This window comes from Phlebotomus papatasi, chromosome 3 (assembly GCF_024763615.1).
Source record: "Phlebotomus papatasi isolate M1 chromosome 3, Ppap_2.1, whole genome shotgun sequence".
Classification (NCBI taxonomy): domain Eukaryota; kingdom Metazoa; phylum Arthropoda; class Insecta; order Diptera; family Psychodidae; genus Phlebotomus; species Phlebotomus papatasi.
Window position 1 is genome coordinate 18,701,251 of NC_077224.1, and position 54,388 is coordinate 18,755,638.

General features: G+C 33.8%; 3 protein-coding genes across 3 annotated transcripts in view; all 3 read right to left on the reverse strand.

Annotated features, from left to right (window-relative positions):
• Window positions 1-13,590, reverse strand: part of LOC129806809 (tyrosine-protein phosphatase Lar) — a 284,034-nt gene extending 270,444 nt beyond the window's left edge. Inside the window, exons 1-3 of the mRNA XM_055855583.1 lie at window positions 13,427-13,590; window positions 13,021-13,056; window positions 12,883-12,947 (exon numbers count right to left, since the gene is read on the reverse strand). The gene's annotated coding sequence lies outside the window, so the exon portion shown is untranslated. The remainder of the gene's footprint in view (window positions 1-12,882; window positions 12,948-13,020; window positions 13,057-13,426) is intronic.
• Window positions 13,591-16,113: 2,523 nt separating this feature from the next.
• Window positions 16,114-44,569, reverse strand: LOC129806819 (carbonic anhydrase 13). Its single transcript, XM_055855595.1, has 4 exons — window positions 44,125-44,569; window positions 22,179-22,594; window positions 16,969-17,040; window positions 16,114-16,899 (listed from the first exon to the last, which is right to left on the reverse strand). Exons 1-4 carry the CDS (start codon window positions 44,156-44,158, stop codon window positions 16,591-16,593), a joined length of 831 nt encoding a protein of 276 aa, XP_055711570.1. The 5' UTR covers window positions 44,159-44,569; the 3' UTR covers window positions 16,114-16,590.
• Window positions 44,570-49,415: 4,846 nt separating this feature from the next.
• On the reverse strand, window positions 49,416-52,641 carry LOC129806817 (ras suppressor protein 1-like). Its single transcript, XM_055855594.1, has 4 exons — window positions 52,307-52,641; window positions 51,770-52,143; window positions 49,916-50,163; window positions 49,416-49,851 (listed from the first exon to the last, which is right to left on the reverse strand). Exons 1-4 carry the CDS (start codon window positions 52,452-52,454, stop codon window positions 49,758-49,760), a joined length of 864 nt encoding a protein of 287 aa, XP_055711569.1. The 5' UTR covers window positions 52,455-52,641; the 3' UTR covers window positions 49,416-49,757.
• Window positions 52,642-54,388: the final 1,747 nt, after the last annotated feature.

A 54,388-nucleotide genomic window follows, 5' to 3' on the forward strand; every position in this document is an offset into this window, starting at 1 on the left:
AAACAAAATCCCGCAATTTCACCGAAAAAAGGATCAACATACCAAGAGAGGAGGTATATTTTGGAGAAATTCACAAATTTGAAGTGGACCATTCACCAGGGGTGTGAGAAGACAATTTTCAATTCATTCTCCAGAAAAAGGTATTTGGGAGATTTTAAAACAGTAAAACAGGAGAATTTTCAGTTTAAGTACAAGCTTATATAGCATTGAAGCGCCATCTAGGTCAAAGAGTATTATTATATTTCTTGGGGGGAGGTGTTTATCTTGCTTTTCCGGGAAAGGTGAGGAGGTAAAACAACTCTCAATGTACTTTTTGTCGAAAAGTCAATTACAGAAAAATATGCTAAATTCTTAAAGTCAAGTATTTATAACTTCAATAACCTTAAGGATTCCCTACCCATCTACCCGAGTCAGTTAAGAAGAATTCGAAATCTTTCTCACGATAAAATCATAGCTGAATGGTAAAAATAAAAGGATCAAATTGATCCAAATTTGATCCTTTTGCAAAAGGATGGATCAAATTAACATGTTCTATTATCATAAATGTGCATTCAGAGTTTGAAATTCGATCCAACCTTTGCAAAAGGATCATGGATCAATTTGATTCTTTTATTTTTACCAGTGTGCAGCAAATTAAGTAGCATTTTGGCAAAAAAAAGGTCAGTGAATGGAAATACAGTTTTATCAACAAAAAAACTTATCGAGAGATAACAAAATCAATTTGGTCAGTAATGCTCCGGTACACCTTTTTAGATTAAGATTTTAGACCATTCTCAAATGTTTCGCATATGTTTGGTTTCACGATTTCGCTCCCAAAATTAGATTGTACTAAATTGCATTTGGTCTGATGCTTAAAAGAAGAAGAAGAAGAGTGCGAAAGAGAGAAATAGGCTTACAGAAAAAGTTTGGGAAGACAAGGGACCTGAATTTCGATTTGATAAACTTTTCCTGGTATAAAAGATGTGCCGGAGCTATAATGCCTTCGATACACATTTTAACTCTGTATAATTTAATGAAATCAAAATTCACGTCCGTTTCTTACTAAAAAGATTTGCATAAGTCTATCCCACCTTTTCGGTCTCTAAATTAGACTGCACTAAATTTTATTTGGTATGATGTTCAAAGGAAAAAGAAGAGTGCAAAAGAGTAGGATATATGCTAAACTCAATTTGGTCAGAAACACAAATCGATTTTAGTCCGTAAAATCAATTTTGGTCACTTAGATTTCGATCAGGACAACTAAAAGAATTTGGCAAATAAAACATCTATTTTTGCTAGCAAAAATACTAAATTAATTGCTGTAAAAAAATGAAATTTAGTCAATATAAACGTAATTAAAACAAAGCGATTTTGTTCAGAACAAACAAATCGAATTTTATAAATAAAACATCTATTTTGTCAGTAAAACAAACTAAATTAGGTCAGTAAAGGAATGAAATTTGGTTAGTATAAAGAAAATTAATTTAATGAACGAAGAAAATTGATTGGCCAGAAAAATCTATTTTAGGGGATAAAATCATCAAATTTGGTCAACAAAACCTGTAAATTTTGGTTAGCAAAACAAATCGATTTTGGTCAATAATAATTCAATTTTTATCACTAAAAACAGTCAATTTCAATCAGTAAAATAACTAAATTTGATCAGTAAAATGCATCGCTTTAAATCCATTAAATAAACTATTTTGGTCAATATAAATCAATGTCGGTTAGTAAAAATAATCAATTTTTATCAGCATGGAGAGTCAATTTTAGTGGGCAAGAACATACAATTTAGTCATTAAAAACAATAAGTTTTTGGTCAGTAAAAACCCATTTGATTAACAAACAGATCAATTTTGATCAATAAAAATTTTATTTTGGTCACTAAAAATAATCAGTTTCTATCAGTAAAACAACTAAATTTGATCTGCATAATACATCGATTTCAGTCCATAAAATATTCGATTTCGATCAATGTGAATCAATTTTGGTCACTAAAGGAATTAAATTTGGTCAATAAAAAAAATTAGCTAAGACCAATAAATTCTAGAGGGTAGGACTATCAAACTTTGTCATTAAAAACTGTCAAGTTTGGTCGGTAAAACAAATCGATTTTGGTCAACAAAAATTCTATTTTAATCAGTAAATACAATAAATTTAAATCAGTAAAAAGTTTACTTATATAAAAAATAGATGTTGATTAGTAAAAGCAACATGATTTTGATCAATAAAAAATCTATTTTGGTCATTTAATGAAAACTATTAAATTTAATTAATAAAACAAATCGTTTTTGTTTAATAAAATTTCAATTTTGGTCAGTATAAACAATCTATTTTGGGGAGTAAAAATCTATTTCAGTCAGTAAAAATTAAAAACATTTCGTCAGTGAAGGAATTAAATTTTGTCAGAAAAATAACCAATATTGAATAGCAAACACAATCAATTTTAGTCTGTTTAAAATTTAATCAGGCAAAACAATCAATTTTGATCAGTAAAAAAATCAATTTTGTTCTATACAAACTATAATTTATATCAGCAAAAACAATAAATTTTCATCAGTACAAAATCAATTTTGATCAGTAAATCAAATCGATTATGATCTGTAAAAAAAATGCTTTTGGTCAATAAAAAATCGATTTTAGTTAGGTTAAAAAAGCATTTTGTTCAGTTGAAAAAAATATTTTTTTTATTGGTAAATTTAGAACTTTAAAACAAATCAAATCATCATGTAAATTTGTTACAGTCCGTAGAGGAGATACCTTACAGAAAGGGTGTGCAGGAACCGTTTGAAACCGAATAAACGTCAAAATAAGTTTGTTCAGGTAGTGTTTTGACAATTGACGTACAAGGTTCATTTGACGTTTGTTCAAATTCCAACGGTTCTTGCACACTTCTGCCTTACAGGAACAATTGAATAAAATTAGTTTTATTTCAATGTATTTAATTTTTGTAAATAAAGTAGTTAGAAAGAGGAAATTAAAGATTGAAGTGTTTTCGTATTTGGACGAAATGTCCACCTAGGCAACTTCTAAAACTTACCCAAATTGACTTAAACGTTATCGATTTTACTGAGTAATGTGATACTTTACGTTTTCATGTAAATTTCTGTATTATTTACGATTCCAATAAGTTAAATAAAACACAAAAAAAACGCATAATTTTCTTACAAGAGATATCTTTAACCTTTCAGCACTTTTACTATTGCCCAAACGGTCCCGACACGACTCATGGCTCCATTAATCAATGGAGAAATGGCAAAATTGCACGGCTGCACTTTAAATTTAATCACAATATTGTGTCAGTCTGTAATCGAAATAGAAATGTGGGATTTTTGAGCATAAGAAAAATCCAGATGTGTGACAAAGTGCAAAAGAATCCAAAAAGATGTTGAGAAAGATAAGCAGGGATGAGAAAAAAAAAGAGGAGAAAAATCTGTCGTGGGAATTCAATGTGAGAGAGAGCTTTCAAGTTCTTGCTTCGCACTGCAACACATTCTCCATCTTCTTTGGCGATTTATCAAGCGAATGCCTGCACCCATTGGAGTTTTGTGTGCCTGGGAAACACATGAGAAAATGCGTCTGATTTGATAGATTTTCAAGTGCAATATCAAAAATCCAATGTGATTTTTCGAGAGATAGGACGAAACTTCCTCTTCGTGCCAAATTTGTCTCACTATCTTACCCAGGGATTCTCCAGGAATACTTTCATCTCGAAGGAGATATATCAGAGAAAAAAAATACTCTCATAAGAAATTTTCCAAGTAGATAGTTTGATTTTTCAGGTATCCCAGAGATGATTTGATTCACAATTTCTTTGGGGTTTTCTACATTGAATGCAAAAGAAATATAAGAGGATACATTATTGCTCGAATTCAGTAGGAAAGCAATATGTAAAATCACGTGAATTTTCGATACTTAAGGATTGTAGGTGCTATAATATGGCTGTGTTATCTAAGACCCTGATTGTAAATGCCACAATTCGGTTTTGTAATGTAAAACCCAGATTGTGGATGCTATAATCCGGCTTCGTAATTTAAGACCCAAATTGTAGATCCTATAATCCGACTTCATAATTCAAAAACCGGATTGATGCTACAGCCCAGTTTCGTAATCGACCCAGACTGCAAGTGATACAATCTGGCTTTGTAATCTAACTAAGACCCAGATTTTTGATTTTATAATCCGGCTTTATGATCTAAGACCCGAATAGTAAATGGTACTCTTCGGCCTTGTACTCTAAGACCCGAATTATAAATACTATAATCTGGCCTTGTTCTCTAAACCCCGGTTTGTAGATGCTACAATCCGGATTTTGCAATCTAAGACCCGGCTTGTCAATGGTACTATTCGGCTTTAAAGCCTAAGATCCGGATTTTAAATGCTGCAATCTGGTATTGTAATCTAAGATCTCGATTATAGATGCTAAAATCCGGCTTTGTGAACTAAAACTCGAATTGTAAATGTTACAATTCGGCTTTGTAATTTAAGACACGTATTGTAGATCCTATGATCCGGTTTCGTAATTCAAAATCCGGATTGTAAATGCTACAATTCGGCTGTGTAATTTAAGACCCGGATGGATTGTTAATGTTATAATCCGGCTTTGTAATCTAAGACCCTAATTGTAGATCCAAAAATCCGGTTTCGTAATTCAAAATCCGGATTGTAAATGTAACAACCCGGTTTTGCAATCTAATATCCGGACTGCAAATGATATAATCCAGCATTGTAATCTAAGACCCAGATTGTAAATGGTACTATTAGGCTTTAAAGTCTAAGACCTGGATTATAAAAGCTACGATTTGTTTTTGTAATTTAAGACTCGAATTCTGGATTCTATCATATGGCTTTGTAATCTTAGACTCAGATTATAAATGCTATAATCCGGCCTAGTAAACTAAAACCCCAATTGTAAATGCTATAATCCGGCTTTGTAATCGAAGACCCTAATTGTAGATCCTATAATACGGCTTTGTAATCTAAGACACGTATTGTAGATCCTATAATCCGGCTTTGTGAACTGAGACACGTATTATAGATCCTATAATACGGCTTTGTAATTTAAAATCCGGATTGTAAATGTTACAAACCGGCTTTGTAAGGTAATACCCGGATTCTAAATGTTACAATCCGGCTTTGTAATTCAAGACTCGGATTCTAAATGCCACAATCCGTTTTTGTAACCAAAAATCCGAATGTATAATTTAGCAATCCGTATTTGACAATCAAATATACTGATCAAAAATTTCAGTGTTCAAACACGAAAACACGGGCATTCTGCAAATTTTCCTTTGCCATTACGTTAAAGTATCACATGACTGAAATTTTCTTAGAATTTAGCCCTTGGTATCGCATTTCACTTTTGCTTGTATTACAAGTGAACTTTCTGAGAAAACTTTGACCTTTGTGTTTAATTTTAGATAAATTGAAAAGGAGAAGATGGTTCTTAACAGAAACCTAATTTACATTCCGGTTTCTTTTGCCTCAGAACTCAAAAGAGCGAAGGAAATTAGACTCTCGACAAAATTCTTTAATAGCAATACAAAATTCTTAACATTATGAGACATTCTGACTTGTTTCTATTTGAATAATAGACAAGTGAAAGACAAATATTCCAGACTCTATATTATTTTCATTGAGCTTAACACTTCAAATTTGGATAAATTTACTCAAATTCAATTTGCAAATTTAACTACATTAAACTAAGTTTTTCAATGATTTCAATTGTCAAATTTAAAATTATTTTATAGAAATACAAAATGAAATCTTTTAGTACATGAATTATTCTCTCATGCATTTTGACGCTAATTGAATATTTTCGAAAAATTGTCGATCAAGCTCAATATTCATTATTTTCCGAAATGGCACTTAAGCTTTCTTAGTCTGTGGTCGCTGCACTATTTGAAATATCTAAGTGATTTGTATTAATAGAAAAGAAGAAAATAATATTAAAATCTCTTATCAATGGTTTAAAATGAAATTAATTTTTGGCAATACTGATTCAAACTTTTCTCATTCACCCAAATTAAAATACTTCATTTTGCAAACTGTGACAATTTTTATTCTGTCATAAAAGTTTTAAAGTGATATTTTTTTCTATTTCTTCCATTCAAATGGTATTATTTGATTAAGTTTAGTTGGTCACTTAAGTGGCAAAGCAATGTGTACCAATCAAATTTAGCAAAATGTAATACTATCATTTTAACATTCTATGTTTTCTATTATGTTTTAAGCAATAATTGTTGCAGAAAAAAACTCAATGGAAACATTTTAATAATAAATATCGTTTTTATAACCAAAACCTAAATTCTTATTTTAACATTGATTTTTATTTAATTTTTCACTCAGATCGTTAAATCGTTCAAATTAAGTAAAAAGTCAGTGACAAGTCTGGATCAGCTTATTGTAGGTTATATTTGCGAGACGTAATGCCGTAATTCCTTTTCAAAATATCTAGGATTCAGATGAACTGACAGAAAGAATGTTCTCTGTCATTGATTCTTTTTCCTGAACATTTCTTTTAGTACATGACTGTTCCCAAGTCCTTCTGCATGATAGACTTTACTTTGTGTTGGTTCCTGTCACGATTGTTTGGTGATTTTAGAACACAACGAAGAACTGAGGAAAACAGTCGTGACAGGAATCAACACAAAGAAAAGTCTATAATACAGAAACACCTGAGAACAATCATATAGGGGAGACCGGAGCAGATTTATCCAGCAAATGAAATTTTGCATTGCGTATAATTTGTAAAAAAAAAATGTTTGTACCAGGCTGATAAACATTTCAATAGGAAAGGACATGTTTACTTCGAATAAGTAGTGGTTTCCTCAATATTTCTTCTAAGGCAGGCTATAACATCCCACTATCTAATACCATGCGCGGCTAATTCTACCCCGGTCTCCCTTACTAAAAAAAAAAAATCTGGAGAAAGATTTGTTCTTTTATGTTTCCTTAAAGTAGCACTTTGGAATAATTCATTTTATTTGCTTTAGAACTCATTTTGTTTTAAAAAGAGCGCCCCCTGTCTTATGTGAAGAGTTTCAATTATGTCAGATGTTTCTTTTAAACTTTACTACAGTAGAGTCTCGCTATAGGCCATCGCTCTATAGTCCACAATTTATCGACCGTTGATTTCAATACACTGATTTTAAGTTAGGTTATGTTTTTTAGTATGCGACATGCATAATTATTTTAATATTTTTGGCAAACTTTATTAAGTACTTGTGATAATTGTGATCTACAATGAAGAGAGCGAGGACAAGTACCACAATCGCAAAGAAAGTGGAAGCCGTCGAGCAATTTCAATACTAAAAATCGTTGATAATTTTAAAAAATTACATGGTCTATAGTGCGACCCAAGTGTCAAATTTGAAACCAAATATGGACTATAGCGAGACTCTACTGTATAAGTAAAATTAAAAAGAGAAAATATCAATCGAAAATCTTTTTGATTTGACCAATAAGTCGCAATAGGATAAACGTGATAATTTGATTTGCATTTGAAGATTATTGTGATTACCGTTGTAATACTTTGAGTATTCAATTAAATAGTTTTCAACTAGGTTTACTGTTTTACTGTGTTCGATAAATCGTTAGAAATATTACTATGATTATCGTATTACTCCCTTTACACATGATAATCATAGAAATCTGTTGTACTATAGAAGAATCCTGTAATCATAACTTTATTTTACGAAAATGTGTGGCATTAAAGCCTATAAATGATTAAAAATACAGAAATATAATGAATTTTGAATTAAAGTAAATTTCAGGTAATATTTTTATAGAAAATGAAAGTGTCCTATTTAAATTGTCCACACGAATTATACCTAAACTCATAAAATGAAGAAAAAAAACATTTTTTTTTTAAATTTATTATGCAGTTCATGCCCTTGTCGGAGTACAACAATTTGGGACTATATCAAAAAAAATGTATTATTATTGTTTTTTTTAACATGTATAAGATAAGTAGAGAATAAGATACAATCAGATGTTACAAAGGAGAAAACAGGCGGTGCAAATGAGTCGTGAATATAAAATATATGGTTTTAACAGATACAAATATCAAATAATTTTTATTTTTATTTATAATGGGCCAGGGTATTATATTTTCTAAAAAATAAAGCATGATCAGGTACAAAGATTGATATTGTATCATAAAACGTCAAAATAGTAAAATCCCCGAAGATGTGCTATTTATCTTGTCGCAACTGTATATAAAGGGACAGATAATCCTAACCGGCTTATGTAGGTGAGATTCTTAACGTGAGCTAGCTCGGAGTGCATGCAAATTCGATTTAGAGCTGAAGTTGGGAGACGCCATTCAGTTATCTTGAATCAAATTCGTGAAATTATGCAAATTTTGTATTTAAACCAAAATATCAAGGATTTGGATGAACTGGCAGAAAAGTGATATATGGGTGAAATGTAGACCAGAATGTTCTCTATAATTTTCCCATAGAACATGATCTCATCGATTACTCAGAAGCCAAGATAAGCGAGGTTTTTTGTTTCTTAACTCGTTTTTTCATCCAGAGTTCCCCAAGTAGTCATTTGTTGAACTTCAACTATATCAAAGAATTGTTGTATTTTGTGGGACTTTCCATTTAAAACCCTATTTTAATTGTCTTGGTGGAGTAGAGGCAGTCAAATTGGCATCTGAGTGATTTCAAAGCGTTATTATGGGAAAAATCATTTTTTTCACACTTAAACGGCAAAATCGGAGTGATAGCGTAGTCTGAGTGGAAAATGATGTAGGGGAAAGTGGTCTGCCTTTGAATGCGGCAGCCTTTGAATATTGTAATTTTTTCATTTTTCTTTAAAGCATAAATTCTTTTCTATTAACTATTAGATAGCTATTCATAATCCTCACAAGTCATAAAAAAATGCAGACCCTAGCTGTTATTTTCTAGGTGCTTGGGCAAAAAAACGAAACTGAGCTCTAAACTGTAATTTTGATGTTCCACAATTCATGTGTTTTTTCATAATTAAAATAATTTTTCGAACAAATCTTCTATTGTGAGTCATAGAAGGTTATTCTTGGATGGTATTTCTCCAAATACATTTTGATTCAGATGAGACAATTTTTGTGGGTGATAAAAGTTTGCAAATATTGCTCTGCGGCAGCCTTTGAATCTTAATGTTGTGTGCCTTTGAATCCTTTTTTTCCATACATTGAAACATCTGACAATTTCCAGCCCGGGAGCAGAATAGAACTCCTACTTTGGTCTGACGAATGTCATACAAATACTTATAACATGCTATCTTGCTCCGGCCAGGATGTTTCAAACTGACAATTGTCAACTTCAATAGCGTTTTATTACAAATTTTCAAGTGAAAAACAGTGCTTCAGAAAAATGTAAAAAATGTTGTTGTATAATGACTTTTGACTACAGTATTGGTTTTATTGAGTGCATTAGGGTTCATGCTAATCAATTATGGGCCGTTTAATGTTACAGACCTAATATTCTCAGTGAAAGATTAAGATTCAAAGGCTGCCTAACCACATTCAAAGGCAGACCATGCAGGCTGCCTTTGAATATATCGACATCACATTTTCATGTTTCTCACCATGAAAAACTGAGGACTTGCGAGTCCTAAATGGGGTTAGCATAGAAGCTCAATGAACAAGAGAATTTTTTGGTGTAGTGCAAAGTAAAACTCATGTTGTAGTTTACTCTGAAAAAAATCTCAAATTTTGAACATCATTTTACGTTCAAAGGCAGACCACTTTCCCCTATGGACGAAATGTAGAGACAAATGTGTTCTACAATTGTGTCGAAGTAATCATCAAAATCGGTTTAGCGACAGTCGAGATAATTGAGGTTATGTGATATTGAAAATGGTTTTTCGACTGTGGCGCCCCTGGTGTTGGTCCCACGAAGTTCAAATATTCTAGAAAGTTGTAGCATTTGGTGAGATCTTTCGTTTAAGCCCTCATTCATCAAAATCGGTCACATAGAACCGGAGATATGATTTTTTGAATTTTGTGAACTTTGACCCCTCATATCTCCGGTTCTGTTTTAACCACAGCGCGCATACGCACCATTTTGGAAACGTCCTAGACTGGACTACAACATACTAAAATTTCATTAACTTGCACAATGCCGTTTTTGAGAAAAGTGACTTTGAATTTCGATGAATTTTGACGTTATCACAGCGCCACCTGTGGTGACTTTTTGAACTTCCATCTGAAAGTTCTCATCGAGACGAAACCAAAAAGGTAAAATTTAGGCCGCTATGTTAATTAGAACCGGAGATAGAGGCCGGTCAATGTTCGAACTTTGACCCCTTATAGCTTGGGTCAGGGGTTATGGATCGACTTAAGGTTTTTTTTTGTTTGATTTGTGCCATGCATATTTGAAACTGTATTTGAATCTTTCTGCAGACAATTGATTAAAAATGAGTGAGTGTTTTTTAAATTCTCTATCTCTTGTGCATAGATTTATTGATGTATTTTGCAAGACACATTGCTTAGGCAAGTGATTTAAAAAAGCAAATAAAAATAACGCTATGTAATATCTAGGACCAATAAGACCGTATATGGATGAATTCTTAATTTCTATTCCTTAAAAAAAATTAAAATAAGCAGACGCGTTGAAGAACTTTTAAGACACTTACTTTAGTTAAAAATTCATATTAGGAGTATATTACAGTGCAAAGCAAATATAGATACACTAAGGAAAAATTACGGTCAATGAAAAAAAAAATCCGACAAAAAAAAACAGATAAAAAAATAATAGAAGAAAAAAAACAATAAGGCGGCACAAAGCAAGAATCGAACTCGAGACCTTTGCGTTGTAAACACCGTCCGCTAGCCCACTGCACCACGACTGCTCCTGCTGGCTCTCTAGAACTTTCTTTATCATTAACATTTTATGGAATCCTTTGATTGCTTTTTTTGCAAAGGAAAAAAAATTTAGCACTTTTTGAGTATGACACGATCCTTATGATCCCTATCCGCGTCTATGTTCTCAATATGAAGCCAATCTGAATTTGATGATTCGATGACCTCCCTTGTTAGTTTAGTCCGGCGTTATCACACTTGCACATTAAAATTTTAATGTGATTGACATTAATTGTCGCTTGCGAGCATCCAAATATGTTATTTGTGTCTTTGAGTTACTTAAAGAAGCGGAATTGGCCTGCAAAAATATGTTTAAATTTACCTAAAGCATAAATATTTTTCGCATTAAAAAATTAAAGAGAAAATCGCATTAATTTTTTGCATTAATGCTATAAATCAATTTATATCAAATTTTGCGGGCCAAGTCTACCGTTTTATCAACAAATAGATCAAATTTTGAATATAAAATGATTCAAACACACAAATTACACATTTGGACTCTCACCAGCGACAATTAATATGAATCATATTAAAATTTTAATGTGCAAGTGTGGTAACACAGTTATATGTGACACCACGGTCAGCTACCATAAGCTTATCTGGACTTCGAATTTGCCCCCAATCCGAATTTAAAATGAAAGAATCACTCCTACCATAAGCCCATTTAGGTTTATCACTGCCTTTTTCAATTCAAAGATTACTATGATTGTCCTTATTTGTCAGAAATTCAACTAGAAACATTTCAAAAACCTTAACGATCTTTTTGCAAAGACCAAAATCGATTTACTAGAACTGCAACTATAAATCTTTCAAGTGCCAAAAAAGCGAGAAAATTGTTTTGCCCAGATTTTACAGGCGAAAAAACAAATTTCTGGGAAATTGAAAGGAATTTTTGATAAATATTACCATAAAATTCCACGGTTCAATTGAGAGAGAAGAAAAAAAGATCCTGATATTTTAGGCAAGAAGAATTTTAATTGGAGTAATTGTATTTTTGGCCATAGAGGCTTCATTACCGTCCAATTTAGACAGACGATATTTTCTTTTAATATGAACTTCATGATGAAAAATAACACTGGTGGGAAAAATGATGAGATTGTGTGATTTTTATTTCCCTTTTTCTCTCTTGTGGCTTTTTCCTCTTTCTTTCTTCCAACACCCCATTCCTCATGCCTCTCTCTCTGTCTCTTCCTCTCTTATGCCATTCATGATCCCATGAGTATGAATGAGGAACTAGGGGACTACAACTGACGAGGATGTATATCGTCCAATTGAGCATCCCTTCCCCAAAAATAGGAGCTCATCATTGTTCAACTCTTGGAGTCTCTACCCTACACCACATTCTAACAAATTCCATTTAACTCTACATCTCTAACGACATCCTGCCAAATAGTCACCCAAACTAGATAAATCTCAAGAGAGCCCCTGAGCACAAATTTCCCTCTGTCACTTGTCCCCAGAAACGCAGCCTCCTTCGGCCTAGAGAAAGGGTTTTCAGGATAAAGGGGTAGGGGTATTCCCATCCCTGTGGAATTTTTGCATTTTAGCCCCATTCCCATTTTGTCAATAATTTTCAGCTGAATTATTGTCCTTTTTATGACTGTTTACTTTTCAAATTACACATTGCTTCATTTTTACCCCTCCACTGCGAGTCGTCTAAAGTGGAGGGGGTCCTGGGAAATATTCACCACGGGGAAAGGAAAAGGATTCTTGCAGATCCTTCGAAGTCTTTGGACTTTGCGGATAATTTCGAAAAAGGGACGGAATTAGTCAAGGCACATTATCCGAAGGGTTAGCAATGTCACATTAGCAAGAGCACAATTCCCGGATAAGGATACAACTCGTCGAATTGTTAGAAACTATCCTGGGAAAATTTTATCCATAAATTTCCTATTGGGAACAGATGGAAGGAAACACTCAAAAATTCCAATTGGAACTCCCAAGACTCAAAACCCAAGACACTTTCTGTCTTGGATAAAGTCTCCAAAGCTGTTCTTAAATCCCCAAAATGAATCATTTGGCAAGGAAAATGAGGAAAATTAAAAAGGACTTACATTGGAAATCAGCTGAACGGCCTTCCCGGAGGATTTTTCCATTCACTGACACGGTTTTCCAGGATCTAGAAGCAAGGGAAAAGCACTTGGTTAGCAAACTAGGATCACTCTTATTGGAATTTTTCTCAAATTTCTTACCAATTAATCTACATCATTTTCCTGCCCTCAGGGCTTCTGGAAACAGAAGAAAACCACAGCAATTAATTAATCATCCGGAAAATCACGGAGGCTTTGATTTTCCGGGGAGATAAAACACAAACCGAAAAAAAAACAAAATATCTCACAACTACATACATATATATAGCGATTTTTCTCCCTCAATTTTCACAGAGAATCCCCAAGAAAATCAAAGGAAAACCCCCCGGAATCCCTTCCCTACCCCCCAAACTCGCACAATTTCACAAAATTTCCCAGAAAATCCACCTATTTGGAGCAATTTCGGGGAAAACATGAGATTCACAACAAAACAATCGATAATCATCATGGAGGGGCAAAATATCTTGACAACTGAAAAACTAAATGCAATTTTCACAGAGATTTTTACCTTTTCCCAAAAAAATTTCACCACAAATGCCCTTGGGGGCACAAAAAGTTCACAATTTGACTAAATTTATGCACACTTAGCACTTTCTTTCAGGTGAAAAATGCACTTTTATACGGCACAAAAATCCAATCAACATCCACCACAAAAAAAGAACGAAACACAAATTTTCACAGACACGCATAACCTCAATGTTAAAGTGACATTTCTGCGGAGTGCTTCACTGCTGACTTCACGATGCAACTTTTTGAATTTACCGTCCATTTTTTGGCGCTTTTTCTTCTGGAAAAATCGAGAAAAATACATGCAGGAACAGAGAGCAGTGAAAATGCTGAAATCTTTATGGCAGGAAATGAATTTTGTCTGAGAAAAGCCTGCTTCGATAGGCCATAGACAATGTAGCAAAAAACAGGGAAGTTTAATTTCGTGCAAATCACAAGTCCCAGAAAGGATTTCTCATGCTTTCAAGAGGGAAAACCCTGGAAATCCCCTTCCGGAAGTGGATTTTATAAGTGAAAATCCTTCTTGGAAAACTAATAAAGCTACTGGAGAGGTATTTTGAGGATAGTTTCTCCAGAAGCTGCAATGAAATGGCAGTTTTATTTTGCCAATTCCAGGGAAGGTTTCTCATGCTTTTAGGAGGGAAAACGCCTAGAAATCTCCTTCCGGAAGTGGATTTTATGACTGAAAATCCTTGTTGGAAAATTAATAAAGCTACTGGAGAGGTATTTTCGTGGATATTTCCTCCAGAAACTGCAATGAAATAGCAGTTTTATTTCGCTTTATTTCGTAAAAAATCCCAGGAAGGTTTCTCATGCTTTCAGGAGGGAAAACGTTGGAAATTCACAATCCGGGAGTGGATTTTATGACTGAAAATCCTTCTTGGAAAATTAATAAAGCTACTGGAAGATATTTCCGTGGATATTAGCTCCAAAAACTGCATTTAAAAATTAGTTTTATTTTGCCAATCCCAGGGAAGGTTTCTCATGCTTTCAGAAGGGAAAACTCTGGAACTTTACAATCCGGGAGTGGATTTTTCCACTAAAAATGCTTCTTGGAAAACTAATAAAGCTACTGGACAGATATTTCCGTGGATATTTCCTCTAGAAGCTGCAATGAAATAGCAGTTTTATTTCGCTTTTTTTCGCGAAAATCCCAGGAAGGTTTCTCATGCTTTCAGGAGGGAAAACCCTGGAAATCCCCTTCCGGAAGTGGATTTTAAGACTGAAAATCCTTCTTGGAAAATTAATAAAGTTACTGGAGAGGTATTTTGAGGATAGTTTTTTCCAGAAATTGCATTTAAAAATCAATTTTATTTTACAAGTCCCAGGGAAGGTTTCTCATGCTTTTAGGAGGGAAATCTCTGGAAATTCACAATCCGGGATTGAGTATTTTCACTGAAAATGCTTCTTGGAAAATTAATAAAGCCACTGGAGGGAGAGGTATTTTGAGGATATTTTCTTCAGAAGCTGCAATGAAAAGGCAGTTTTATTTCGCTTTATTTCGTAAAAATCCCAGGAAGGCCAGGAAGGTTTCTCATGCTTTCAGGAGGGAAAAGGCCTGGAAATCTTCTTCCGGAAGTGGAATTTATGACTGAAAATCCTTCTTGGAAAACTAATAAAGCTACTGGAGAGGTATTCTGGGGATAGTTTCTCCAGAAACTGCAATAAAAAATCAGTTTTATTTTGCCAATTCCAGGGAAGGTTTCTCATGCTTTTAGGAGGGAAATCTCTGGAAATTCACAATCCGGAAATAAGATTTTCCCACTGAAAAAGCTTCTTTGATAGATATAAAAGCTCCTGGAGAAGTATTTTGAGGATATTTTCTCGAAAAAATGCACTAAAATGGGAATTGTATTTGTCAGGTCCAGGAATGGGCTTCTCATGCTTTCAGGAAGGAAAACTCTGAAAATTACCAATCCGGAAGTGGATTTTATTCCTAAAATTCCTACTGAGGTAGACAATAAAGCGACTTCAGTGTAAATCTTCCAATAAATCCCTCCAGAAATCAGTTCCGGGGAGGTTTCTCAATCCTTTTAAAGAAAACTATTGAAAAATCTTTATCCGGAAGTGCATTTTAGCCCTAAAAACCATCCTCATGTCCCTGTCAAAGCTATTCAGAAGATAATTTTCCAGAAAATCCCACCAGAAGGGCAAATAAATCGATATTTTTCCTGACCAATTTTATTTCTTATCAATTCTAGGAAGGTATTCCCAGACCTTTTTGATGAAAAATACTGGAAAACCCTTGGCCGGAAGTGCATTTTGTTCTTGAGAACCTTCCTCAGATCAATAAGGACCAATAAATCGATATTCTTCCTGATCAAATTTTATTTCCAAATAATTGCGGGAAGGTTTTCTCAAATCTTTTAAAGGAAAAATCCTGAAAAATCTCTGTCCGGAAGTGGATTTCTTCCCTCAAAACCTTCCTCAGATCTCTATCAAAACTAGTTAGGAGACAAATCCCTGAAAAGTCCGCCCAGAGGGATAAATAAATTGACATTTTGCTGGATCACTCTCATTTCCCATCAATTCCGGGAAGGTTTTCTCGATCCTTTTTAGGGAAAAATCCTCAAAAATCTCTGTCCGGAAGTGGATTTTTTCCCTCAAAACCTTCCTCAGATCTCTATCAAAGCTATTTAGAGGACAATTCCCTGGAAAATCCCCCTAGAAACCCCAATAAAAACACCCTTTTAGATCACAGTTTTATTTTCTACTCAAAAAACATTTTCAACTTTCACATGATAAAATTTTCTCAAGGTTAGTTAAAACCCTTAAAAAAATGGTAAATAAATTTTCCACCAACACCAATTATACAGTATATAACTTGCAGTAAATTAAAAGTGAAATACAAAAGGGTCAGGAGATGCAAGAGCATCTGGTGCCCCATTTAGAACATTTTCAGTGGTACAATTTAACTAAGTCTATTCACTAAATTTAGGCACTTCTAAAGGCTTTTTCGATTAAAACAGAATATCTCTTGTGCAGTTCCTCCTCCTCCTTCAGACATCCTCCAAATCCGGAGAATGTGCTTCATCTACTTCCTGGACAAAAAAAATACAGCTTCAACATTAGTAAAAGTTTCGAGAAAGCACTCTTTCTAGCTATGGCTTTTTTGTTTTGAGCATGATCTCATCCCCTTTTCAGGATGACTCTCTCCTTCCCTTTTCAGTGGCCACCGACTTCTCGCAGTTCTCTGTTGCCCATCGGCAGCGGTGGACGGTAGTTATTCATCACGAGACCGTCTGAGAAGGAAGAAGCCGGATCCCCTCGTGGAGTATCTTCGCAGACATCGTGGCACCGTAGCTTCCGGAAGGCATTCAATTGCTCCTCAGACACCTCAATGGGCTCCTTGAAAATGATCCAAATCACCGATTCTGAGCACGGAGGAGTCGTGAGGGAGCCCAAGTAAGTCCAGTAGGCTCGAGAAGTGGGCGGCAGAAGAGTTCCCGGATCCAATGGAGTGGGCAGGGTCACCTAAAAATCATTCTCTCTCAATAAAAACTTCTTTCCAAAAAAAGCTACTTTTTGTCATTGTCTTCTTACTCTGTCGCCTTTGTGTGTGATGAAGGGCATTAGCTGCACGATTTTGTCCAGATTCGCATGATGCTTCCCAGGCTGCAAGAGAAAGAAACCATTCATTAACCCTCTGTCCTCACTGCAATCTCCAAGAAATTAAACAAGGTCGAAAAATTCTCTGTGGACATTGGTAAACCGGAGGGATTCCCAGAAAAGAGATAAAGAAATATGAGGAGAGATGATGAATGCATTTTTTTGTCAAAGAACCCAAAGAATGAAGAGAGATAAGCTGGAATTCTTTACAAGGTGATCTTCCTGACCCTTGAAATATCGTCAAGTCTGCAAAAATTCAGAGAGTTGCTCTTCATGGTGAGTGCAGGAGCTGTAAATCTTTGATCCTCAACAGCTCCGGCCAGAAACCATATACACACTTATGATACCTTCCGATTGAAAGGCCTACAGGTCAGGTACAACATACTAAAATTTAATAAAAACCTATGAAGTAGTTTTCGAAATATTCGAAAACAAAGTTTGAAGTCAAAGTCATTATAAATTCCACAAAAAGCGCTCAATTATAGAGAATCATGATAAAATAAGAAGAAATAAAGCGAATTTTTGCAAATTTGCTTCATAATTAAACGTGAAAATTGTCAACAAAATTTTTCACCCGATTGAAAAAGAGCCGATTGAGCGAGAGTCTACTGTATTCTGAAGTTTTGTAGAATTTCACAAGACCTTTCATTTGAGCCCAAAATGATTGAATTCTGGCCATTAGAACGAGAGTAATGATCATTAGAATTTTTATTTTCGAATACCCTTTATTGGATCAGAAGGGGAATTCTGTAACAATATGACAATGTCATATGACAAATATTTGTATTGAAGAAAAGAGCAGGAAAGCATTAAAGACCAGTTAGCATAGAATGGCCATTGCAAGGAGCTCTATGAAGCTTTTAGTAAATGATAAGTATAAGTCAGAATTATGATTAGTTTTTCCTGATTTAGCATATAAAATTTTTTTTTAATCTGTCATATGACATTCTTATACTATTGCTGAATTACCCTACAGGTACGAAAAATCGATGAAAAGGATGAAAAGGTTTAAAACTCAGCTAAAATGTACTACAGTAGACTCTCACTCAATCGGCTCTTTCTCAATCGGGCGACAAATTTTGTTAACAATTTTCACGTTTAATTATAAAGCTAATTCGCTCAAATTCGCTGTAGTTCTTCCTATTTTATCGTGATTCTTTATAATTGAGCGCTTTTTGTGGAATTTACAAAGGCTTTGACGCTTAATTATATCGCTAAACCGGATGACATTTTGCCCCATATTCCCGATTGAGAGAGAGTCTACTGTAAAATTTCATTCAAATTGACAACAAAGCTTTCGAGATACTCGATATAGATTTGTAAAAACAGGGGCGGAATGATAACTTTTCGACACTATCGAATCGATAGTATCGATAAATCTATATCTGTTAGATTAAGTGAATGTCGAGTTTCTACGCATTATTGGGCCATTGATTGTGACATTATTAAAAGAATGAGACTGTTGATTAATATCTATATTAATTACAGGAAGTCCTGCTATCGTTTAAATTTTGCAGAATCGACAGTCGATAGTATCGAAAATAAGTTATCATGTCACCGCAGATTTCTCGTTTTTAGCACCCCTTTAGACACAAAGTTCAGATGTTTTCAGAAGTTCTATCGTTTTACGATACCTTTAATTTGGTCGGGAAGAATGATCATTTGAATTTTAATTTTTAATTGGCAGAGAAATGCGATCTATCGTTGATAAAGGTTTGGAGACATTCGATATCGAATTTTTGAAAATGGATTCTTCTATCACAGAGCCCCTGGCGGTGATTCCACGAAATTATGATCTTCTGAAGCAGAGGTTTGAAAGGATTTTGAAAGGAGATTTAAGATATATGAATTATAAAAAAAACATGGTAAATTTAAAATAGAGAATTCCGGGAGGTTAAGTTATTTTACATAACCTCAAATTCCAAGAATGATTTCTTTACCAAATAAGAAGGATCATTGGCCAATATCTCTCCATGGCTCATTGATTTTGTGGCACATTCCCCTATTTGTCATATCAAATCAAGAGATCAAGTTAAATAGTTTTAGGTTATGTTAAACATATCCTCAAAAATACAACATTTAATATGTATATTGTAGACCAACCACTAATTCAGTCTTGTACAGAACTTTTAGATTAATCATTTAATCAAGAATAAAACAACCCTGATCAAAAAAATACTTTGAGTACTAAATGTTTCACATCCAAACCTCTGAAATTATATCAGACCCCCTTCAAAAATTGTTCAAAAGTATCTGAAATTTTGAAATAAAAACATTGTAATTTTTTTTAAAGTAGAAAAGAACTAGAAAAGGATGGTATTGAAAATTTCCTATTGGACCTTATTCTCGGATTCCGCTAGCGAAGTTAGGTTATGTTTACATCCATTTCACGTAACCTAAAAAATCTTAGAGGCATTTTGAGGCTTAAGAATGCTAGCATTTGTTGTGTGGAAACAAATTTTATCACAAATTGTTTTATTTAAGAGACAAATAAAGCGATTTGAGACACTTTTGTTCTATTTTAAAGTTCTTACTGGGCTTTATTCTCTTATTGCTCTAATAGGTTACAGTAGACTCTCGCAAATTCGGCTCTTTTAAGATCGGGCTACTTTTTAATTCGGGCAGCGGTTACATTTGAAAAAAGTTTGTTGTCATTTTTCAAGTTTGATTATTATTATCAAATGAATCAAAATATGCTCAAATTTAGCATGGTTTGTCTTAGTTTAGATGTGATTTTGCATTATTGAGGGATTTTCATGCAATTTACGATATATATCAGTGTGTAAACTCAATATCTATATGCACATGTCGCCCGAATTTCTGTCTAATTCGGCTGACATTTCGGTCCTATATGCCCGAATTTGAGAGAGTCTACTGTATTTTGAGTATATTTAGGTTATATTGAGCGTAACCTTAAAAATTCAAAATATATTTAGTCTGCTGTGTAGAGGATTTTCATGAGCAATAATTTAAGACTCAATTTAAATTTTATTTGTATCAAATTTTAGCCTCAAAAACGTAAATTATACATAAAAAAGAACACTTAATTAAATGAAAAAAAAAATCAAAATAATTTTGTTTGTCTCTCATAAAGACAAATTTGTCAGAATAATTTTTAACGTTCGGAGAATTCTTAAGCTTCTCATTGTACAACATTTCAAGGTTATGCTCAAAATATCCTGGTACTGAATTTTAGTTTCTTAGCTGAATATAAAGAGGGAAATTAAGCCAGAGCTGACTTTAAATGACTTGTTGGTTTAATGAGATTATTGAAATTATCATATCTTTTTTTTAAGATTAGGTTATAATCATACATAACCCCAAATTATAAAGGAATTATTGGAAGAATTTATCCTAAAGAGAAGATCTTTTTTTGCATGATTAAAGCAGTCATAACCTCAAATACTATTATAACCTCTTTAAGATTACCAGGCCGAGTGATTTCCAGTAGGGAATTCCAAACTTTTCTCATGGCAACTGAAATACAGTAGAGTTCCTCAAATTTGAACAACATTTTCAAAAACGTAACGAATTCATGTGAAATGCACTTTACCTAAATTAAGAAAAATATCTTTAGAAAATATATCAATTTAATTTATTGTGAAATAAATGGAATTTGTTGCGGAAGTTAATATAATACGATAATATTGAGGAAATATCAGAGATAAATTGTTCTAATTCAGACTCCACCCAAAACTTTCTTCACATAACCTCAAATTTTACATTTTGAGTTTAACCATCGGTTGTTCAAATTTGAGGAACTCGACTGTAGCTCAAAATATTCCAAAAGCGTGACAGAAATAATCTTTTCAAATAATCTTATCGAGGTCAAGTAAACAAAACCTCACTTTTTTCCTTTTAAAGTTTGTATCATACCAATTTTGAAGGTTATGTTCAGCATATCCTTAGATTTCTAACTTATTCCCTGGGAATAAATCAAGAAATTAATCCTTACAAGAAGATCAGTTTTTGCAAGGTTAAGTCATTCATAACCTCAAATTCTTTCATAACCCCTTTAAGGGAATCAGTCCTATTAATAATTTGTTCAAGACAACCTCGCTTTTTTAACAGATTTCTTAGGAATTATTAAAAGAATTAAGCATTACGAGAGGATCTTTTAGCGAGGTTAGGTGACTCATAACCTAAAATTCCTTCATACCCAATTCTTCTCATTCTTCTCATAACACAAAAATTTCTCATTGCAACAGAAATCTCTTAAAGTTTCTCAAAAGCGTGACTACTGCTTAAGCAACAACTTTCCCCAATAATTTTATCGAGGTCAAGTAAACAAAACCTCACTTTTTTCCTTTTAAAGTTTGAATCATACTAATTTAAAAGGTTATGTTCAGCCTATCCTTAGATTTCTAACTTATTTCTTGGGAATAAAGAAATTAATCCTAAGATCATTTTTTGCAAAGTTAAGTCATTCATAACCTCAAATTCTTTCATAACCTCTTTCAGGGAATCAGTCCTATTAATGGTTTTGTTCAAGATAACCTTACTTTTTTAACAGATTTCTTAGGAATTATTAAAAGAATGAAGCTTAAAGACATGATCTTTTTTTCAAGGTTAGGTCATTCATAACCTCAAATTCTTTCATAACCTCTTTAAGGGAATCAGTCCTATTAATGATTTTGTTCAAGATAACTTCACTTTTTTAACAGATTTCTTAGGAATTATTAAAAGAATGAAGCTTAAAGACACGATCTTTTTTTCAAGGTTAGGTGACTCATAACCTCAAATTCCTTCATAACCTCTTTAAGAGAATCAATCCCATTAATCTCGGGCATTAATAGGGAAACATAAAAATTTCTCATGGCAACTGAAATCTCTCAGAGCATCCCAAAAGCGTGACTGTTGCATCAGGAAGAACCTTTCCAAATAATCTTATCAAGTTCAAGTAAAATGTTCCCACTGAATCATATCACTTTAGCCCCTCCCAATTTCTCAAGTCAGCCGAGAAACTGGCTGAAAAACGTGTTAGTTGTTTTTTTTTTTTGCTAAAAAATTACACAACGAAGGACGGGGTATTATCATTTTCTCTCAAGTTCATGCCATGGACTGTTTTATTAATAGGCCGTTGAGGGGAAATTGCGATAATGCACGGAAAAAATTTTGGATGAGGTCAGCGAAATTTGACTTACTTTGAGAAAGACGCCCAGAACAGCCAGACCATCGGGCTGTTTGGCTGCTTCGCCGAAGGAGGGATATTTTGTGGAATTCCAGTGGACCAGATGCAACTCCCCGGAGTAGGAGACTCCATCGACTGTGTGCTCTGATCCTTTGTTGTTGGAGCATCCCCAGTGACAGTGGAACTGCTCCAGAAGGTATTTGTCCGTGCCCAGAGGTCCTCCAGTCAATTCTGATCCCTTCCCATTGACATCTACGCGCCAGCAGTAGCCAGGATTGACCAGGCTTCGGGTATTGTCCGGAACGTACTTCCATCGAAGTGGCTGAGATTTCAGGTCACTGTCCTGCTTACTGGCTGTTGTTGTGATATTGATGGGCGACTGACGATGGCCAGATGCCGAAGGGAACCACTCTGGCCACTTCTGTGGACCTACAAGAGACACATTGATCCCAGAAATTGAGCTTCAGATAAATTTCCGGAACACCCATAAATTAACTTCAATTTGTCGTAACAGTTTCATCAGGGTTAATTTGGACAATTGTTCTCGCAAGCTAAATAGCCTACATATTTAACCATTTCCTCACTCCTCCTCCTCCTCCTCCCCATCACAAGATCACAAGTGCATCAATTGTGAATGGCATGTGGAATAAAATTTGCAGTATGCAAATTTATGCCAATTCTCTCTCTTCTCATGGAAGGAACTCACAAATAAGACCAAAGCACAATATTTGCTTGATTTGGAATTGGAGAGAAAATGCGCGTAATTGTTTATGAGACTTCAGGCACTTAATTCGGCATAAATCACACTCAATAAAAATCCAGTTGAGAAAAATTGCTCCTAATCACAAATGGGCAAAAGATTTCAATTCATCAGCAATTAGCATAACTTAGATGGGGAGCATCTATGTAGGAGGCCTCTCCCAATGACTCACAAATAATAAATATTTTGTCAGTTTTTCAGTGAACATTTTGTTTTAATAAAACGAATAAAGTTAATTTGCATTTTTATTTATTTTCCCCATTCTCCCCAATGAGCAAATTATTGAAGTAAACAGACATTCAATTGAGAAGCCATTCCGAATAATAGATATTTTTTAATTAAAGAGTTTAACAGAAATGGGAGAGTAAGACACTTTTGGCTATTTTAAAAACTAAAATTAAATTTTTATTTTCTTTTGAAACAGTGTTCTTGAAAGAATATTTCAGAGACACAGAGATTTGACAATTTTGTATTTGGTTTATAGCGGCCACCGCTGTCTTAGCATTGGAGATCAATCTCTTTCTGAGATTGTATGAGCTTTCTGCACCATTCAAAAAGATATTACAAAAAATAAGCAAAAAACGCGAACAAAAAAGAAAAGAAATATCTAGATTACCTAGATCAAAAATTATCTAGAAATTTATGAAAATTATTTTTGAAAAATCATTATCCTTGAAAATTTAAAATTATCCAAAAGCCCTGACATTACTGAAAAACTTAGAACTGTAAGCTTTTATTGTACATTTAGAAAAGCAACGTATCTTAAATCCTTTCCTCGTAATATCAACTATACTAAGGGCTAATATAATATTATTTTTTAATTCTTTATTTTTGGCAAAAAAAAAAGAAAAAAAGGGACAGATAATCCTAACCGGCTTATGTAGGTGAGATTCTTAACGTGAGCTAACTCGGAGTGCATGCAAATTCGATTTAGAGCTGAAGTTGGGAGACGCCATTCAGTAATCTTGAATCAAATTCGTGAAATTATGCAAATTTTGTATTTAAACCAAAATATCAAGGATTTGGATGAACTGGCAGAAAAGTGATATATGGGTGAAATGTAGACCAGAATGTTCTCTATAATTTTCCCATAGAACATGATCTCATCGATTACTCAGAAGCCAAGATAAGCGAGGTTTTTTGTTTCTTAACTCGTTTTTTCATCCAGAGTGCCCCAAGTAGTCATTTGTTGAGCTTCAACTATTTCAAAGAATTGTTGTATTTTGTGGGACTTTCCATTTAAAACCCTATTTTAAGTGTCTTGGTGGAGTAGATGCAGTCAAATTGGCATCTGAGTGATTTCAAAGCGTTTTTATGGGAAAAATCATTTTTTTCACACTTAAACGGCAAAATCGGAGTGATAGCGTAGTCTGATCGGAAAATGATGTATGGACGAAATGTAGAGACAAATGTCCTCTACAATTATGTCGAAGTAATCATCAAAATCGGTTTAGCGACAGTCGAGATAATTGAGGTTATGTGATATAGAAATTGGTTTTTCGACTGTGGCGCCCCTGGTGTTGGTCCCACGAAGTTCAAATATTCTAGAAAGTTGTAGCATTTGGTGAGATCTTTCGTTTAAACCCTCACTCATCAAAATAGGTCACATAGAACCGGAGATATGATTTTTTGAATTTTGTGAACTTTGACCCCTCATATCTCCGGTTCTGTTTTAACCACAGCGCGCATACGCACCATTTTGGAAACGTCCTAGACTGGACTACAACATACTAAAATTTCATTAACTTGCACAATGCCGTTTTTGAGAAAAGTGACTTTGAATTTCGATGAATTTTGACGCTATCACAGCGCCACCTGTGGTGAATTTTTGAACTTCCATCTGAAAGTGCTCATCGAGACGAAACCAAAAAGGTAAAATTTAGGTCGCTATGTTAGTTAGAACCGGAGATAGAGGCCGGTCAATGTTCGAACTTTGACCCCTTATAGCTCGGGTCAGGGGTTATGGATCGACTTAAGGTTTTTTTTGTTTGATAGGTATAATCAACGGCTACAACATACTAAAATTTCAGCCCGATGCACAATGGAATTTTTGAGTTATTTAACTTATAAGATTTAAAAATTTTCTTTTTAATAATAGCGCCCCTAGCGGTGGTTTTATGAACTTGCCATGTTAGAAGGGGAAGTGGCATTTCACGAGAGCTTTCCAAAAAGCCCTCACTTTTTAAATTCTGACAATTAGAACCGGAGTTATGGCCATTTTAAGAAATTTTTTTTTGACCCTTATAGCTCGGGTCAGGGGGGTCGGGGGACCTTAAGTTTGGTATTGATGGAAAGCTCTAAGGCCCAGCTATAACATACTAAAATTTGAGCCCGCTCGATACCATAGGGGCGGAGCTATTGAGAAAACAAAAAAAGGGGGGTCTTCAAAATGGCGGAAGGAGGGGTGGGGGGTGGGGAGTCAATACACCAAGTTGCAATTTTCACCCGATATATAACCTTTGCCGAAAACCGCAAGTCAATATCTTTTTTAGTTTAGGAGCTATTAAGCTCCAAAGAGCGGCCGGCCGGCCGGGAACGTAAATTAGCCACATATATATTCGTGATCAGGGGGTGAATTCTCTAACTTTGTGAGAACGTGAGAAGTGCTAAAAATGAGAAAATACCGAAACTTGTCACTAAGTGTGATTCTCTATGCCCATTTTTGTGAGACTTGTCACGATATTTTCGTGACACTTCTCGCGCGATGATGGTTCGGTGACTCGGAGAAAATTATGGGAAATGTGGCTGAATCGATAGATTTGGAAGGATGTTTAGGGGTCTGTGAACACAATAATGATAAGGAGCAACTAATTTTTCACCTGTTTGATCTCAGGTATCAATAAAAATTCATTCTGTACGGATGAAATACTTCACTACTTTCTCAGGAACTGAGCCACAAAAAAAAAACAAAACTTGTTAACACTAAAGTTACAAAGTCACTAAACTAAAAGAAACCACATATCTCACTCGACATTCTAATTCTAATAATTGTTTTTCTTACTTTATTCGCGAAATTATAAAACTCACTTTAGACACAAATACGTTGACGTTGACACATCACTTTGGCATACATCCTCAGAGGAAGAAAATCTTCGCCTGCGGGCTGGTTCAAAATTTAGAGCAAAATAAGTACTAAAATCGGTACTAAAAGGTTGCCCTCCACTCCTGTCAAAAAGTCGCGGGAAAATTGTCACTAACTTCTCACTCAAGCATACAGAATCATAAAATATGAGAAAGTGAGAACAAAGTGGTCGAATTTTTTCGTGAGTCTGTCACTGGTGACCAACTCACCAAAATTAGAGAATTTACCCCCAGGAAGTGCTGAAACACATTTTGGCCAAGTTTGAGGTCGATCGGACGACATGAGATTTTGTTAGGATTATAGTAGGTGAGATTGTTAAGAATCTCACCTAATATCTAGATTACCTAGATCAAAAATTTTCTAGAAATTTATGAAAATTATTTTTGAAAAATCATTATCCTTGAAAATTTAAAATTATCCAAAAGCCCTGACATTACTGAAGAACTTAGAACTGTAAGCATTTATTGTACATTTAGAAAAGCAACGTATCTTAAATCCTTTCCTCGTAACATCAACTATACTAAGGGCTAATATATTTTTTTTTAATTCTTTATTTTTGACAAAAAAAAAAAGAAAAAAATAAGTAAAATCTATTCGTAATGGCGAATTCTCTCCAAGGGTTGCCCGATTGAAGGAAGAAAAATTCTACAAAATGAATAGAAATCCAGCAAAAATCTGCCAAATACATAGTTGTCAAAAATTACTTTGGAGATTTCTAATTTGTTGATTTTCTAAGTGACTTATAAATAAATAAGAAGAAGAAAATAAGAAAATAAAGAAGAAAGAATAAATCAAAATTACAGTAGACTCTCGCTCAATCGGCTCTTTTTCAATTGGGCGAAAAATTTTGTTGACAATTTTCAAGTTTAATTATGAAGCTAATTTGCTCAAATTCGCTGTAGTTCCTCTTATTTTATCGTAATTCTTTATAATTGAGCGCTTTTTGTGGAATGTACAAAGGCTTTGACGCCCAAATCTATCGATAAACCGGATGACATTTTGCCCAAAATGCCCAATTGAGAGAGAGTCTACTGTAGTCGTAATGAAGAATATTATGGTTCAAGATCAGATTAAGATCGGAATTATTCGGATTACATCTTGACAGTTTTATTTAAAATGAATAGTTCATTTTGTAAAAAAAAACTTGATTAATTTGTGAAGTTTTTGCTTAATAAAAGAATTATTAAAAAAAAATTATCTAGTAACGTATTTTAAGTTAATCCTTCTTTAAAAAGAAATCATCTAAATCCTACAAAAAATCTTATTTTTGAGAATTGAAAAAAAATTATCCGAATAATGAAGTAAACTGTCATTTTGTCTCCAAATTATTCGAATAAGAAAACAGGAACTGTATAAGTTTCCACAATTTTTATTTGTATTATCTTAATTTGCTCATTTAGGGGAAGTGTACAAGATTTACTCAACTTGTTTTGCAACTTTTAATTTTTGTTAAAAGGATTATATAAACTCTACACAAGTCTACAAAGTCTGCAAATATTTAAAACATTTGGCAAAAGTCACGAAAAATATTTTCCTACCATTATGATGATTACCAGATTGTATTTTTAACAAATGGAAATAACAAGAAATAGTAAAAAAAAACCAAAGTTTTCTAAAAGTCTACAAAGAAGACTTATCTCCAAATATTTCAAACTTTTTTCTAGGTGGAAAAAAAATTCTTTTGCAGTAATCTCACACAATATTGCAAATATTCGTTTAACGTTCAAAAAATTACTGTTAAAGCAATTTTTAAAATGTCTACAAAAATCCTCTAATCTCAATGTTTAAAAAATATCGATGATGAACTTTTATTTCTTATTTTAAAAGCCCAAAAATTTCCGCAATATTTGAACGGAAGAATATTAATCGTGTTTTCTAGTTGAGAATCAAAATTAGAACGTCTACAAAAAATAATACTCTACAAGAACCTCGAATCCTTTCCCAGGAATAAAAGATAAATCATTCAAAATCTTTGGATTTTATTAAGTCATGGTTTTTATCAAAACTTTAAAGAAAATTATCACAAACATGCAGCAAGTCTACAATAATACGAAGCTCCAAATATTTCAGATTCGCATTTAAAAAAAAGTCTCCAAAAAGCTCTATCTAATAAGAATATTATATTAATTGTCTCTCAAAATTTAAGTAGTTTTAGAAAGTCTACAAAATTGTAGTTTAGAAATATTTCATGTGTGTTTTTTTTTTTTCAAAGTACGAGAGGGATCGAATAATGCTTTATATTTCGAGACTGTAAGAGTGATTTACATTTAAAAACACATAGAATACCGGCTGTCTTAGTAAAGTTTCAAAATATTCAAAAGTCTACAAATAAAGACTACACTCTAAATAACTCAAATTAAAAAACGACAAGAAGAAAATATTATATTTTTAGTTTTTTTTTCAGCCAGTGAATGTTTGATTGATTTATTCAGCTAGTAATTCCTACGGAAGGACTATAAACCTTTCACAAGTACAAGCCTACAAACTCTACAAATGTTTTAGACACGTTTAAAATCTAAAAAGCATATTAAACTTTTACAATATTTTAATAATTAAGCTATTTTTTAACGTTCCATGGAAAACAGAATAATTTTGCATAAACAGAAATCTTACAAAAATCTACAAAAAATAATATTCTCTGTAAATAATTCAAGATTAAAAGAGAAATAATTTAAAATCTTCAAATTCTATTAATTCCAGATTTTCTTACCCCATATAAAAAATAATATGCAGAAACTCGTCAGAAATTATCATTAAGAGTTTTAAAGAGTCTCCAAATGACTCAACAAAATTTGGAATTCTATTGCAATAAATAATTCTATTTTAAGACTCTTATTAGATGCTAAAACTTGAAAAATTTTCTAATAATGTTTATTATTTCTCGAAATAGTAAGATATTTAAAAGTCTCCAAAATGCTGATCTCTTACTTTTTTTATGAATTTTTAAAAAAGTCCATGATTTTAAGAATAATGTAAATTCGAAATGAAATAAAAAAAATCGTCTGTCTTCGCAAAAGTTGTTAAATTTTCAAATGTCTACAAATAAACTCTACTCTCCAAATAATTCAGATTAACAACGAAATAGAAGTCTACACATCTTAAAAAGGACATTTAATTCTGTACATGAAATTTTTATTATTGACTGTAAATATTTAGCGTATTTAGCTTTAATTTTCCTTTTTAAAAGAACTTTGTAAATTTTTTGACATTATACTTGACGGAGGGAGGGGGAAGTCTCCACTTGCCATTCTGATTAACACATGTGTGTGAAAGTATTGATTTTATGAAATATTTTCATGAAATAATGGTTCCAAAATCACCATTCAGAAAAATGTCATAAAAGATAAATGTCTCCAAAATCTTTTAGACTTTCACAGTTAAAGATTATTTATGAAAGAATACCTAATTTTAAATAGGTGAGTGAAATAAAGTTCTTTTATAATTTTTTTATCTGTTTGAAAAATACCACTTATTTCAAGCAATTTCCGCAAAATGACATTTACAATCATTGAATCATTATCAATCTGGGAATTAAATCGTTGTTCTTATTTGCACTCTCACACTTCAGTAAACATTTTATGTGGAATTCCTGTGAAAACTCCCGCACATTTCACGCCTCATTCTAAAATTTCAAATGTACTTTGTTGCCTACAACAAAAGCTACAAAACAGCATGACGAAAATAGATGAAGATATTTTAACGCATTCATCAAATAAAAATGTTCACAAAGCATTAAAAAAAACATCCAAATGTCCATCATGTGCCTCGTCAAAAAAAGAAGCGTCTTCTATCAAATCTGAGAATTCGATCAACTTCGATTGCAATCGGAAAATGATGAATTGTAGATAATTGATTGGGTATTGATAGCAAATTAATAGGGAATTGCACTTAAAGAGCATTTTGCGAATTTAATGAAAATAAAAAAATTGAGGAGTCTTTTATCAAAATCACTTTTCTGACTAATTCCGTTCTCAATGGCTGTGATTGATGGCATTAGGAATTTATTTGATTAGAATTTACGACTGTCTTAACTGACCTCTGGTCAGAACTATTGAGACAATGTTACGTAATATGTCGTAGAGCTCGTAGAGTGATAAATTTCCAGGTGAATTGGTTGATGAAGAGCTGATTGGGGACTTTATCAAATGCCCCCGTGAGACTGAATGGATTGATTTATCGCATTGAACGTGTTAGAAGCCTCAAGTATGATTGATTTAGGGAGAAAACACCTCATTGGCACCAAATGTCTCTTATCATAAATTATCACAAGAGTGTTTATCACGTGTTTCCTGAGCAATAAAACAAAAATGAATACACCACGGTGTCTCAAGAGCATGTGTCTTACGAAAGTGCATCTTATCGCAATGCCTATACACAATGATAAGAAAGGTCTAAATTTAATTCTTCACAAATATTTAGTCATCCACGGGTAAAAGCATGCTTCTTTGCCCCCTTTTATTCAATATTACATTCAATTAATTTACGGAACTACTTATCATTTTGAGTTACATCCGTTTTAGCGCCTGCAATGTAGGCAAAAGTATTTTTTCTCAATTTTTGGCACTAATATGACTGTAACTTAAAATCTACTTAACCGAATTAATTTATAGAAAGAAAAAGGTTAAAGGCCTTCGAATTGTCGACAATTCTCTAAAACACATGAAGTTTGTAAAACCAACACCAGAGGCGCTGTGGTCCCATATAAATATCCGAAGAGAAAATAAAATTTTATTTCAAGAAACTTTAAAGAGATCTGTCTTGAAAATCAAAATGGATTTTCATGTTCTCTTTTTTATTTCTTGCAGAGAATTTTATTAGCTATTATCAGGTTTCTAAACAACTTTTCTGTCGTTTAAATCTCGTTATTGGAGTTCAGACAAGGGGTAAGTCATTTCAGGAAATTTAAGCTAGCCTGGCGAGGAATCCGTGGGAAACCCAGGGAATCCAGGGAACTCATACATTTTTTAAGGAACCCGAGGAACCAATACAATCTTCAGGGAAAATGGAAAACCTATACATTTTTTTTTCTGGAACCTCATGGAGAACTCGAGGAACTCATACATTTTTCAGGGAACTCACTGACAATCCAGTCATTTTTCAGGAATCCCAAGGAACTCAGTGTATTCGGGGGACCCATACATTTGTCAAGAAACCTGGGGGCCCCATGCATTTTTCAGGGAACTCATACATTTGTCAGGACAGCCAGGGAAGCCATGCAGTTTTCAGGGAACCTGGCAAACCTATATGTTTTTCAAGAAACCCGAGGATCTTAGGGAATTCGAGGACCCACATTATTTTTCAGGGACCCGGGGAATCCATAGAGTTTTCAGAGAGCCCGGGGAACTAAGGGAATTTGGGGGACCCATACATTTGTCAAGAAACCTGGGGACTCCATGCATTTTTCAGGGGACTCACTGGGAACTCATACATTTTTCAGGGAACCTGGGAGACCCATATGTTTTTCAAGAACCCCGAGGATCTCAGGAAATTCGAGGACTCATATAATTTTTCAGGGACCCAGGGAACCCATACAGTTTTCAGAGAACCCGAGGAACTTGTGCAATTCGAGGGACCCATACATTTGTCAAGAAACCTGGGGACCCCATGCATTTTTTAGGGGACTCACTGGGAACCCATACATTTTTCAGGGAACCTGGGGGACCCATATGTTTTTCAAGAAACCCGAAGATCTCAGGGAATTCGAAGATCCATACAATTTTTCAGAGACCCGGGGAATCCATACAGTTTTCAGAGAACCCGAGGAATTCAGGGAATTCGGGGGACCCATATATTTGCCAGGAAAACCCTGGGAACCCATATAATTTTTCTGGGAACTAGAAGGACCCATACATTTGTCAAGAAACCCGGGGAACCCATACATTTTTCAGGGAACTTGAAGAACTCATACGTTTTTCAAGAAACCCGAGGAACTCTGGGAATTCGGGGGACCCATACATTTTTCAGGGAACCTAGAGAACCCATATGTTTTCCAAGAAACCCAAGGAACCCAGGGAATTTGAGGAGCCATAACATTTTTCAGGGATTCGGGAAACCCATACAGTTTTCAGAGAATCCGGGGGACTCGGGGAATTCGGGGGACCCATATATTTGCCAGGAAAACCCTGGGAACCCATACAATTTTTCAGGTAACTCAATGGGAATCCATATATTTTTAGGGGAACCTGGGGTATACATATTTTTTTTATGGAACCCGAGGAACTCAGGGAATTCGGGGACCCATACATTTATCAGGAAATCCGGGGAACTTAAACAATTTCTCAGGGAACTTACTAGGAATCCATACATTTTTCAGAGATTCCGAGGAACTCATACATGTATCATTTCGGGGACCCAGAAACTCGAGTTATTCTGATTTTTTTATGAGTTACCTCTTGAGTTCAGAGGAAAATGGAGCACTCGATGAAATAAAAAAAGCTTCACAATTTTTCTTCACTTCAACTTTTCTCCTCATTCTGGTTAAAATTTTGTTAACTTTTTGTTTTTAAAATTATCCAATATTTTCATTAAAATTTCCTAAAAAAGAATGCAATTAGGGTGAAAGGAACGTCTATTGACACTTTAAGAACGCGTGTCAGCACCTATTGACACCCTACTCTGTACCATTTGGGATATGAAATTTGAACATAATTAAAAAACATTAAATAATTTTCAACATTTTTACAAAAGTGTCAATAGGGGTTCCCTGTCAAACAGACGTTCTTCCGACCCTATAGAATATTTTCTTATATGAGAGTACAGCGTCTGTGGTATCTGTTTTACAAACTTAATAATAATAATAATAATAATGCTGGCACAACATTCCATGAAGGAACAAGGCCTTCCCCCAAAGGGATTTCTAGACATGCATTATTATTTTTTCTTGTACGGGATGAGGTTGTCAGTCCCATGCCCGTGAAATCAAGTGCAGTAAAGCTCTCACTGGATGCAATCCGAACACCTTTAACGCCAGAAAAATTCCTGGTGACCTAAAGGGGATTCGAACCCGGGACACTTGCATCATAGAGCGAGTGCTCTACCACTTGACCCATTGAGTGCCCTTTTACAAACTTAACTTATTCTAAAAAATTGTAGCCTATCCGGAGGCCTTCAACTCTTTCTTTATGGAGAAAGAAATCGATTCATCAGAATCTGAGCTATATTTCCCTAAATACCAAAATCCAGAAAATTCAGTTCTGCCTACATTCCAGGCGCAACAGAAAATTTAAATTAAAATAATCGTCATTTTCATGAGTCATTGGACCCAAACTAAAATAGAATTAGCCAAACAAACTAAAACAGAAGAAAAAACAGTGGAAAATTGTCTAAAAGTTTAATTTAAGAGCCAAAATATTGATGAAGACGTCAAATTTGTAAATGCTGAATAAATGTTAGTTAAATTTAAATAGATATAACTGATTATTTGATTAGCTTTATGACGCAATATTTCCCCATACAAGTCAAAAGCACCTTCAGCTGTTGGGATGTTACAAGTAATTCACGCTTTTTAATAGAAAACAAATTTTTTTTTACATCAATTTCCATCAAATGACCTTGCACTGCAGTGTGAACAGATTGAAGTATTTTCATTTTATTTCATTTTGCTTGAGAGAGAAAAATTGTAAAACAAATAGCACCAATTTTCTGCAATAATACAGACTCTTAAATTCGCATTCACGTCAGACAATGCCTCTATCTTGTGAGATAATATAAATTTTCTTGACGATCCTAAATTACACAATAAAAGAAGAAATATTCCCAAATTACGCACAGAGATTCATATACATAATCATGCTATATTCTTTTCATCTCTGACAGAATCTTGTCATCACCAAAATCTCTTCAGAATTGCTTATTTGTTCACCTTTCTGGATTGCGACACACAGAACTTCTAAATTAGCTCCACACTTAATTATTCACCTCTTGGTTATTTATTTAATGATTAACTGATTGATTTATTATGAACTGTTGCAGGAATAATAATTTGCCCAATTGAGCAATTAATATTCCACAAAGTTTATTGCGGTTTGCCTAAAGAGAATCTCTTTTAATTAATATTGGGGAGAATTTCTTATCAAATATTCATTGGTGAATTTATAACGAAAAAATAATTTAAATACAACGCTTAACCAAGTATCCATTATGTGAGGTTATGTTGAACTAACCTCAAAAATGAGAAACATGACTAAAATTGTCGCGTTTCAGGATTTGGGCCTCAAATGTAAAAGTTCTAATAGACTTAATACTTCAGACAATTTGGTATCATTGGCAATCAATAAACCCTAGGCTTTCCGAATCTAGATTTATAGACATATAAATCCAAGTTTTTTGTATTTAAAACACTGATAAATGCGATATTTTAAACGCAACAATGTAAAACTTTTATTAATTCTACATAATTTAAATTTGAAGATAAGAACCACAAGAAATAACAAAATTTTCCAAGTAATTTTATCTGGAAATAGAGGTTATGTTAAGATAATCAGGAAAATTGGAGAAATTGGGCTATTTATCTCTAAATTTTAAGGCATACAGTACAAATGCTAACCTCAGAAAATGGATATTCTTTTGTCACACTTGATTCAATAATTTTAGAATTTGAGGTTATGTTGAAAGAATAGCCAACCTCAGAAACTCATCAGAAATATTAACATTTAAAATTTGAGTGAGAAAGAGAACGAGACATTTATTAAAAATGAAAATAGAATTTAAAAGAAAATTGAGCAACTTATTTTGCATGTTCAACATCAATTGCTAACCTCAAAAACAAAACTAATCAAAATGACTTTTTAAATGTCATAGAGAGGTTATATAGAAATCAAATGAACTGTGCATTTTGTGGTTTAATTCCAATTGAAATGAATGTGTTGTATTTATTTTTTTAATAAAAGAAAAACTTGTCCATTAATATCATTGAAGGGTCAATTATCGTTTTGCAACTAAACAGAAAATTGCTCAAATCAACAAGAGGCACATTGCAAGCATAGGGGGAAGTGGGGCACCTTTGAATTGGGGCAGCTTTGAAATTGAGCTTTTTCCTTCTATTTTTAAATGAAACTGGAACTTATTATGATATAATTTAGTTTTAAAAATAACACAATTTACACATAAGGATAAGTACAAATGTAATTCAGCAATGTGTAATTTTTGTGTACTTCTACACATTAATGTAATTTTTACACAATTGGTCTGACAATCTATGCAAAATGTGTAACAAAATATACAGAACTGTGAAATTTAGTTCCTTATTTTGAATTTCAGTTATATAGTGTACTACTACATAGTTTTAGATATTTCTCTAAAATATATTGTATAACTTTTAAAAAAGGGGCTCAGTCAAAATTCCGAAAGTCGAAATCGCAAAGCCAAAGCCCCGAAAGGAATAAAATCCCCAATAATCCAAAATCCAGAAAAGCCAAAATTTGTGAATATTACTAGCGCTTGTTGGAAGGAAAATTTTCTGTGTTTTTGGGAAATTATTGGTTTTGCCAGTATACACAAGAGGAAATTTCTTGAACTCCGAAAAATCATTAGTTTCATTTCGAAATTCAAATAGATATTTTTTCTGTATCTTAGGAAATTATTAGTTTCACTTGCTGAAATAAAGGGAAATTTTTAGTTTTGGTAAATTTATTTACACTTGCTGAAGGAAAGGGAAATTTTCAGATTTGGGAAATTAGTAGTTTCGTTAAAGTGAAATGTTCTGTTTCGGAAAAAAATATTTTCGCATTTTGGGGCAAAAGGACATTTTCTAGTTTTTGAAAAATTATCAGTCAATCAGAAATTGTCCGAAGAAGGAAAATTTTACTGTTTCGGGAAATTACTAGTTTTGTTTGGGTCCCGGTCAAAATCCCGAAAGCCAAAATCCCGAAAGCCAAAATCTCGAATTCTTAAAAGTGTCATAGCTACTCCCACGATTGCACCCACGCTTTCTGAAGGCAAAGGGAAATCTTCTGTGTCTTGGGAAATTATTCTAAACATTTTCCTCAGTATAATTTCATCCCTTTCAGGATTTTGAACATTCGGGATTTTGGCTTTCGGGATTTTGGCTTTCGGGATTTTGGCCTTTTCGGGATTTTGGCGTTCGGGATTTTGGCTTTCGGGATCTTGGCTTTCGGGATTTTGGCTGCCACCGTTTTGTTTGTAGTGCCAAAGGCAAATTTTCTGAATTTTGGGAAATTATTAGTTCCGCCTTTTGAAGCAAAAGAAAATTTTCTGGATTTTGGGAAATTGTTAGTTCTGTCGTTTGGAACAAAAGGAAATTTTCCTGATTTTGGAAAATTATTAATTCCACCTGTAGAGGCAAAGGAAACCTTTCTGCGTGTTGGAAAATTATTAATTTCGTCTTTTGTGGCAAAAGGAAATTATCTGGGTTTTGTGAAAGTATAGTTTCACCTTTTGGGGCAAAAAGAAATTTTCCCTGTTTTGGGAAATTATTAGTTTCGCATTTTAGGACAAAAGGAAATCCTCTGGGTTTTGGGAAATTATTGATCTCGCTTTCAGAGGCAAAGGGAACTTTTCCGTGTATTGGGAAATTATTAGTTTCGAATTTTAGGGCAAAAGGAAATTTTCTAGTTTTGAAAAATTATCAGTCAATCTGAAATTGTCCAAAGAAGGAAAATAATTTTACTGTTTTAGGAAATTACTAGTTTTGTTTGTAGAGCCAAAGAAAAATCTTCTGGGGTTTGGGAAATTATTAGTTCCGCATTTTGAGGCAAAAGAAAATTTTCTGGGTTTTGGGAAATTGTTACTTCTGTCGTTTGGACAAAAGGAAATTTCTCGGGTTTTGGAAAATTATTAGTTCCGCTTGTAGAGGCAAAGGGAACCTTTCAGTGTGTTGGGAAATTATTAATTTCGCCTTTTGAGGCAAAGGGACATTTTCTAGGTTTTTGACAATATTAATTTCGTTTGTAGAGTCAAAGAGAAATTTTCCGCATTTTGAGAAATTATTACTTTCCTTATAGAAGCAAAGAGAAATTTACTAGGTTTTGGTAAATTATTAGTATCACTTGCTGGAGCTTAGGGAAATTTTCTTGGTTTTGGGAAATTATTAGTTTCACGAGTTTCACATGCTGAAGCAAAGGGAAATTTTCCGTTTTGGGAAATTATTAATTACTCTTTCAGAGACACAGAAAATCTTTTAGTATTTTGGGAAATTATTAGTTTAGCTTTTAGAGGCAAAGGATTTTTTTGTATATGATAAAAGGAAATTATTAGCTCTGCAGGATTTTGGATTTTGGGTTTTTGGCTGCCACCATTCTAAATATAATTATCTATATATAATTGTTGCTGTAATCTTTTTATTTACTGTACGTGGTGTCTTCTGATTGGCTAAAACTCCGAAAGCTTTTAAGTTCCAGCCAATCAGATGACTCGACGGGACGAAGTCTATTAAACCGTTCAATGTAATAAGTTTTAAAATGATTTTTTAAAAGTGTTTTTTTTTGCATTTAAAACGGAAATTAGTTATGGTCATAAATAAACAGATTAACTTTTAGCACAGAAAACCAGACAATTCCCCTTTTTGTTTACTTAACGAGTGACATTTTGCTGTGTCTCCGAGTATTGCAAAAAAAATAACAATAATATAATCGGTATTTCCCATCTTTTTCCCATAACTATTAAAAAGTTTTTTTTGCATTCTTTCCTCTTTCTTTCGTGATTTCGTGACGATCTCTATTTTTCTAGCTTTGGAAATTCTCTCAGACGGTTTCCCATGCACTATTAGATAAAAAAGGTAGTTATTAAATTAGAAAAATTCTATTCTTTTCAGCGGAGGAGAAAATTCTAATAAAAAGCAATTTCTTGTCAACAAGTCAGGTAAAGAAGCATGAATGCTCTCACGTGACGAGTCATATGATTAAGCTTTTTGTGCCATACAAATTCGACAGAGAGAACACACAGAAAAGATACTTTGAATTGAGCCTGAGGCAAAGTCTTTTATATATATCATCTTTTCTTTTTAAGCTGAATTGCTCACTTAAGGCAACCGGTTTAGTGTCTCGTGCGTATAAAAAAGAATCAACCAAGATGCTGGGATCAATTGCAAGACAATACACTGCCGTGACAAAAGCACGAGACAAGAGAAGCACATTTCTCTATTATCTCGTGACTTTGGGTGTTGTATCCATTTTTAGTCGAATGGAAATTCGAGAGGAAATATTTAATGAACAATATTTGCTGAGTTCGTGACACATGTTAAACTGCCTCAGTTATAGAACATCTTTTTGTGAAAAGAAGGTGCGAAAGACATCTGTAAATTGGATTTGCGGCACAAATTAGAACATATTAGCACTATTAGACAGATAGGTGCTTAAAAGGAAACGTGTCAATCACTTTAAAAAAAATTATTACATATTTTTGATTACTAATGGTCCATGACTAAACCCGAGCATATTATCACGTTTAATAATCTCAAGGAAATAAGCAGAAAAAAATTTGACCAAAAAATTAATTTAGCGTAGTATTGCGGCAAAAAAAAATATCATCAACGATAAAAATATCATATGACCAAATTGTGGGTGATAATTGTGAGATTTCACTCCCCTCCTCAAACCCCAGAAGGAAAATTTCACATTTTTCCTCCACTTGAGGAATTTTATGAGTGGAAAAATTTGCACAGTGTTATGCAAAACTCTTCACTTGATTGTCATTTAATATATTTTTTAATTATTGCAGAAATCTTGACATTCACAGTCAAGGTGTCTTAAAAGATTGACGCATGATAATTGAGAAAAAAATTGTAGCAATTGTAAAGATACAGTGGAACAGGGTTTAATAAAAACCAGATAAGTCAATTAATTTATGTTCGTCAACGCAAATGATTGCAGAAGAGAGAGTTTATTGGACTTCTGAAGTATTTTATGGGGGTAAAACCCTAAGAAGCATTTATTAAATCAAAAGATCACTGAATATCTTCTGGGGATTCATAGTAATTGTGTTAATAGGATTAATTTAAAAGGCTCCCACAATTACTGAGATAAATAACTAACCCGAGACACTTGTAATAAATTAAAAAAAGGTGGGTGTCTTGACTATTTAGGAAGGTAGGGCAGTTTAGATTTTTCTCAAGATGTATTCGCCAAAATTTTAGTTCAACTACCCAGGGAGCACAGGTAACTGAAAAAGACAACGTTTTCAGCATATTTTTGCTGAGTCGATCAGCAAAAATACGCTGACCGGTCAGCAGTTCTCGAACAAAAACTGCTAACCAAACGTATGGAAATGGCACTGCTTCGCAAATGTCGTTTTAATGTTAGCAAATTTCAGCTGAAATTACTTGTTTTCAGTTAAATTGAAACCGGTTAGTATTTGGTGCTATTGAGCACAAACAGAAGTAGATTTTGATTCTCCAATAGTGTCTTGGATAAAAGGTAAATGGAACTCTATTTGCACAAAAAGTCGTTGATGTTCGAAGAATTCAAATTCAATTTCGAATTTTCATTCTAAATTTCGAACAAAGTGGGAAAATTTATCAAATATCTCACTAAAAAGCTGTCAAAAGACTTACTCAGTAATTATGGAGTGATTAAATACTGGGGCAAGAACAGTAAACGTCGTTGTTCTGTTATTTTCCTCACAACAAGGTGAAGACCGACACATTTTGACACTTGAGTACTTCGAAATTCGAACAAGATGTACAACATCAGCCACTTTGCGAAAGTATTAAGAAGTAAGAAAGTCTGTTTTTGGATATTCAAATAGATTTTCGAATTTTTCAAGATTTAACTTCTGTACGGAAAGATTAGCTATTTCAAGGGGATCTCAGTGGTGCAATAGGCAAGACCGCTGGGTCTTGGGCGAATGAGATCTCTGACTCGACTCTCACAGTTGTGAGTTCGAGTCCCGCCCGGTGCAAACAATTGAATGTTAGAAACAGACATTTTCACTGTGATAAAACGCAAGAATGCACCGCCTATGCTCATAAAATTTCAGAGGAATGAAAGAAACATCCATACTACGGGGAAGGCATTCCTAGGCGATCGACATATGGAGACTTAGCAGATTCTTCCAACACGGGATACAACAGCAATATAAAAAAATGATTACATTGTAACAAGTATCCCGATACGATTAATAATAATAAGCTATTTCAAAATATGCAGAACTTTGTATTTTCGAAAACAATGCATGTCTGAAACTACCGCACCTCCTCGTATATAAGCAAATAAGCTAAAGTTTCCTACATTGTGAATATATTTTCTTAATAAGTCTACGAAATGCACAGAACACTATTAAAAAAAGGTCTCAGACATCTCCGACATCTTCCATAAATTATAGTTGTTTTAAGAGGTTTATGTCTTGGATAATATAAATGTAGTCCCCATATAAATATTTTTAAGCCAGAAAGTTTTGAGATGACAAAATGTAAATTTTAAAGCGAAAAAATCATTAAGAGTAAATTTTCGATAATACAAAAAACGTTCATAAATTGCTTTGGGAAGGCCTGTATCAGTTTATTGATTTCAATCATATTTAATAATTTAATCTGCAGTAGTAGGGTTATTACTTTATTAAAGTTTTTAGCTGGAATTATTATGCGGACAATTCTAACAAAAAATATATATTGCTAGATATACTGATAAATATATTTTACGTGGACATTCCTAAGTACCCAAAAGTGGTTGATGCCTTAGCTAATATAGTTCAATATAAGTAAATTCTATGATTTTTAAAATTCATGATATTTCTTCTTTTTTTTAATATTTCTCTTTAATAATCCAGAATCCAAATTGTAGTAATAAATCTGAGCTAGTCAAATAATGAGTAAGAGTCTACTAGGCCGTAATACTTCTCAATTGGAAAATTTCGTTACTCAAAGAGGGAATTAGGTATTTTTTGCAGATAAAATTATTATTTTGTTTATTTTTTATTGTTATGGCTCAAATTCTCAACTGTGACTGTTTACAACATCACCCATATGTAATATAAAAAGATTGTAATATACCCGAAAAAGGTTTGTGTGTTTGCTATAGAAAATAAAATAATAAAAAACGTACTTCTTTCTTTTTTAATTAATACAGAATGTATATCTCATTGACATTGTAATTGATTCTTAATATTTACTCTGAAAATCGTAGCCATATTTTTATGGGTCAAAGAGATAGTCGAAAATTCGCTAAAATGGTCCGTGTCTTGGCTAATCCAAATGTAATAAAATGGCAATCAAAAGAACAAGAAAAAACTAAGAATTACCTTCATAATTGAATGTTAAATTAAAACAATTATTTTTCTTACAGCATGGTTTTAGTTCTTTTTTTTTTGATGAGGTTTCATAAAAAGGTTTGTGTATTGGATAATTATAATAAAGTCTACTGATTACAAATACTTCTACCCACAAACATTCTATAGCCATAGCTAAACTGGTAAAACTGACAAGACGTGAAATACTCTTAAATATGGGAGACCGCATAGCTCAGTTGTACACTGAGAAAAAAAGAGAGTGCGATTAACTTTTTTTCCTTGTAACTTTAGCACTTTTTAGGTGTAAAACTATATCAACATTTTTTACTGTTAATTTCACACCTTTTTAAGTGTAAAATTAAAATGAAAAAGGGTAACTTTAACCCATAATACATCTAAAAAGCATAATATTTACACCGATTTCGGAAAAATAATGCAGGGTAAAATTAACATTTCCGGAATGTTATTTTAACTTTTTCGGATTTCTCTCAGTGTAGAGCAGTCGCCTAGATAGCGAAATGTTCTCAGTTCAAATCCGAATGGAGGCAGGAATTTTACCAATCTCAGATGAAAACTGAAGACTGGGTATTCACTCATTCTGACTGAAACCCAGTAACTTCTAAAAGAAGTTCAACCAATTTCGCTGAAAAGGTTGGTGTATTCGCTGTTTAAAATCGAATTAAAATAAGTTAAAGCAGTGAATAAATTATAACATCTCTGTAACATTGAATAAAACATATTCTCCCGCTTCTTAAAACAATGCTTTCAGTTCATATTTTTTTTGTTTTCTTTGACAAGATCGTATATTTCTTTTCAACTTTAATGTCATCAAAAGCCAGGTAGGTGTCTTAGTTGAAATAAACTTAACTAGAGCAAAGTAAGAAATATGCCAAAAAATCACATATATGTATTACTAGAGCTCAAAATAGACCCACTTCCCCCTAATTGTTAATAGTTTTAATTCAGGAAAATTACAAACTAATCAGAACTTTAAAAAAATCAGTAAAAGTATCCAGAGACTTTGAATAAAAAACATTCTATTTTTTACAACATCAGGCTTGGTTAATTAACTGTAATAAAATCTACTAATTTCGAAATGTAATGACTCCAAAGGATTGTTTAGCCCTATTTAGTATTTTTAATGCAAAAATAAACTTACATGTCGCTCCTTGAAAATTACAAGGGCCAACTCAATCTGAGCCATTTTTCAGGAGAGAGCATGAAAGATTCAACTTTGTATAAATAGTTATCTGAATTAAGTATGTTAATAAAAACAACTTAATTCTTTTCTATTTGTATGAGCATCATTATAAACATTGAAATATACATATTTTTACCTTTCAAAATATGATTTTTTTAGAAGTTAGCTCTTTGTCATTCTAAATGATGCGCAAATTTTCATGAAATTAAAATGACACGGGATCAACTTGCTTGAGTTAGTTCCTTGTTTCACAAAAATTTGAACGATAAATCTATTTTGTGCCCCTTGACTTCAAACAAAACCGCGCAAGCAATCATAAAGAGTAAAAAAATTGAAAAACTTTTGTAATTACGAAATTTAATGATTTATATCATCTGAAATTTTATTAAATTCTCTGTCTGATTGCATTAAAACCTCAAAATCGCCAAAAAGTGAGTTGGACCCTTGTAATTTCCAAGGAGCGATGTGCACGAGCTGTACGAACGTAAAACTTTCTTGCTAAAATCGTTACTGTTTTCGGACTCTACAACGGTCTAGACTAGAGGATTATCCCAGTTTCCTAAGGTCTCAAAATCTTTAATAACGATCAATTTTATCAGTTTTCGGAATTTAATGAATCAGAAAATTTAAGCCATACCGCTGAGCTGTCTGAAACCAGTAACTTCTAATGAGGTTTGTGTCTTAACTAAAAAACTTAAATATTTTTCTCAGTGTCTTTTGTTTGTATTAATCATCTAGCCAATGACGAATACAATTTTAATTGAAATTATATGTTTCAGTTACTCATTCCGGCCTCCAAAAAAACTGTCTAGAAAGAGTCTTTTTTTGCAGCAGATTGAGTAAACTCTTTTGCACGTGACTGTAAGTAAATGCTCGAGAACATTGTACAATTGATGCAAAGAGCCTTGATCGTGTATTTTCCAACAAGTGCAGATCATGGCACAATAAACCGCCAATACAGACTGTGGGGCTGCATTAAAAACTGCTCATTGATGTGTATTGAGAAAAAAATGACTTGACATTGATTTTATGCACATTTCTGTGGTACTTTTCTCATTTGCCCAGATACATAAGTAAAAGCACAAGTTTAGAATAGCGCCATTTTTTTCTGTGATAACGTAAAGAGTCGCAGTTTTTCATTCTAACAATGTGCAATGGTGATTTAATGTGGCATTAATCAGAAAAGTGATAGGAAATTGCAATGGAATGATTTCTTATCAAGTAAAATGGGTTTTTCATTTGGTGTGCTCACAGAGTGAGTTGATTTTACTGTAAATTGGGGGAATGGGGGAAAATCATTAAAAATTGCACGCAGAGAAAGAGAAAGTTCAATGTTCGAGTGATGTTGTGGAAAAGAGTAAATAAAGTGCACTCGAAAAACTGGAGAATTGTGCCTTCGTCAGACTTTTAGTGCACGTGATTCTTTGTGACTCTGGGGCAGGAGGATGGGGGCAGAATTATGGAAGCGTACACAACGCGATTAATGGGAAATAAATGATTATATACTTTTTGGAAGTTTAAACAGCCGAAAAAACGTGAAACATGGAAAATCCAATAGAACCCTCCCCGTTTTTTTTGCACATGTTCTTGTCACTTTAAATTTTCGAATAACATCATTAGGCACGAGTTTAAAATTCAGGCCATTCTGAGGTCAAAAGTGACTTTCGTATAAAGCACAAGACCACACGACAACCCGACTTAGTGAGACTAAGTAAAAAAAAAAAGAGACACCTTACCATTCGTTGCTGTATATCCCCAAGAAACGCTCATGGTGACCTTTTTTTCCCGCCTCAAAAGTTGATTTTGTAACTTGAGAAATTTAATAGATTTTCAACCCAAAACAGAATTGGATCAAAAGGCCTAAGCAACAAATTTCTTCCGCGCACAAAAAAAAAACACCGAAGGACACCCTCAATAACCCAAAAATTCTTCCAAAAACCTCCAAGAAAGTGCTGAACGATTTTAAAACATTAAAAGAAAGAAAAAACACCTCCGACCGAGACACAAAAGAAACATCCACACGGAACGAGACTCATTCACCAACTGAAACTCCACGGGCCAGTGCGAAGCACCAACAGCGATTACTCTCCTAAGCAATTCGTTTCATGAGATAACTTCCAAATCATTCCATATAACACTGCCTCTAGGCTCACTCCGAGACTATCGGCACAAAACATTCTCCCAAGCCCAAGCAAAAATTTGTTACGGCAATCGTACGAGAAAGCCACGAGTACCAGTGCAATTGCTTTTTCAAAAGGAAATTGCGATGCCAGTTGAAGCACGAGCTTTTTACAAAAGTTCCCTTCCATCAAAATCATTTTTAGCATAAACTCTGGCGAAATTTTTCTGGGACATCCCCCACAAAGTGGATCAAAAAATGCGGAGCGTGTTAATTTTGGAAGATAATCGATCAAGGGAGTAGAGTTCAGAGATTAAAAGTCAATTAACGACCTACATTAGGTTGTTGCATTACCAACGAATATCCAAGAGAGAGTGAAAGTTTGCAAACATTGCAAACTTTTTGCCTGACTGCCGGAGGAGTTGACTCCTTCTCTTTTGGGCTATTTCTTGCTCTAGTACCTTAAATGAATCAACCCATTCTTACATTGCAAACGGTGAAAGACCTCATTGTAACATTTTTTTTTTGTAGATTTGTAAAGCTTTCCGAGTGCCGTTAGACAGGTAGACTTTATTACAGTATTTTTTGTGTCCAGCATTTTCCTTAATAATAATGTTCATATCCTCTAAATCAATCAAGATTTTCCTTAAAGTCTACTTCCTTAAAGCCTTGATTGTGAGGGCGTCTTGCTCTCGAATTCGCCATTAGAATCAAGGGGCAATTCATATTGAGAAACCCTTGCCAATTGTCCGAGAAACGCTTCACGAAATCTGACTGAGAAACCCAATTTTTGCATCGAGAAATCCGAGAAACCAGAAATTCTTGCCGGAAAAAATTGGTATGAGTTACCCCTTGATTATAATTTATCTAAAAGCTCAGTTAAACGGAGATATTTTAAAATCCACATTTCAGTGTTTACACATACACTAAGAAAAAAACTGTAGAGTTGAAACAACTCTTCGTGCGAGTTGAAATAATTCGTCGGATAATCGATGTAAATATTACTCTTTTTCGATGTAAAATTTCATCTCAATTTAAGTAGGGTAAATGTATCAAATTCCGGCCAGCTTGCAATTCCGGCCACATTTTTTGTTACTCAAATTTCCACGAATTTTTAGTTTTTGCATAGAGATTCTATTGCAATGTAAAAAAAATATCAAAAAATATAGCTTCGACGAGCAAGATAATCTGAAAATTGCATTGGAAAAATTCCGGAAGGGCAAGGAACTATGAGAATGACGGTGGTCGGAATAGGCCACCAATACTATGTCTACATTTTTATTCATTTTAAAATGTATTAAGAATAATTTTAGAGAAAATAAAGACGATAAACTGTCTATAAGGGTCCAAGAAACACTCCCTATAAAAGAAGTAACAAAAAAAATTAATCTGTATTACATTTCAAATTTGAGGCCTTGACGCTTGCATGCAACTATGCCGAAATTTGGCACCATTTAGCACACTTACCCTGTATGCTTAAGTGTTTTCGTTTGATGAATATACTTCAGTCAAGAAGATTTTCGTGTGACAAAGTTCACATGGAACATAAACAAGATTTATGAATACATGAACAAGCCTAACAGTGTTTTATGAATACATGTGCGTGCATCATACGTAATATTTCGCTCGGAACATAGGGAACTTGAAGTCAAGAAAATATTAATAAAGAAAATGATAAAATAAAAAAAAAACATAAAATTGCAAAATCTACCCATTTTGGGATTTGAAAGTTATTTTAACTCAAAATGACTAGTGAGAAGCCCAGATAAGCTTATGGTAGCTGAGATTCTTTACAGGAGACCTCGATATGCGTGCAACTCGGGGTGCTTGCAACTCGGTATGCCGGAAAATTCGATTGTGAGTTGAATTTTGGAGGTAAAGAATAACATACTAGAATTTGAGATCGATCCATGCCATAGGGGCTGAATTATTGAGAAAACAAAATTTGGTGATGTTTTAAAATGGCGGAAGGAGGGGTTGGGGGTGGATCTGACATCACCTACTTCTAGCCGCCCATCGACATTTAACCTTTGCCGAAAACCGCTTGTCGATACCTCTTTCCGTTCTCTCTCCAGAAGTGGTTATACTTCTGAGAAACTTCTGTGTCGATCAGTCGAATGGTGAACTTAAAAGTACAATCTGTGATTCAAGTCCAAAAAAGTGTAACCATTTCCCGCCTGTACGTGATTTTCCCAACAAAAATTCGATACCTGTTGAAGAGAACATTCATCCTCGAAACGTCGTAAAGAATAAAATTGCGAAAGTCAAGAAAGGTCTAGTGTTTCCGTCAATTCTTGCTACACCCCATCGGACCGAAATTCTTCACAAAAAGATTTAGTTCAACATCGATTCGAGTAAGTCTTACTCGATTTATTTTTCTGAGTGTAAGTGAGTCTCGGGAAATCTCTCCTAGTGGTTCGTTTCCGAAATAAATTTTCTCCACCTCTGGTATCACTTCCCCAAGGGTGTCTTGACTAAAATTAGAAAGCCTAGAACACACTCTTACCATCCACAAGTAGATCTTGAAAAATTCGAAAATCTATTTGAATTGAAAAGCAAAAAAAGAGACTTTCTTACTTCTTGATGATTCCGCAAGGTGGCTGATGTACATCCTGTTCGAATTTCGAAGTGCTCAAGTGTCAAAATGTGTCGGTCTTCACATTGTTGTGAGGAAAAAAACAGTACAGCGTTTACTGTTCTTGTCTCATTGTTTAATCACTCCATAATCACTGAGTATCTCTCTTGAGAGCCTTTTAGTGTGATATTTGACAAATTTTCCCCACCTTGTTCGAAAATTTAGTATGAAAATTCGAAATTGAATTTGAATTCTTCGAACATCAACGACTTGTTGTGCAAATAGAGTTCCATTTACCTTTTATCCAAGACACTATTGGAGAATCAAAATTTACTTGCGTTTACACCCGTTACACATCTCCTTGCTTAGATTTTTAATCCAACAGTAGAGAAATGAACACAGCAAACGCATCCAAGTAACGTCATGTTGACAATCCAGAGATTTCAAAATTCGAACAAGAACATAGATGATCCACCTTCAGTAATATCAAAAGAAATCAGTGTCTCTTGTTTGTCTTTTGAAACAGATCTTCGAATTTTTCAAATTTCGGCTGTCAGCGCTGTTAGCACAAAAAAGGTAAGGGTATAACCTTCTTAAGGGTATCTGTGCTATAATTGGAATTCAAGTAGATTTTTTACACTATTAAATTTCAGTATTCAATAAACGAGCAGTAAAAAGTCAAATTTGGCCAGCAACAAATTCGAAATGATCAGTAAAAACAAAAAAATAAGCAGTAAAACAAAAACTTTTACTGGCCACATTTTATTTTTTACTGACCACTTTTTATTTTTTACTGACCACATTTTATTTTCTTTGCTGCCCACTTTTTATTTTTTTATGGACCACTTAATTTTTTTTACTGCGAACTTTAATTTTTTACTGACAAAATTTTATTTTTTACTGCTCAATTTTAATTTTTTGCTGATAATTTTTAAATTTTTTACTGATCAATTCGAATATTTATACTGATCAATTTTAATTTTTTACTGACCACTTCTTATTTTTTTCTGCTAATTTTTAATTTTTTACTGATAAACTCGAATATTTCCACTGATCGATTCGAAGTTTTTAACTTTTTACTGACCAAATTTTACTTTTTTGCTGACAAAATATTACTTTTTACTGACAAAATTGAATATTTTTACTCACGAATTATTTGCTGACCACTTTTAACTTTTTACTGACCATTTATTCTCTTCCTTTAATTTCTAAATATTGCAAAGTTTTGACAAGAATTGTTTCACATCATACACGTTTGGGAAGGAAGTGTAAATCCTTCAAAAAAACGAAACCCTTTTTTAGGTACAGATTTTCAAAGTTCGCGGCTTCGAAAATTTTTAACGATGAATATTTTTCGAACTTGACACTTATCAGAGGAATTTGTATTTTCTAGAAGAAAGAAGCAAAGTAAAGCTCAATGGTAGATTTTTATTTCGAAAGAGGGATTTCGAAATAAAAATTTTCTCATATAAATAAGCCTTTAAGTACAAATCTTCGACACAATTCCTGAAAACTTTTCATAAAATCCTCAAGCTGAAAATGGATTCGTGTTAAGCCCGTTAAGCTTATCTAAATTATTTTCAAAACAAATTTAAATGTATGCATTATTACCATATTTCCGTTTTTTCCTTTTTCTTATGACCCAGCATTTTTTTCAATTTTCGATTTTAGGATTGAGAACACTTATAGTAACGTGTATTTTTTCAAGATCGAAAAATAAAAGGACTGTAGAAAGCGTATTTCTTAACCGTTTGGAACAAGTTTAGGTTTGTTGGAAAGGTCTTGGAATCCGTGACTCAAGGGATTATACCAGATTATGAACTGATTATTATTTCTAAAGCAGAAGCTACAAAGCAACAAGAAATGACGTATTTTTTCGCTACAAGTCCTTGACAAAGAAGTCCTTGTATTCCAAAAATGAATGAGTATTTTCTCACTATTTTTTTTCTCAATAATTCTATTCCAAGAGCACTTTTTTCCCAAGCACCAATAAAAATAAAATAAACTGCGCCTTCCTATTCGAACTTCCATAGAAGCCCTAGATGATTATCATTAATTTCCAGACGTCTTTAAACAGTTTCCTAGTGAAATTTTGCTATTCAACAGACATCCATAAATATCCAATATGAGATTCAAGAGTCATTGGCAGAAGAAAATTTCTTAAGAATTTTCCACGACTCACAAATTACAGGGCAACGTCCAAGACAACTTGTAATTTTCTCATCTCCTGTACATCCATCGCAAACGTCTAATTCTGGTAAATTATGATTACCCAGACGCAGTCTTTGGAAGGTTTTTTTTTATTCCTTTCCTAACTTCAATAAAACTACGCATTAAACAGTTTGTTTTTATTCACAAAATCTTTTTTTTTAGTAAATAATACATTAAAATTAATATTTTAGTAAAAAAATTATAAATTAATACACAGAAGCAGTGTCGGATTTTTCGTTATCCATTCAAAATTTGAATTTGACGTTTTAGATGACACACGATCGTTCCCGAAGATACCCGAACGTTGATCTTCGCTTATTTTTTCGGGATTTTCTGTCACTAATTAGGCACTCGTTTCTTTTTAAAGCCAAAAATCGGGATTATTGCATTTTCTCGTTATTCCGGCTAATTAATACGTAAGTTTAAGTATTTCCGATTTTGGTTTTATTTTAAGGCAATGGGACTTAGGATCTTGCTCGGGAGGCTTTCTTGCTTTTGTCAGCTTTCGGTGGGATGGTCAATCCACTCCTTCCAGCTGCCGCATGGCGATTGTAAAGTCTGGAAAGGAATTTTAATCTTCAAGAAGGTAATTTTTTTTAATAAATTAAATTTCATGTCATACATTCTGTACGCCTCGGATTTAATGTAATCGAGAACGTGACTTATCCCCAAGAGATATTGTTCATTAATATGCGTAGCCCATGGATTTTCTTCCATCTTCAACACAGATTTATTGCCCAACAAATCCAATTTGGCAATTTCCGGAGGCAAGAGTGTTAAGCGATTGTTTTGAATATGAAGCTCCCTCAGCCGTGTCAGCTCCCCAATCTCTCGTGGGAGTTCCAAGAGATCGTTATCGCGAAGTCCAAGCTGAAATAGAATTTATTAGGATCTTCTCGAAGGGATTATGCGAGATTCTTCTAAACCTTGGTAGATTGTATCCAAATTTAGCGAATGAACTTTAGCGCTAACGACCTAAGAGCGACGCATCTTGAAACTAACCTTAAACGAGCATTTTTTACGTTTTTCTCGTAAAATAGCTATAAGTCCTGATTGAATTGGAAGAATTTTACCAACGATGGAGCAAATGAAAGGTCTTGTGAAATACTATAAATCCTAAATAAGAGAAGTATAATTAATTAAAAAATAGTAAAATACTTTTAAAACATTTACTCTTAATTTAAGAGTTTTAAAACAAAACAAAAAGTTAATATAAAAAATACTGTTTTTCCCAAGAAATGAAATGAGACAAAGTAGGGGATAACCTATTCGTAATAAGGTTAGTCTTCTATACAAAAAAACATACTAGACGTATTACCGTAAGTACCGAAGATTACCGTAAGTAGAATTATGATAATCTTACGTTACTTTGACGTTTTTGATAAAATATAAATATAAATATAAAGTTAGCCGAATATTTAAAATATCGTGAAGGATTGTGTAAAATGGCATTAAAGAAGAGGACGGCAAGTCTTTTTCAACAAAAATCAGACCTAATTCAAGTTATGCAAAGCAAATTGGTAAAGATTCTCAAAAGGTAGATAACTGTGTCACCGGTTCATTTGAGTGCCAATCTGTCGATTTCTTTCAAAAATAGTGCCACTTTGGCGATCTCATGCCGATCGCATGCCAATCTGCCGATCTCTGGCCAAATTGTGCCGATCTGTTATCTCTTAGCAAAAAAGTGCCGATCTGCCGAATTTGATTTTTGGACTTTATTTAAAATTGGTCTATTTTCGTCTCTACCTTTTTTTACTTGCTCTCTTAAGTGATCACTGTTTATACCACTTTCCTTCAAAACGTTAATACAGATTATTAAAACAAAATTTTATCCCATTAATTGTCAATTAAGATTCTTAAATCGACTTTGAAAAGCCAATTCATGGTCTTCGATGACTGTAGTAATTTCTAATGTATTTCGAAGCATATCACAGGATCTACCCGACCGTTTTTGATCATTTTATGCCCAAATGAAAGGTCTTGCGAAATACTTGATCTTTTTAGAACATTTCAAGTTCGTCAAACTGACTTTATGGGCGCTATTACATAAAAACCATTTTTTCCAACACATAACCTCAAATATCTTAATCTGTAATAAACCGATTATGATGACTTCTTTTGCATAACTTCTTTTTGCATGACTTCTTTTTTGTAGAGGGCGCTAAAACCCATATTTTACACCCGAAATCAGCAATAAATCGCAATTTTAACTAAAATTAACGCAAAAATTGCGAGAAAATATGAAAATTCTTCCAGGAAGATAGATTTATACACCTTTAGCCACAAATAGACTCAGACTGATCCTCGGGGATCATCCTATGTCCTCATGAAAGTCCTGCGAAAGTAAAAACAACTCAAAATTCACTTTTTGGCCCTCTTAATCGATTTTTCCCCGGGTTTTTCAAGTGTTTAGAAGAATCTCACCTATAATAAGCTGAATCAAGCTTATATTATATTTTTTGGGGGGAAAACTCACAATTTGGAGGTTTTTGAGCTGTCCAACTTCCTTCGGGAGATACTCAAAGTCATTGTCACCGAGATACAATGCCCTTAGAGTCTCCATCATAAAGAAGTTCCCAGGAAGGGTATTCTCATTAAGATTGTTGTACGACAAATCCAGAACTTCGATGACAGGAAAGGCGCCAAAACCTCTGGGAAGCGTGTCCAAACGGTTGATTGAGACATTGAGAATTCTCAATTTTGGCATTGAAGATATGGACACTGGCAGTTCCTTCAGATGATTGTTGGAGAGATTGAGGATCTCGAGATTTGTGAGATTAGCCAGACCAGGAGGCAATTCCCGGATTTTATTGTGGCTCAGTGTCAATCTCGTGATATACCCCATGCTCACTAAAAGTGAAAAAGGTTTTTAGAGGGCTAATTGTGTGGGAAAATCCCATTTTTCTGGGCATCTGTCAAGTGGAAATGGGCGTGTTTTGGCAGATTGAATTTGAAAAGTTGAAAGGAAAAACCACTACCAAAAAAGGAATAAATTCCAAAAGTAGCAACTTACGTAGGCTGGGACATTCTTCAAGGGTGGATATATTGAGATCCACCAAATCAATCTCTCGATTTTGAATTTCACGAGCCTCCGAGAGGATTTTCTTCACCTTAGACATCTTGTTTGACACTGGTATACATGACACTGGAGCTGTATTCATTTTTTCTTCAATGGTGTTGTAAGAATTATTTTACACTCAGAAAAAGGCAGTTCTAACTTTGTATGGGACTTGCTAAAATACAGCTCTTGTCTGTAAGAATATTTTAAGACCCGAATCAACCTAAACATGTCGTGCTTAGAATCAAGAGCTGTTTTCTAAAACAGATCAACTAAGAGCTGCCGTGTCTTGAGAGAGAGAGAGAGTACCGTCACTCTAGAAAATTTTCAGTGGCTTCCAGTGCTGTCAAATGACAGACAAAACAATTCACAGTGCAATTAATTCGCAAAGTTGTGATTGTTTTCGAGAGTTTTCTCAATGAAATTATAGTTAAAATTGTGGGCAGAAGCCTCTACAGGTAGTGAAGTGTCTTTTGGTTTAATAAAATACAGTGCCGACAAGAAATATGTGGAGAATAGGTGAAATACGCTTGAAAAACAAAAAACATTTCTTCCTGGAAAATAAAACATTGTGTCTAATAAGCTTTGCTCGAGTCTCTGGAGTGTTGTGGAAATATGATTTTTTATTTTGAAAATTTATATAGTGAAATATTTGAAAGAATTTTGCGAGGTGGTCTTGTGAAAAAAAAATGTCACGATATTCAGAGGCATCTCACTCATCGATAGTCGGATGGAAAAATATCTTCCCAAATGTGAGTCTCGAGTCGGATAAAACTTGATCAATTTCGCTTGGATTTCAGTAGAAAATGAAGGAATGTGACAAGTTACAGTTTAAAAAGTATATGTAATGGTGGTTCATTAAAAAAATGTGAATTTAATTTTCTCTTTTTAATTGTGAGCGTACGTCGATTTTGTCGCGATATAACAGAGAAAATTTGATACTAGAATCAAAACTCATTTAGCTTTGCTTTAAGAACTACTCAGTACTGGAAATTATATTTTTTCCACGCATGTAAATTCAAAGACTGTACGTTCTTGAGGCAAAGCGTATTCTAAAATAAATGCTTTTCTTTAAGTAAAATAGTCTTTAACCCAAGACACAAATGCCCGTTCTTATTTCAAGAGCTAAATCAAGACCCGTTTCCACAGAGCTGTTTTCTGAGTGTATCTATCTCACCACGATACCGAACACTCTTGCGCTTTACACATTCGCACTCACCGAGCAACTTACGAGCATTTGACTGTCGCATATTGCCTCTTTCTGTGCACAAAAACACGATGGCGTTATTTTAAAAATTCAAAATGCACAATCAACAACGGACAATCCACAGCATCAACATTTCAACAAATAATCAACTAACCCTCAAAAACAATTCAAAGATTTCAAATGACTTCCTCAGCCTCAAACGCTCTAATCTCCAACATATTCAAAACCGAATATCATAAAACTTTCATAGAGCACATTCTTGATGCATTCCATTCAAAAATAAATACTGTCCATAAATTTCCCATCATCTAGGCCAATGTTAGACGCACAAATAAAACCCATATTAATCTTCACATTTCTCCCCCCGCCAACCCACTTTGTCGCACAAAATCAACAAATTCCCCAGCATTAATTTTATTTAATAAAGAAAAAAAATGAAGGAGGTCCAACTGAATTGCACTTACACATTGATACGTTGCCGTGGAGGCGCCTGGTACTACCATTTTCATTAAAGTTCAATGTTATTGGATTATCTCTCTGCCAGCTGTTTCACTAAAGAATTTCAATTGCTACCCAAGAGTGACGTCATCACTGCACTTTTCAGGGACACTGCAACATCAAAGGGGCTACGCAGTCTAACATCCTGATTACAGAGGTTTTGGGTTGGTCAAAAACGTTCTAGGAACTAGGGCAAACGGTTAGAGACAGCGACTTTAAGTATTCGGGCAATGCCTCATAAATGTTCTGTCCTTATTCGCAAATGACCTTGAATCGCTTCTGATAATGTTTTTTCAAGGTCGAAAGTTAAAAAGGGTTTAGATAGCGTATTC

What these genes read in the sequence shown, in the direction of transcription:
- LOC129806819 (XM_055855595.1), bottom strand. Translation starts at nt 44,158, where the DNA reads ATGAGCGTTTCTTGGGGATATACAGCAACGAATG. An exon ending in TTCTGGGCGTCTTTCTCAAA is followed by an intron (nt 17,041 to 22,178) that starts GTAAGTCAAATT and finishes TTTCTCTTGCAG; the next exon opens with CCTGGGAAGCATCATGCGAA. An exon ending in TCACACACAAAGGCGACAGA is followed by an intron (nt 16,900 to 16,968) that starts GTAAGAAGACAA and finishes AATGATTTTTAG; the next exon opens with GTGACCCTGCCCACTCCATT.
- LOC129806817 (XM_055855594.1), bottom strand. Translation starts at nt 52,454, where the DNA reads ATGAATACAGCTCCAGTGTCATGTATACCAGTGTCAAACAAGATGTCT. An exon ending in AGCTCAAAAACCTCCAAATT is followed by an intron (nt 50,164 to 51,769) that starts GTGAGTTTTCCC and finishes ATTCTATTTCAG; the next exon opens with CTTGGACTTCGCGATAACGA. An exon ending in AAATCCGAGGCGTACAGAAT is followed by an intron (nt 49,852 to 49,915) that starts GTATGACATGAA and finishes ATTCCTTTCCAG; the next exon opens with ACTTTACAATCGCCATGCGG.